The sequence below is a fragment of the Schistocerca serialis genome, chromosome 11 (assembly GCF_023864345.2).
Source record: "Schistocerca serialis cubense isolate TAMUIC-IGC-003099 chromosome 11, iqSchSeri2.2, whole genome shotgun sequence".
NCBI lineage: Eukaryota > Metazoa > Arthropoda > Insecta > Orthoptera > Acrididae > Schistocerca > Schistocerca serialis.
In genome coordinates, this window is record NC_064648.1 from 97808692 (window position 1) to 97880780 (window position 72089).

A 72089-nucleotide genomic window follows, 5' to 3' on the forward strand; every position below is an offset into this window, starting at 1 on the left:
ATTCAGACTGGTAAATTATCGTACAGAAACGTATGTGATTTGTATGGTATGTCTAAATCAACCGTACAAAATAAAGTGCAGGAAGCACAAAAGAAAAAAAAAAAAAAAACGGGAGGACAGCCAGTGCTAAATAAAGAAGAAGAAGAAATGTTGAAATGTTGAAGCAATACATCTTGAGGGGTACACATTGGTGATTTCCCTTCACTAAATGGGATATTAGATATTTAGTTAAAGGCTACCGTGATAAGTCTGGCTGAAAAGAGAAGAAATTTCGTAATAATTTGCCAGGAGAAGAATGGATCCATTTATTGCTCAAATGACAGTCAGAAGATCTTTCTGTTCGCTTAAGCGAAAATTTTAAACGAGCTCGTGCAGAAGTGAACAAAGAGACTGTTAAGATGTTTTTCTCCAATATCAAGGCAAAGCTGGAAAATCAACTATGATGAAACCATCATTCCGTATCACTTATTCCTAACAAAGGGCTACCTTAAAATGTGTAAAATGTCACCAAAATCAAATAAAAAGCATGTAGAATTTTAAAAAAATGTAGTAACTGTCTGAACTCACCCTCTATATACTATAACTTTGGTCAGAGATTTAAAAAACACATTTCTGAAATCACCCCAATCCGTGGGGTGACTTCGGACACTTTATTTAATTGCCTCAGATAAATATACCTACACATACATTTTCTTGTTCTGGAATATTTTATTCATTACACATATGCCCTACCACTTCCATAACAATCAATTTAATGTAACAGTATATACGAAAGTTACGATCAAAATAACGACAAAACCGTCCGAAATCACCCCGTTTGACGGTACGACTAAAGGGTGTTATGCAACTTATACAAGGAAGAGCATCACTTTTAGTGACAGGTTTGAGTGATCCTCAGATCTGAAGACAGATGACAAACATTCTGTGAAAGGCCACTTAAAAAGTTTCTAGAATGAATATTAAGTGAGGAATCTAGGAATTTGCTACAACTCTTCACATTTCATCTCTGTAGAGACCACAAGTATGTGATCAGAATAGTTACAGTGCTCCCGGAGATGCACAAGCAGCCGTTGTTCCAATTCTCCATATATAAATGGACTGAAAGAAATCCTGATACATGGTATCACAGGAAGTACCTTCTGCAATGCTCTGTGGATGTAGATGTAGTCACCGTTTATTTGGTGCTCTCATCTCGAGCCATATCTTTTGCACTAATATTCGACGGTTCCTTCTGTTTCAGGGAGTGGCTCGAGAGGACAGTACCGGGCTTGGCTCTGTATTCTGGACCTCGGGCGGAGCTGGGAGACCCGAAGTTAGAAGTGAGTTCAGTCGATGTCGCTCCGGAGCAGAAACACCAGAAGACGAATCGTGCCGAAGAAGAGGGCGAGAAGTGCCCAGTGCTCGCACATCCACCACCTGTACACGTACACGGCCATTTACCGATCGAAGAGGCTGACTTCGGTCGAGCGGTACCTGCGACTAGCGACCGTACCTCTCAGAGCTCTACCACACTGAACGCTCTTCACTCCGGTGACGGAGATGCACGAGAAATACAGAATTCTAGCCGAGCAGTCGGACAGCCTATTTCCTCTGCTGACGTGCCACCGACCGATCGACAGGATTACCCCGGAAATGCACAGTCTGCTTCTGTCAGTGGGGCGGTTCGTGAGCCCGACCTCCTAGAAGTACCTGCGGGAGATGGCGGGTCCCACTCGAATGCGACATTTTCGGCTGCAGCCAGTGTAACTCCTACCGGAGTACCACTTCCCATTCCGTCCGTGTCACCTGGGGTGGGCAGTCGCGACACGGCCGACGACACCTCACGAGAACAGAGCCTGCCGAATTTTGTGAAAGAATCGCATTCTGATAACCGTGACACACCTAAAGCTGACAACCGAGTTTCTCTCGCCGTCAATCCCACACAGCTTTCCACCGAAGACCCGGCCTCAGTAATTCCCCAGGAGCCTGTCGATAGTGTATCGAATATCACAGTTTTGCTGACATCGTTAGCTGACGGTTGGTACCTCACAAATGCCACAAATTCTGTGCCACACCTGTCGGGCAACAACGAGACGGTAGATCTCGATCGACTGGAAAAGGTCATCTCTGAAAATGGGGCCCTCTTAAATTTTTCTTATGTGGTGGACAGCTCAAATTTACCTCTCCCAGGCTACAGAAACAAATCAATTGAAACAGTAGCAAAACTGCATTCGTCAGCAGGTAACGAGTTAGCAAAGTCTAGTGTCGACTCGCCAAACAGTATACTGTCCAATCAGATGAAATTGACCGGTACGAAATCACTGGACAGTATCGAGAAGTCCGGCCAGATCACAGCTGACAGCTTTAAACCTCAAAATGTACTTACGTCAGATGGTGAGACTCCTGTTCAGGAGACGGACAATGAAATTTTGGGGAATCCGCCACACACTGACGGCCCGCACGACAGTGCGAGTAGCTCGGTCGCAGCACTGCAGCATCTTTCCACTGAGCCACCCCGGACATCCGCAAACAGTCGGCCGGCAGCCCCTAGCACTCTACCACTGACTCCTTCACAGTGGGACTGGCTGAAGCAGAACGCTATGCGTATTCCAAAAAATCCGATGAAAAATCCGAAAATACTAGGCAAAACACTGTTCAAACAACCACACCGTAAATATGACACTTTGACTAGAGAACGTTTTGCCGAAGAATACGGGCACCGTGGAACGAAACAGGCGACGCCCGATTCCGAAAGCTCGGGTTTCCCTGACGCTTACAGACAAAAATGGTCGGCTCAGGTAATGTCTTATTCTCATTTACATCCGTCCTCCTACAGTGCGGAAGAGCACGGGAAAAGTGTGAAGCTCGATCCGTCACACACTCCCACAAATGGTGTACTGAAAAGTGGCATTTCCAGAAGATCAGTGCACGACAAGAGCTTACGGCCAAAGAGCGACGTCCCACACGTCACTCCGTCCGGATTCCGTGACGGACCGGACGGCAGCCGGCCACGGAGGACTCTGACGGACAGAGAAACTCGCTCTGGTGAAGCCGACACTCAAATTAGGGGAAACGTATTTGCGAGGGAGGGTCTTCCCAGGGATGTCCGACACGCTTACCCTACATTCAGTTCTCCCTCGCAGACAGGTGGAATGAAAGAGAGGGGACACTCGTCTCCGTCTGAAAACCGGAGGCAACCGGAGGGTACCTTCTTCGGAGTGGCGTCATCTTCGGCCAAAAATCGACTGAAACGCTCCGGCGAGTACGACGGCGAGCACGACGAGAGTGCAGTCTGGAACACACTGCTCGCAGACCTCGCAAACTGGCCGGCCAGTGTCGGGATCGCGCCGTCCGAGTTGACCCCGCCCGTGTCATTCCTGACGTCGGTAAATGAATCTTACCCTCACACAGTGAGTGGCCCCCCACGCAGGTCGTTCTACTGGTACTTTAAGTTACTGAGGGCTTTTATGCCAGGTGGGAATGTCGCTCGGCGGATAGACTTGTACAAGAAGAAGCTGATTTGGGGACCTCCGATCACTTACGACGAATTCGCACCGCTCAAACCGCTGAATAGGGTATGTATGACTACTGACATCAGTAGAAAAAGAGAGTGGTATTACAATTAAAAATTAGTTGTTATTGTATTGTTGTAATCATCATTCTGAAGACTGGGAGATTGAATTTAAACATCTCTCAATGCTATTCCCCATGTGCAGTTCTCTCTCTCTCTCTCTCTCTCTCTCTCTCTCTCTCTCTCTCTCTCTCCCTCCCTCCCTTCCTCCCCCACCCTTTCCCCCTCCCTGGAGTTACCTACAGGGTGAGAATTATTGAACTATTTGAAATAAAATCACCATAACTTCTGAACACTTTACGTCTGGATGTTCAGACTGTACGGTTGGCTGCGGGGCATCATGGGAATTAGTATGTCCGTATGCAGGGGCTTGTTGTTGTCGGCCATTGTCATTTGGATGGGTTTGTCAGTAAGCAAAATTGTCGCATTTGAGGGAATGAGAAACCACGTTTCACATTCAAGAAGTCTCAACGCGTGACTGTGTGGTGTGCAATGTCCAGTCGCAGAATAATCGGTGCAATATTCCTTAATGGCATGGAGACTACCACACTATATGTGAAGGTTTTGGAAGGTGATTTTGCTGTGGCGCACACAGCCACACAAAAGCAACCGTCGGCTACCGCAGCAGAGTTAAGCAGCGCCTGCAACTCAGTGCCGGCATCTTCCACCAGTCGGCACTAGAGGTGTTCCCGCCAAACATTCAATGCGAACTATGCAAGTGCACGAGCCTTTTTCCGGCGCGGATGGTCACACTGTGATATCACCACCACCAGTCAGGGATTGCCAACGGCCGCCAATTGTCACTCCTGGATCAGCGGAGGAAGACTGGAGCCGCCGTGTTAAATAGCCAGCGGAAAGGGAAACGGGCGTCTTTCGACCCAATGCGAACTGCTGCCCGGAAGATACTTCGACGCAGCCAGAACGTCCAGGCTGGGCGTCTTTGCTACACCGGCCAACGACGCCGGACTCTGCGCCCGTCTACTTCCTCGTCATCCACCGGAAAGCGTCGAGAGAAAACCCGACTGAGGAACGTAAATTTAATTCAGTTGCTAATATTTCAGTTCGATAAGGTGGCATATTCTTTGGCTCGTTATAAAATTTTAGTAGGAGAAGAAGCCTTTTGTTATCAAAGAAAGTTTATCTTTTTGTAAAATTAAGCGGTGGCCTTGCTCCACCTAATAAAAATTTTTGTTTGCACATGGGTGTTAATCTGTGGATATAACAGATTTCATTCCCATTATCCAAAGCGAGCCTTTTTGGACAAGATGCAGTTCGCGCAAGATGGAACTCAACCCCATTGAAGCAGGAGAGTGTTTGATGTCCTGGAGGAACACTCTCGGGGACCGCATTCTGGCTCTGGATTACCCAGAGGTCAGTGGCGTGGGCCTCAGTTGGGCATCATATTCTCCGTATCTGAAAATATTTGGCTTCTTTCTGTGGAGCTATATTAAAGGCAAGAGATACGGTAATAACCCCCAAAACACTGCTGAAATGAAAACAGCCGTCCAGGATGTCCAGACAGCACTGATGTTGCGACACTTCAGTGGGTCGTGCAGAATTTCACTACTCATCTGCGCCGCATCGTCGCCAACGGAGGCAGGCATATCGAACGTGTCATAACTAAATCTGAATATCTGTAGTGGCATTTATATGTTGAATAAAGTGTGGCACGGTGTATACGATGTGGGAGATCCGGGAAAAACCTGGGAATTTTTTCATCTGGGAGAAAACCGAGAAAAACCTGGGAATTTTTTAAGAATTCGGGAATTTTTCATTGTCTTAGTTTACAGTCAATTTTTTTAACTTTGACTAGTAAGAACCAATTCTCCAACAAAGGATATTACTGTATCTTGCTACTACAGATTAATAATGCAGCAATAAAATATGAACAAGACAAAAAAAAGAAAATAAACGTTAAGTTGCAAAGGAAATGCACCATATACAACAGCAAAACGCAGTGCTCGTACAAGCGTCTGCCAAAGCAAAATCTGTCAAAGGCTTTTGAAAGACTATGCAATGCTTTCTAACAACAAATTGCCACCGATGAGCAGGACGTTACAACTGTTTATATTAGATTCGTTTGAGCGATTGCGAGCGAGCTCATGAGTACGCGCAGTTGAGTCAAGTATGAGTAGCACGTTCTCCCGCTTCTGGCTACAGAAGCGTGGCAGTATAAGCAACAGCAACAAGCAGCCAGATGCTATCCGCAAAAATTTTACTGGTGCGCCTAAGCTTCCAGATTCACATACGCGCAACAGGCCCGGAACTAGGGGGCGGCAATTTCAGGGAGGAAGAAGACCTTGTTCCATAAAGCGCCTAGTATCCAGCGCACGTTGGTCTATCGATTATTCATATAATTTTGAAACGCTTCCCTGTTGGTTTTTGAACATTTTTGCACAAATTCTAAGTTGATTTCTGAAGGAATCACATGTTGATTTTTTAATACATGCATAGTGTACGTGATGTCTATGCCAGGGGAAGCCCCATCGCATCTAGAAATAAACTTTTCTGCAGACAAAAGGGGACGGGGCTATACGAGCTGAGCAGAATAAAGCCGAACGGGTGAATGCCAGTCACTGTTTATGTGATTCACTGGGTTTGCAAATGATCAGCGTTGTTATAATTACTAGCGAAATCTGTAGATTCAGACTACCAGAGTGGAAATAGACGACTAACAGGAATAACAGGTAACAAAGATTACGTATTATCTTCTCCGTTTATCCAAAAAGATGAAATTTTGACAGAAAATTTTTGACCAGACCACTACACTAGTAAGGGCCAGTTATACAGAAGCAGCTGCTAAAGTTCTGTTCTGGGAGTAGTGCGGAAAACGCGTTGTACGAACACATAATAAATCCTAACACGAGAATAAATGCGGAATAACTAAACCAATGATTGTGGCAGAGTTGGTGAAGTTAACCAAGAAAATAGGTTTTGACACTGGCAGGAATAGTTACAGAATTAGTGATGACAAGATTGTTTGTTAGAATGAGGAAGGTGAAGAAACGGGTACTCACACAAACTATGGAAGAATGTGACGATTCCAAATTTATATACAAATTTCATACTACCACTTCGATCTCATGCTTCAGGAGCTAGAGAGTATGAATAAAATGTGAAACTGTTTCTTCCTAACATAAAACGTTTGGCTTGTAGTAGATCCAATAGGCACTTGATAATGGTATTTCGTGAATTATATTCTGTCGTGTTATAAAAATGGCCATTTGTGCCAAAACAGTCTCGTTTATTTGGTGTGTGTAACAATTGCAGCAATATTAAGCAGGCCTATTTCGTTTTATCTAGTGGCCAATGACAAAATATAGGTAATCAGATCGAGAAATCACACCAGTCTTGGGTACTATTTGTATTAACAGCTTTTCTAGTATTAGCCAATGATATTTTTGTTTTTTCATGTAGCAAAACATTGACAAACTTTGATAAGGTAATAGATTCTTTCCCAGAAAGGAAAATATGTTATATAAAGCAGTGGCAAGATAAAAGAGAAAAAAATTCTAGGACTTAAGGATTGCAGAAATGTGTACTGTCTTACTTGTCCTTACTGGTTTTATGTATCCTATATTTAATTTTATGTCACACAAAACAGCTAGTTATTAGCTAATAGGCTAAAAAAAGGGGGGGGGGGGGGGGGAGGCAGGATGTCAAACCGGCCGACTGGTAGCAGGAGAGGCACCACAGGACATTTTATTTTCCTCTGGCCTGAATATTGTTTGATGGCACCAATTACAAAATATTACACATTTGAATTCCACAGACCGAAATACAAGAGATGTGCGATGGAAGAATGCTGTGTGAAGAGCAAATAAACAATTTTTTCAGCCTTCAGTTGCAAGGTAATTTTACTCGTTTACCTAGGTTTCGATTCCAGTAATGGAATCTTCTTCAGAACCTATAAATTAAACCACATACGGACATATATTACTCACTATAGTGAGTAATATATGTCCGTATGTGGTTTAATTTATAGGTTCTGAAGAAGATTCACTATAGTGAGTAATATATGTCCGTATGTGGTTTAATTTATAGGTTCTGAAGAAGATTCCATTACTGGAATCGAAACCTAGGTAAACGAGTAAAATTACCTTGCAACTGAAGGCTGAAAAAATTGTTTATTTGCTGTACATTTCACAGTTGCTGACACGCTGCAGTATGTTAAAGATTTGTAAAGCTGTGTGAAGAGGCGTGACACTGCACTTTAGCACACTTACGATCAAATGACATGTCTTATGTTCCTTCGAACATATATGTTTTATGTATCAAACTCTTCAGAAAGATGTGCGCTACAAAACAAAGACATTTTTGAAAAGTCGATTTTTTACATTTTTGGCATCCTACCTCAAACGCCCCCCCATGAACCATGGACCTTGCCGTTGGTGGGGAGGCTTGCGTGCCTCAGTGATACAGATAGCCGCACCGTAGGTGCAACCACAACGGAGGGGTATCTGTTGAGAGGCCAGACAAACGTGTGGTTCCTGAAGAGGGGCAGCAGCCTTTTCAGTAGTTGCAGCGGCAACAGTCTGGATGATTGACTGACCTGGCCTTGCAACATTAACCAAAATGGCCTTGCTGTTGTGGTACTGCGAACAGCTGAAAGCAAGGGGAAACTACAGCCATAATTTTTCCCGAGGGCATCCAGCTTTACTGTATGGTTAAATGATGATGGCGTCCTCTTGGGTAAAATATTCCGGAGGTAAAATAGTCCCCCGTTCGGATCTCCGGGCGGGGACTACTCAAGAGGACGTCATTATCAGGAGAAAGAAAACTAACGTTCTATGGATCGGAGCGTGGAATGTCAGATCCCTTAATCGGGTAGGTAGGTTAGAAAATTTAAAAAGGGAAATGGATAGGTTAAGGTTAGATATAGTGGGAATTAGTGAAGTTCGGTGTCAGGAGGAACAAGACTTCTGGTCAGGTGAATACAGGGTTATAAATACAAAATCAAAGAGGGGTAAAACAGGAGTAGGTTTAATAATGAATAAAAAAAATAGGAGTGTGGGTAAGCTACTACAAACAGCATAGTGAACGTATTATTGTGGCCAAGATAGACACGAAGCCCACCCCTACTGCAGTAGTACAACTTTATATGCCAACTAGCTCTGCAGATGACGAAGAAATTGAAGAAATGTACGATGAGATAAAAGAAATTATTCAAGTAGTGAAGGGAGACGAAAATTTAATAGTCATGGGTGACTGGAATTCGACAGTAGGAAAAGGGAGAGAAGGAAACATAGTAGGTGAATATGAATTGGGGTTAAGAAATGAAAGAGGAAGCCGTCTGGTAGAATTTTGCACAGAGCATAACTTAATCATAGCTAACACTTGGTTCAAGAATCATAAAAGAAGGTTGTATACATGGAAGAATCCTGGAGATACTAAAAGTTATCAGATAGATTATATAATGGTAAGACACAGATTTAGGAACCAGGTTTTAAATTGTAAGACATTTCCAGGGGCAGATGTGGACTCTGACCACAATCTATTGGTTATGAACTGTAGGTTAAAGCTGAAGAAATTGCAAAAAGATGGGAATTTAAGGAGATGGGACCTGGATAAACTGACTAAACCAGAGGTTGTACAGAGTTTCAGGGACAGCATAAGGGAACAATTGACAGGAATCAGGGAAAGAAATACAGTAGAAGACGAATGGGTAGCTCTGAGGGATGAAGTAGTGAAGGCAGCAGAGGATCAAGTAGGTAAAAAGACGAGGGCTAGTAGAAATCCTTGGGTAACAGATGATGAAAATTAATTGATGAAAAGAGAAAATATAAAAATGCAGTAAATGAAGCAGGCAAAAAGGAATACAAACGTGTCAAAAATGAGATCGACAGGAAGTGCAAAATGGCTAAGCAGGCATGGCTAGAGGAAAAATGTAAGGATGTAGAGGCTTATCTCACTAGGGATAAGATAGATACTGCCTACAGGAAAATTAAAGAGACCTTTGGAGAAAAGAGAGCCACTAGTATGAATATTAAGAGCTCAGATGGAAACCCAGTTCTAAGAAAAGAGGGGAAAGCAGAAAGGTGGAAGGAGTATATAGAGGGTCTATACAAGGGCGATGTACTTGAGGACATTATGGAAATGGAAGAGGATGTAGATGAAGATGAAATGGGAGATACTATACTGCGTGATGAGTTTGACAGAGCACTGAAAGACCTGAGTCGAAACAAGGCCCCGGGAGTAGACAACATTCCATTAGAACTACTGGCGGCCTTGGGAGAGCCAGTCCTGACAAAACTCTACCATCTGGTGAGCAAGATGTACGAGACAGGTGAAATACCCTCAGACTTCAAGAAGAATATAATAATTCCAATCCCAAAGAAAGCAGGTGTTGACAGATGTGAAAATTACCGAACTATCAGTTTAATAAATCACAGCTGCCAAATACTGTCGCGAATTATTTACAGACAAATGGAAAAACTGGTAGAAACCGACCTCGGGGAAGATCAGTTTGGATTCTGTAGAAATGTTGGAACACGTGAGGCAATACTGACCTTATGACTTATCCTAGAAGAAAGATTAAGGAAAGGCAAACCTACATTTCTAGCATTTGTAGACTTCGAGAAAGCTTTTGACAATGTTGACTGGAATACTCTCTTTCAAATTCTAAAGGTGGCAGGGGTAAAATATAGGGAGTGAAGGGCTATTTACAATTTGTACAGAAACTAGATGGCAGTTATAAGAGTCGAGGGACATGAAAGGGAAGCAGTGGTTGGGAAGGGAGTGAGACAGGGTTGTAGCCTCTCCCCGATGTTATTCAATCTGTATATTGAGCAAGCAGTAAAGGAAACAAAAGAAAAATTCGGAGTAGGTATTAAAATCCATGGAGAAGAAATAAAAACTTGGAGGTTTGTCAATGACATTGTAATTCTGTCAGAGACAGCAAAGGACTTGGAAGAGCAGTTGAACGGAATGGACAGAGTCTTGAAAGGAGGATATAAGATGAACATCAACAAAAGCAAAACGAGGATAATGGAATGTAGTCTAATTAAGTCTAGGAGTTTTGCTATTTGGGGAGCAAAATAACTGATGATGGTCGAAGTAGAGAGGATATAAAATGTAGACTGGCAATGGCGAGGAAAGCGTTTCTGAAGAAGAGAAATTTGTTAACATCGAGTATAGATTTAAGTGTGAAGAAGCCGTTTCTGAAAGTATTTGTATGGAGTGTAGCCATGTATGGAAGTGAATCATGGACAATATATTGTTCGGACAAGAAGAGAATAGAAGCTTTCGAAATTTGGTGTTACAGAAGAATGTTGAAGATTAGGTGGGTAGATCACATAACTAATGAGGAGGTATTGAATAGGACTGGGGAGAAGAGAAGTTTGTGGCACAACTTGACTAGAAGTAGGGATCGATTGGTAGGACATGTCCTGAAGCATCAAGGGATCACAAATTTAGCATTGGAGGTCAGCGTGGAGGGTAAAAATCATAGAGGGAGACCAAGGGATGAATACAGTAAGCAGATTCAGAAGGATGTAGGTTGTAGTAGGTACTGGGAGATGAAGGAGCTTGCACAGGATAGATTACCATGGAGAGCTGCATCAGACCAGTCTCAGGACTGAAGACCACAACAACAACAACCTCAAAAGCTCGAGTGAGGGGAAGCGTCACTATGTAATATTGCCCCGGTTCGGGAATATCGTAGATCCGGACCTGGTGCACAGGGCAGTCTGAGCTGTAGTGGGGAGGTGATAGTCTCCACGTGACCCTTGTTTACGTTTAGTGATTTTGCTTCATCTTTGTTTATTGCCCTCACGTCAAATGAAAACAAAATGGATTTCTGTGGCAAGGAGCTATCAAGTGAATTAAAATACATTCACATAATTACAGAAGGCTAAAAGATGTTATTAGTTTCAGATTTTATTTTATTTCTACCTTTCTGACAGTCAAGCATTAATCGCCTTGCAGAACAAAGAAGTTATTTTTGTCACTTTGTTGAAGAAATTTGACTTTCATTAATCTTTTCTGCTGAGGCAGTGCGTTTAATTCCACACTATTCGCTAGTTTCAACTGTTCGCCGCATTTGAAGTGCATGTTTTCATCTTCTAGCATGTATGGCATTATGCCGTAATAAAGAACCAAACATGAGGTATTGCATTTTAGTATGTTTCACAAAACTCCCCTGCTCTTGGAGTATCCTCTAATGTCTTGTTTCTTTTGTGAAATAACGTAAGATCTTTTAATGTTTTACACGTACAAACATACAGGCTTCGTGTGTCATTGTAGCTGTGCAAGCGCGGTCACGCATTTTACCTGGCACTCTCTGGCAACTACTAAAGTGAACCTATTTCTAACAGGTCACAGAAAAACGTTCTGAATGGTTGTTTGTAAACCATTACTTTCAAAGTAAACTTCCTTTTACGCAAGTTGAACTCGGTGCTCAAATTTACGATGGCTTTCTTAAATCACAGAGTGTTTGACTCTCATTCAAAAATCAACTCTCTGAGAATGACCATTTAGAATAATTTTGAGTCCAGAAGACCAGACATTTATATCATTGTTTAAAATTTTACTGGCACATTTGTGTGATGTATCTTAAAGTGTAACACGAGCAAATAATATCAACATTGTGTATCAAAGCTTAGGTTCTCTTGCAGCTTATTAATCTTAGAGACCAATATTATACGTGAAAGCTTTTCTTCTCTTGTAGCAACACTATGTATATTAAATTAAACCATTACCTTTTCTATTTGTGTGTTCACGCTACTTAACAGTTATGTTGTTATTGGCTGACTACATCACGTGTCCTATGCTCTGAATATCCACTGTCATCGGGTTGCAAGATCACTTGACATGAGCTACGACTGGCTTACACCCCTGTTCATGTTGCTGCACATCAGACATCTTTCTAATACGCGTTTTTTTTCCCCGAGTTTCGTTTTCTAAAGTGCCGGGAAATTCTACGCCGGTGTACAAAGACCGCAACCCTTGAAAGGATTGATAAGTTTTACAGTTCCGAGGAAATGTATACTGTTACTTTACACAGAAAAAGTGTATTTTCATCCGGGAGAAAGTGTATTTTAACTGGGAAATCGGGGAAAAATCCGGGAATTTTTTTTCCTCGTCCACATATACACCCTGTTTGGGCATGCCACAGTTTGTAACTAATTTATGTTTTTTTTTCCATATAGTTCAATAATTGTCACCCTGTATCTACTCTATTGTGTGTCCTTTGGAGCCTACTTGCTGGGCCCAAGCAATCATTTTTACCCCATACACTTTTTCATTTATCCAGTTAACTGTTCCTTGACCTGTCCTATCAACCTGTTTCTTCATGAAGTGAAGCTGCACTGTAAAGCTCTTTACTTCACAATTAATTTTGGTGTCTCTTCTCTTCATTAGTTACCTATTCTTCCAATTTATCTAATGAAGCGGTGCATCTATATCTATATACATGTGCTTTAGCCACTTACAGTGCATGGTGGAGGGTCTAATAGCACTACTAGTCATTTCCTTTGCCAGCCGCTGTGGCCGAGCAGTTCTAGGCACTTTAGTCTGGAACTGCGCGACCGCTACGGTCACAGGTTCGAATCCTGCCTCTGGCATGGATGTGTATGATGCCCTTAAGTTAGTTAAGTTTAAGTAGTTCTAAGTTCTAGGGGACTGATGACCTCAGATGTTGAGTCCCATAGTGCTCAGAGCCATTTGAACCATATTTTTCATTTCCTTTCCTGTTCCATTCACAAAATGACTGTCTATATGCCTCCGTACAAGCCCGAAGTTCTCTCGTCTTTGTGGTCCTTATGCGAAATGTACCGAGACGACAGTAGAATCATTTTGCAGTTGTCTTCAGACGTTGGTTCTCTAAATTTTCTCAATAGTGTTTCGCCGAAAGAATGTCCTCTTTCCGCCAGAGATTCCCATTTGAGTTCACAGAGCATCTCTGCAACACTTGCACGGCGATTGAACCTACGCATAACAGATGTAGCAGAGCACCTCCGAATTGTTTCGATATCTTCCTTTAATCCGACCTAGTGGAGATCCCAAACACCTGAGGGGTACTCGAGATTGGGTCACACTAACGTTCTGTATACGCAGTCTCCCTTATGTCGACCTCACGAACCCAAAATTCTCCTGACAAACCTGAGTCGAAGGTACCGAATGGAACTGAGGCGAGCAGAGCTATACAATACATCTTGACTATATGATCAAATAGGTTGCCTCTAGAGGTCAGTTTACTACAGTCTGATCAAAACTACTTTTAGTTGATACTTAACATGTCAGAGGTGTCTTCCTCCAATCAGAGTCCTCGACATCACGTCCGAACTGTTTGCCATTGGCAAACTGCCGCAAAAAATGGTCAGTTTACTTCTAAATTCTTGCCTGGCATTTTTTCTTGCTGTGTTTTGATCCTGAATCCTAGGGTCTGACCATTTTATTTCGCATTTACCATAGAAATTCTTCCAATCCATATGTGGCATACAGCAAACCAGTGCTTAACAGTATTGGTTAAAAACAGTCTTGGTTGCCATTTTAGTCTTTTTAATTTTCAGTGACGCGTTTCGCCTTATTTAGGCATCTTCAGGTTATCTACATGGAAAACTGAGAACAAATACATCTATTTAAGAATCTCAATCACATTGTGCATACTTGGATAACCTATAAGCATGTATAAACAGATCAGCTATTGAAAGAGCAAATACCTCAGTTTGGTATTTCTTAGAAGAATCCTTTAGTCAGTGTAGCCAAAGGGCATCATCAAATATATTAGGCCAACATCGCCTTCGTTACGAATTGTTTATCGTACATTATAAACGAACCCAAAGCAGCACACACAAAACAATGGCAATGCAATAATGTACATTTTGGCCACACCACTAGCCAAAGACTGAAGGATTATTTTGCACGAGATGCAATTCAGCTTCACATGTTCCATTATTATCATCACAGAGATAGGCTTGCAGTAGGTTTACTTCATGCAACATGGCGTGAAACTGAGCTTTTTGAAGACGGCAAATGGTTGTATAGGCAAATGAATACAACAATACAGTTTGGAGGTCTTCTGTAGTGCAGTGGTTAAGTCACTGTTTAAGATGCAGAAGGTTGTAGATTAGAATTCTGCCAGGTGATAATTTTTTTTCTTATTTTTAAATCTTTATGAAAATGACTCTGATTATTACGAGGGTAATCCCAAAAGTAAGGTCTCCTATTTTTTATAAGTACCTAGACCTGTTTATTTCTACAATGGTTTACATCAGTTTACAGCTTGAACATTTAGCTATTTTCTGACATAATCACCATTTCTGTCGATGCATTTTTGTAGACGCCCATGTCATACCAGCTCGCCACCGTGCTGTTCAGAAAGTTAAGAACCTCTCCTTTCACCTCGTTGTCGGAGCTGAATCGCTTTCTGGCCAAATGTTCTTTTAACCTAGGGAACAGGTGATAGTCACTGGGTACCAAGTCAGGACTATGGGGTTGGTGGGTGATCATCTTCCACTGAAATTGTTGTAGGAGAGCAACGGTTTGCCGAGCAATGTGTGGGCGAGCATTGTCGTGGAGAATGTGCATGCCCTTGCTCAACATTCCTCTTCTCCGGTTCTGAATTGCCCGTTTGAGTGTTTTCAGAGTCTCACAGGATCTGTCAGCGTTAACTGTGGTCCCAGCGATACAGCTCCGCATTACACGAACAGCATTTGAGCACTTGTGACGTGAACTGCCTTGTTTGCGTATCACCTTTAACTGAACAGTAGCTGGTGTGGCAACATTGCAGTGCCAAGTGATAAATGTCAACTATAAAGTAATTTTAAATGGATTATAATAAGGAGCTATTCAACTGAATTGGGAGGAAGAGAGATTTATGGTAGAATTTGACTAAAACCAGAGCTCACTTGGTAGAACACATCCTGTCCTCAAGGAATTGCTAGTTTGTTAAAGAAGGATTTTTTTGGGAAAGGGGGGGGAGGGAGTGGAACAGGGAATTGTATCTATGCTTTATAGATCTAGAAAAGGCATATGACTGGGTTCCTAGGAGAAAGTTATTGTTTGTTCTACGAGATTATGGAATAGGAGGAAAACTTTTGCAAGCAATTAAAGGTCTTTACATAGATAGTCAGGCAGCAGTTAGAGTTGACGGTTAATTGAGTTCATGGTTCAGAGTAGTTTCAGGTGTAAGACAAGGCTGCAACCTGCCTCCACTGTTGTTCATATTATTTATGGATCATATGTTGAAAACAATATACTGGCTGCGTGAGATTAAGATACGTGAACACACAATAAGCAGTCTCGCATATGCGGATGACTTAGTTGTGATGGCAGATTTTATTGAAAGTTTTTCAAAGTAATATTTCAGAGCTAGATGAGAAATGTAAGGACTATGGTATGAAGATTAGCATCTCCAAAACGAAAGTAATGTCAGTGGGAAAGAGATATAAACGGATTGAGTGCCAAATAGGAGGAACAAAGTTAGAACAGGTGGACAGTTTCAAGTACTTAGGATGCATATTCTCACAGGATGGCAACATAGTGAAAGAACTGGAAGCGAGGTGTAGCAAAGCTAATGCAGTGAGCGCTCAGCTACGATCTACTCTCTTCTGCAAGAAGGAAGTCAGTTCCAAGACTGAGTTATCTGTGCACCGTTCAATCTTTCGACCAACTTTGTTGTATGGGAGCAAAAGCTGGGTGGATTCAGGTTGCCTTATCAATAAGGTTGAGGTTACGGATATGAAAGTAGCTAGGATGATTGCAGGACTAGTAGATGGGAACAATGGCAGGAGGCTGTCCACAATGAGGAAATCAAAGAAAAACTGGGAATGAACTCTCTACATGTAGCAGTCAGGGCGAACAGGCTTAGATGGTGGGGTCATGTTACACGCACGGGAGAAACAAGGTTACCCAAGAGACTCATGGGTTCAGCAGTAGAGGGTAGGAGGAGCCGGGGTAGACCAAGGAGAAGGTACCTGGATTCGGTTAAGAATCATTTTGAAGTAATAGGCTTAACATTAGAAGAGGCATCAATGTTAGCACTGAATAGGGGATCATGGAGGAATTTTGTAAGCTATGCTCCAGACTGAATGCTGAAAGGCATAATCAGTCTTAAATGATGATGATGATGATGATGATGGGAGGGGGGGGGGGGGAGGTAGGGATGAGACCTAGGCTTCGATAAGTAAGCAGGTTGCAGTAGTTATGGAAAGATGAAGAGGCTGGCTCAGAGCAGAGTTCTGCATCAGACAAGTTTTCTTACTGAAGACAACAACAACAACACTACCACCCCTACTATAACTACTACCACCCCTCAAATCTTCAGCATACTTCTGTATTGCCACATTTCGAAAGCCACTATTTTGTTCTCCTACGTAGTGATAATCATTTGCATATCACTCCAGACAAGTACTCTCAGGAAAGTCTTATTAACACGCATTTTTTTTATTTGACGTTATATTTCTCTTTTTCAGGACATGTGTTCCTACTATTGCCAGACTGCATTTAATGTCCTATCAACTTTAGACACTCTCAGCTGTTATTCTGCCCACGTAGCAAAACTTGTCTACTACTTTTTGCATCGAATTCCATAATCTAATTCCCTCAGAATTGCCTAATTTAATTCAATATCTTCTATTACACTTGATTTACTTTTATTGAAGTTCTTATAGCCTGCTTAGAGGATATAAAATGTAGACTGGCAATGACAAGGAAAGCGTTTCTGTAGAAGAGAAATTTGCTAACATCGAGTATAGATTTAAGTGTCAGGAAGTCGTTTCTGAAAGTATTTATATGGAGTGTAGCCATGTATGGAAGTGAAACGTGGACAATAAATACTTTAGACAAGAAGAGAATAGAAGCTTTCGAAATGTGGTGCTACAGAAGAATGCTGAAGATTAGATGGGTAGATCACATAACTAATGAGGAGGTATTGAATAGGATTGGGGAGAAGAGGAGCTTGTGGCACAACTTGACTAGAAGAAGGGATCGGTTGGTAGGACCTGTTCTGAGGCATCAAGGGATCACCAATTTAGCATTGGAGGGCAGCGTGGAGGGTAAAAATCGTTGAGGGAGACCAAGAGATGAATACACTAAGCAGATTCAGAAGGATGTAGGTTGCAGTAGGTACTGGGAGGGGCTTCATGTGCCTACCTCACGTGCCAATTTTGTAAACATTTCTGTAGTGAGACATCTCTGTACCATTATACGCTGCTGGCTCTTGGTGATCGTCTCAGACCAATACCACTTTACAGGTGATCTGCACATTCCCGGAATCCTACACACAAGTCCTTCATTTGCATTGCCTACTGCTGTTTTGGATTTCAGTGTATTCATTTCACATCACATCACTTTGTATCACTGTCGGTTATGGTGGTAATTTTGTGTGTGTGTGCGTGTACATTTAATACCAAATTGTAATACAGTAGCATTATTAGTGCCGATTTAATGCAAATAGTGATTAAAAATTGAGATTTTATTTTTATTGAGAAATTATGATTCAGTATTTTTTAAGTGAAATTTCTATTTCTTAACAAATGCGGAATTTTAAAGAAAAAAAAAATAATGTAGGCTGCTCGCAACATTTGAAAAACTAATTTTACAACTGCAATCCTATTATATTACACTTTTACTTATTGGTGAACATGTTAATAAGCTAATGTTTTGTACTCGAGAGTGCTCGGAAATTGTGTAATCTACAAAGGCAATCTTTTTTAGTTTTTTTGGAAATTGTGCCATACTCTGCCAGAATACTTATATCCAGGCACTGAAATTCAAATCCTGTGTCGTCCGAAAGACTTGATGGAAAGACAGAAATTTAAATAAAATTTTATGCATGCCCTCGTTATTAGTCTTCAGTCTGCTAACTGGTTTGATGCAGCTCTACACACTACTCTATCCTGTGCAAGCCCCTTTACCTCTGAGTAACTACTGCAACCTACATCCTTCTGAATCTACTTACTGTTTTCATCTCTTGGTCTCCTCCTACAATTTTCCCCCCTGCTCATCAGTACTAAATTTGTGAGCCCTTGATGCCTTAGAATGTGTCTTATCAACCAGTCCCTTCTTTTAGTCAAATTGTGGCACAAATTTCTTGTCTCCCAAATTTTATTCAGTACCTCCTCAGTATTTAATTGATCTACCCATCTGATCTTCAGCATTCTTCTGTAGCATCACTTTTCAAAAGATTCTATTCTCTTCCTGTCGCAGTTGCTTATCATCAACATTTCACTTCATATAAGGCTACACTTCCTAACACTTAAATTTGTATTGGATGTTAACAAATTCCTCTTTTACAGAAATGATTTTCTTGGTATAGCCTGCCTATATTTTACAGGGTGGAATCCAAAATTTTCAGGACTGGTGCTGCCATCTGGAAAGTAGGAGTAGTAGATCTTTGCACCGGCAGATGGTGAGAGCTGCATGTCTGATGAGTCAGTGTGCGAATTGGCATTCAGCTGGGAGGACGTGTCGCGTGTCCACAGTGATTTCCGTAATACTTTGTGTTTGGCGTGTGGCGATTTTACGATGGATCCGCGAACAGAACAGCGTATGTGTGTCAAATTCTGTGTGAATCTCAGGAAAATGATTCAACAAGTGTTTGGGGCAGAGCATGAGCGGTACACGTGTGTTTGAATGGCAAGCTCGGTTCAGGGCCGGCCGTACAGATGTTGAAAATGATGCTCACGCTGGAAGGCCCGTTAGCCGCACAACGCCAGACCTCGTTGCCAAACTTCAACAATCGGTTCGTGTGGAATGACGTTGAACCGTTCGAGACCTTGCGGATGAAGTGGGTATTGGTTATGGGACTTTTTAATGGATGTTGACTGATGAATTGGGCACGCATTGTGTCGCCGCAAAATTTGTGCTGAGTGTCTCAACTGCCGATCAGAAGGCACGGTGGAAGTGTGCACGGACCTTCGGCAGACTGCATCTGATGATCCAACCTTCTTGTCACGGGTTGTCACCAGCGATGAGAGCTGGATTTACGGTTATGACCCAGAGACAAAGTAACAATCGACCCAGTGGAAAGCCCGGGCTCTCCAAGACCCAAAAAAGCGAGACAGGTGAAGAGCATGATCATCGTTTTCTTTGATACTGAGGGATTGTGCACAAAAAATTTGTCCCACCCAACCAGACAGTGAATTCCGTGTACTACTGTGACGTTTTGCGATGGCTCCGTGAAAACGTGTGGCGGTGACGGCCCGAACTTTGACATCGAGGGAACTGGCTGCTGCATCACGACAACGCGCCATGTCACACGTCCTTGCTCACCGGGATCTTTTTGGTAAAATGTGACAAGGCAGTTGTACCCCACCCACCGTACTCACCAGATTTGACACCTTGCAACTTCGCACTACTCCCAAAACTGAAACTCGAGTTGAAAGGCTGTCGGTTCGACACTCCAGGGAGGATTAGAGAAGCATCGCTGGCGGTGATAAACACCCTCAAAGAACAGGACTTCCAGAAAACGTGTGACCAGTGGCAGAAGTGCTGGGACCGGCGTGTATGTGTGGATGGGAACTACTTCGAGGATGGTGGTGGCCATTAGTCCAAAGGTAAGGTTTTCAACAGATGGCAGCACCAGTCCTGAAAATTTTGGATAGCATCTTGTATATCCACTCTAATTTGACCATTATTGTTTATTCTGCTGCTCACATACCAAAACTCATTTATTGCTTTGTGTCTCATTTCCTAATCTCATTCCTCGAAGTTACACGATTTAATTCAACTAAATTTTACTACTATTGTTTTTCAGACACTGTCTACTCCATTCAGTTGCTTGTCAGAGTCCGTAGACGTCTGTGACAGAATTATAATGACATCGACAAACTTAGAAATTTTTATTTCCCTCGAAATTGTCCTCGGTTTCCTTTACTGTTTGCACAGAATGCAGATCAAACTACATTGAGAATATACTACAAAGACCATAAGTATGTAGTAAATAGAAAAGAATTAATCTGTAATGTCCCGTTGTTATATTTGAAATGCACCATTGTTCTACCACACATACGTAGCTTGGTTGGCTCATACAGTCTGCCGTTAGTGCTGGTTCAAAAAGTAAGAGTAGAATTCTGCTATGAAAAAGGGTTTATTCAGAAAAGTGAAGAGAGAAATAAAGTTACTAAGGCACTGACACACATTGGTGCAGAATTCTTGACTGTTCTCTAAGTTTGAATATAGTAAATTTCCTTTAAGGTGACACACCCACAAATCAACACAGATTTAGAAAGCATCACTCACCATCTGCAGCATTGTTGACATAACCGACTGCGGACTTTTGGTGCAGAGCCGGGTAGAGGGTCTGAATCAGAGGCTCAGACGGTTTTGCGACCGTGTTGGCTGCAGGTAGGTTAGAAGGCCTCGAGAAAGTACGGGGTGGGCTGCAATCTCAAAGGGTGCATGGCAAATACAGGACGTGCTTGGATCAAGGAACAGCTGGAATTGTAGTTGTAAATTGTTGTAGTTGTGCTGGGAAAGTCCATGAGCTTCAAGCACTAATAGAAAGCACAGAAGCTGAAATCGTTATAGGTACAGAAAGCTGGCTAAAGCCTGAAATAAGTTCTGCAGAAATTTTTACGAAGTCTCAGACGGTGTTCAGGAAACATAGATCAGGCAGAATTGGTGGTGGAGTGTTTGTGTCTGTCAGTAGTGGTTTATCTTGTAGTGAAGTCGAAGTAGATACTCCGTGCGAATTGGTATGGGTGGAGGTTATACTTAACAGCCGAACTGAGTTAATAATTGGCTCCTTCTACTGACCCCCAGACTCCGATGATATAGTTGCTGAACAGTTCAGAGAAAATTTGAGTCTCGTAACAAATAAATACCCCACTCATACGGTTATAGTTGGTGGGGACTTCAACCTTCCCTCGATTTGTTGGCAAAAATACTTGTTCAGAACTGGTGGTAGGCAAAAAACATCTTCCGAGATTGTCCTAAATGCTTTCTCCGAAAATTATTTCGAGCAATTAGTCCACAAACCCACGCGAATTTTAAATGGTTGCGAAAACACACTTGACCTCTTAGCCACAAACAATCCTGAGCTGATAGAGAGCATCATGACTGATACAGGGATTAGTGATCACAAGGTCGTTGTAGCTAGGCTCAATACAGTTTCTTCCAAATCCACCAGAAACAAACGCAAAATAATTTTATTTAAAAAAGTGGATAAAGTGTCACTAGAAGCCTTCCTAAGAGACAATCTCCATTCCTTCCGAACTGACTATGCAAATGTAGACGAGATGTGGCTCAAATTCAAAGATATAGTAGCAACAGCAATTGAGAGATTCATACCTCATAAATTGGTAAGAGATGGAACTGATCCCCCGTGGTACACAAAACAGGTCTGAACTCTGTTGCAGAGGCAACGGAAAAAGCATGCAAAGTTCAGAAGAACGCAAAATCCCGAAGATTGGCTAAAATTTACAGATGCGCGAAATTTGGCACGGACTTCAATGCGAGATACCTTTAATAGGTTCCACAACAAAACATTGTCTCGAAATTTGGTAGAAAATCCGAAGAAATTCTGGTTGTATGTAAAGTACACAAGCAGCAAGACGCAGTCAATACCTTCGCTGCGCAGTGCCGATGGTACTGTTACCGACGACTGTGCCGCTAAAGCGGAGTTATTGAACGCAGTTTTCCGAAATTCCTTCACCAGGGAAGATGAATGGAATATTCCAGAATTTGAAACACGAACAGCTGCTAGCATGAGTTTCTTAGAAGTAGATACCCTAGGGATTGCGAAGCAACTCAAATCGCTTGATACGGGCAAGTCTTCAGGTCCAGATTGTATACCGATTAGGTTCGTTTCAGATTACGCTGATACAATAGCTCCCTACTTAGCACTCATATACAACCGCTCGCTCACCGATAGATCTGTATCTACAGGCTGGAAAATTGCGCAGGTTGCACCAGTGTTTCAGAAGGGTAGTAGGAGTAATCCATCTAACTACAGACCTATATCATTGACGTCGGTTTGCAGTAGGGTTTTGGAGCATATACTGTATTCAAACATTATGAATCACTTCGAAGGGAACGATCTATTGATACGTAATCAGCACGGTTTCAGAAAACATCGTTCTTGTGCAACGCAGCTAGCTCTTTTTTCGCACGAAGTAATGGCCGCTATCGACAGGGGATCTCAAGTTGATTCCATATTTCTAGATTTCCGGAAAGCTTTTGACACCGTTTCTCACAAGCGACTTCTAATCAAGCTGCGGGCCTATGGGGTATCGTCTCAGTTGTGTGACTGGACTAGTGATTTCCTGTCAGGAAGGTCGCAGTTCGTAGTAATAGATGGCAAATCATCGAGTAAAACTGAAGTGATATCAGGTGTTCCCCAGGGAAGCGTCCTGGGACCTCTGCTGTTCCTGATCTACATAAATGACCTGGGTGACAATCTGAGCAGTTCTTTTAGGTTGTTTGCAGATGATGCTATAATTTACCGTCTAGTAAGGTCATCCGAAGACCAGTATCAGTTGCAAAGCGATTTAGAAAAGATTGCTGTATGGTGTGGCTGGTGGCAGTTGACGCTAAATAACAAAAAGTGTGAGGTGATCCACACGAGTTCCAAAAGAAATCCGTCGGAATTCAATTACTCGATAAATAGTACAACTCTCAAGGCTGTCAATTCAACTAAGTACCTGGGTGTTAAAATTACGAACAACTTCAGTTGGAAAGACCACATAGATAATATTGTGGGGAAGGCGAGCCAAAGGTTGCGTTTCTAAATGTCATTGGCAGGACACTTAGAAGATGCAACAAGTCCACTAAAGAGACAGCTTACACTACACTCGTTCGTCCTGTGTTAGAATATTGCTGCGTGGTGTGGAATCCTTACCAGGTGGGATTGACGGAGGACATCGAAAGGGTGCAAAAAATGGCAGCTCGTTTTGTATTATCACGTAGTAGGGGAGAGAGTGTGGCAGATATGATACGCGAATTGGGATGGAAGTCATTACAGCAAAGACGTTTTTCGTCGCGGCGAGATCTATTTACGAAATTTCAGTCACCAACTTTCTCTTCTGAATGCGAAAATATTTTGTTGAGCCCAACCTACGTACGTAGGAATGATCATCAAAATAAAATAAGAGAAATCAGAGCTCAAACAGAAAGGTTTAGGTGTTCATTTTTCCCGCGCGCTGTTCGGGAGTGGAATAGTAGAGAGATAGTATGATTGTGGTTCGACGAACCCTCTGCCAAGCACTTAAATGTGAATTGCAGAGTAGTCATGTAGATGTAGATGTAGATGTGAAACTCAACTTGCCCTTTCCTCACACCACACCCTGTGAACAGTGGTATACCGTATTAACTCGAATCTAAGCCGCACTTTTTTTCCGGCTTTTGTAATCCAAAAAACCGCCTGCAGCTTAGAATCGAGTGCAAAGCAAGCGGAAGTTCTGAAAAATGTTGGTAGGTGCCGCCACAACTAACTTCTGCCGCTGAATATATGTAGCGCTACACGGGCATGCTTTGCAGGCACAAAGATAAATACTGGCGCCAAAACCTCTGCGCCAGTAAACAAATTTAAAAAAAAAAAAAAAGGTGATAGACGAGCTTTTTTTCTCTGCCCCGAGTTTCGACCACTGCATTTTCATACATTATCCAATGAAGTAAATACAAATTCCGTATGGTTCATCTTCGAATGTAGCAGAATTTCAATGTACTACGAAAATCCAACTGGCATGACTGTTTGGGATGTTTGTCAATATGGCCAACTCTAATTTCTGAATTTTTTCCTGCCTGTGAAAAGAGATGGTTGCTAATAGGAACCTGATGAAATGTGAATCACATGCAGTATTCTCTTCACCATAGGAAGAATATGAATATAAACATTTTGCCATGTATTCTTTCGTGTTTGCTGCTATATCATTTAAATCCTGTCTGCCTTATGAACTACGAAACTAGAGTGAGACAACAGCAAACGCGGAAGAATATACATATCGTGTCATGTTTATATTCGTATTACACTTATGCCTAATAGTGATACAGTCAGAAATGAAGCACGGCAACTGACTAGATTTTTAAATCTAAGATTACTCTAATTTGATGTACTAAAGAAGCGGCCACAAAGATTTTCAAACAGAGAAAAATTTTCGCCTAACTCTCATTCAGAACATGTTCTATCATACGCAGTCTATTATTTGGTTCTTGTTGATCATTGTCAAAGAAAGCAGCAGTGTAAGTAACAACAAATAGCAGTCTCTTGCCATTGTTTTGCCAATGAGATGATTCCTCTCTTTTTTTTTTTTTTTTTTAAATTGTAAGCGGCGGTAGCGCGCACAAAAGCAAGCCATGCCGCGAGCGGCGACAGGCCGTAAACACACACTATCAGAATGCGACAAACAATGCATGACACAGTATAGTAACGCATTTTCAGCTGAGAGTGACGTAAACACCTATAACAAAGAAAACGGCACTTATCAGATCAAAGCAAAATAAGCAATCGATTCAAACCAGACGAAGCACGTGAAAAAGGAAGGGTACCCGTATAAATACGGACAGAACACCTGGCGCGTAGTGATGGCTACCTGGTAAAGCTTAACTGCTAACCTTACGACTCGAACCAAACTACTGTAGCTGTATCGTCATTCATTCGACCTAAATTGTGTCTCGTATTACAATGGACCAACTTTGTTTTGATTTGGAGGTGCGGCCTAAAACTTTTCTCTCCCCTTGAATTTCGAGTCTCAGATTTCACGTGCGGCTTAGATTCGGGAAATTTTTTTTTCCATTATTTCGAGTCTCATTTTTCAGGTGCGGCTTAGATTCGAGTGCGGATTAGATTCGAGTAAATACAGTAACCATGATAGGTGGATTCTGTAGTCCTCGGAAAGCTCATAATACGATGCCACACTGCAGCTGTTAACGGAGGCCTGAGCGTGCAGAATAGGTTCTCAGATGCGTGAGTGGTTTGACGACTTTCAAAGTAATAGAAACCGGTACGTTGTCCTCGACAGGGAACGTTCATCAGAAGTAGAGGGTTCATCGTGGGTATCCCAGGAAGTGTGACAGGACCGTTCTTCTTCTCTTTATCTGTGAATGATCTGTCAGACAGGGTGAACAGCTATTTGCTGCCGTTTGCTGATGGTGCTGTAGTGTGCAGATATGTGTCACCTCTGAGTGACTAGTAGCATAGAGGAAAATTTAAGACAGAATTTCTATTTCATGTGATAAATGGCAGCTTGTTTTAAATGTGGGGAAAAAATGATGTTAATGAAGAGGAATTAAAAAAACTTTACGGCGGTGTGCAGCTGTATTATTAATGGGTTGCTGCTTGACACAGCCATGTCTGTTAAATATCTAGGCATAATGCTGCGAAGCAATACAAAATGGAATGAGAGTAATTTTGGTTATAAGGAAGGCGAATGGATGACTTTGGTCTATTGGAAGAAGTCGTCTCCTACCTTCCAAACTTTACAGAAGCTCTCCTGCGAACCTTGCAGAACTAGCACTCCCGAAAGAAAGGATTTAGCGGAGACATGGCTTAGCCACAGCCTGAGGGATGTTTCCAGAATGAGATTTTCACTCTGCAGCGGAGTGTGCGCTGATATGAAACTTCCTGGCAGATTATAACTGTGTGCCGGACCGAGACTCGAACTCGGGACCTTTGCCTTTCATGGGCAAGTGCTCTACCACTGAGCTACCCAAGCACGACTCATGCCCCATCCTCACAAGGTAGGAGACAAGGTACTGGCAGAAATAAAGCTGTGAGGACGGGGGGTGAGTCGTGCTTGGGTAGCTCAGTGGTAGAGCACTTGCCCGCAAAAGGCAAAGGTCCCTAGTTCGAGTCTCGGCCCGCCACACAGTTTTAATCTGCCAGGAAGTTTCATATAAGCATACATTCCGCTGCAGAGTGAAAATCTCATTCTGGAAATGTCCCCCAGGCTGTTGCTAAGACATGTCTACGCAATATGTTTTCTTTCAAGAGTGCTAGTTCTGCAAGGTTCGCAGGAGAGCTTCTGTAAAGTTTGGGAGGTAGGAGACGAGGTACTGGTAGAAGTAAAGCTGTGAGGACAGGGCGTGAGTCGTGCTCGGGTAGTTCAGTCGGTAGAGCACTTGCCCGTGAGAGGCAAAGGTCCCGAGTTCGAGTCTCGGCCCGCCACACAGTTTTAATCTGCCAGGAAGTTTCATATCAGCACACACGCTGCTGCGTAGTGAAAATCTCATTCTACTTACCTGTAGGTTCGCTCAGTACGCAAGTTTTAACGGAAATGTTCCGTGAACTAGAGTGCACATTCCTGGAGGGAAGAATACATTCTTGTTACAAGATACTGTTGAGAAAGTTTAGAGAATGGGCATTTGTGACAGACTGCAGAAAAATCATACAGCCACCAAAATCCCTCTCTCTTAATGACAACAGAGACAGAATAAAGGATGTCGGGGCTCATACAGAAGTTTATAGAGTATCGTTTTTCTCTTGCCTCATTTGCAGGTGAACAGGAAAGGGAGAATCTTCTTCTTTTACACAGCTATCTTTCTAACTACTGCCATTTCACTTCCTACACTAACTCAGTTTACGTCGTCATCATCATAACAATGATGACATTTGGTTTGTGGGGCGCTCAACTGCACGGTCATCGGCAGCCGTACAAAGACCCAGTTTTTTCGCAGTCCAATTTTTTTCACAGTTCAACCTAGCCACTGTCACGAATGATGAGGACCGTGATGAAACAACGAGGACAACACACACACACTCAGGAACAGGAAAGGGAGCAACTGGCAATGATACAGAGGACTCTCCACCGTGCACCGTGCACTATGCTGGCTTGCAGAGTATGTATGCAGGTGCAGTTACATTTCCAGGTAGTCAGAATAAGTTTGTAAGAATTTGTTCCCTGGTAAGTCAGTCTGTCAAACTGGCATTAATGAAATCAGCTTATGTGTCTAGGAGTATCTTAACAACAGCCTCCCAGATGTCACAGTCAGTTCTAAAACAACTGGCCAGGTGCTTCTTTAACAATCTGAAGAGGATTAAGTATTAGAGTCAGTGGTGTTGAGAAACAGCTGAACTCGTCAAAATTGAACAAAGCTCCAGGCCCAGATAGAATCGCTGTAAGATTCTATACTGAATTAGTGACTGAGTTAGCCCCTCTTCTTGCTATAAGTGTAGACCCATCGAACAAAAAACGGTACCCAGTTCTTGGGAAAAGGCACAGACCACAGCTGTCTACAAGAGGGGTAGTAGACGTGATCTACAAAAATACTGTCTCATATCCTTGACATGTCGAAACAAGGCCCCCGGTGTACACAACATTCCATTAGAACTACTGACAGCCTTGGGAGAGCCAGTCCTGACAAAACTCTACCATCTGGTGAGCAAGATGTATGAGACAGGTGAAATACCCTCAGACTTCAAGAAGAATATAATAATTCCAATCCCAAAGAAAGCAGGTGTTGACAGATGTGAAAATTACTGAACTATCAGTTTAATAAGTCACAGCTGCAAAGTACTAACGCAAATTCTTTACAGACGAATAACTGGTAGAAGCTGACCTCGGGGAAGATCAGTTTGGATTCCGTAGAAATATTGGAACACGTGAGGCAATACTGACCCTACGAATTATCTTAGAAGGTGGATTAAGGAAACCTAAACCTACGTTTCTAGTGTTTGTGGACTTGAGAGAGAACTTTTGACAATGTTGTTCAGAAGGTGGCAGGAGGAAAATACAGGGAGTGGAAGGCTATTTACAGTTTGTACATAAATCAGATGGCAGTTATAAGAGTGGAGGAGCAGGAAAGTGAAGCAGTGGTTGGGAAGGGAGTGAGACAGGGTTGTAGCCTCTCCCCGATGTTATTCAATCCGTATATTGAGCAAGCAATAAAGGAAACTAAAGAAAATTTTGGAGTAGGAATTAAAATCGATGGAGAAGAAATAAAAACTTTGAGGTTCGCCGATGACATTGTAATTCTGTCAGGAACAGCAAAGGACTTGGAAGAGCAGTTGAACGGAATGGACAGTGTCTTGAAAGGAGGATATAAGATGAACATCAACAAAAGCAAAACGAAGATAATGGAATGTAGTCGAATTAAGTCGGGTGATGCTGAGGGAATTAGATTAGGAAATGAGACACTTAAAGTAGTAAAGGAGTTTTGCTATTTGTGGAGCAAAATAACTGATGATGGTCGAAGTAGAGAGGATATAAAATGTAGACTGGCAATGGCAAGGAAAGTGTTTCTGAAGAAAAGAAATTTGTTAACATCGAGTATAGATTTAAATGTCAGGAAGTCGTTTCTGAAAGTATTTGTATGGAGTGTAGCCATATATGGAAATAGTTTAGACAAGAAGAGAATAGAAGCTTTCGAAATGTGGTGCTACAGAAGAATGCTGAAGATTAGATGGGTGCACCACATAACTAATGAGGAGGTATTGAATAGAATTGGGAAGAAGAGAAGTTTGTGGCACAACTTGACAAGAAGAAGGGATCAGTTGGTAGGACATGTTCTGAGGCATCAAGGGATCACCAATTTAGTACTGGAGGGCAGCGTGGAGGGTAAAAATCGTAGAGGGAGACCAAGAGATGAATACACTAAGAAGATTCAGAAGGGTGCAGTAAGTATGGGGAGATGAAGAAGCTTGCACAGGATAGAGTAGCATGGAGAGCTGCATCAAACCAGTCTGTGGACTGAAGACCACAACAACAACAACATCCTTGTTATCGATTTGTTGTAGAACTGTAGAACATATACTGAGCTCAGACATAATGGGGTATCTTGAACAGTCCTTATTGCCAACCAGCCTGGATTTTGGAAACATTGTTCGAGTGAAACCCAACTCGCACTTTTCTCACGTGATATACTGAAAGATGTGGATCGAGGCAACCAGGTAGATGCAGTATTTTCTGATTTCCAAAAAGCTTTTGACTCACTATCTCATCTACACTTATTGTCAAAAGTTTGGCCATATGGGGTATGGAGTGAAATTTGTGACTGCATGGAGGACTTTGTGGTAGGGAGGACACATGTTATTTTGGATGGAGAAGCATTGTCAGATGTAGAAGTAACTTCAGGTGTGCCCCAGGGAATGCAGTCAATATTAAGAGTAAATTCAGGCTTTTTGCAGATGATGCAGCTATCTATAATGAACTACTGGCTGAAAGAAGTTGCATAAATATTCAGTCAGATCTCGATGAGATTTCAGTATGGTGCAGAGATTGGCAACTCGCTTTAAGTGTTCATAAATAGTGCACTTCACAAAATGAAAAAAATGGAGTATCCTATGACTATAATATCAATGAGTAACTGTTGGAATCGGCCAACTCACACAAATACCTAGATGTAACACTTTGTATGGTGGAGTACTGGGGAAGTGCAATCAGTCTACAAAGGAGATTGCTTACAAATCACTCATGTGGCTGGTGCTAGAATGCTGAAGTGTCTGGGACCCTTACTAGATATGACTAATAGGGGATATTGATTTATACATAGAAGGGCAGCACGATCAGTCAGCAGGTTTTATTGACCCACCAGAGAGTATCGCAGAGCTGCTGAAGGAACTGAACTGGGAGGGTCTTGGAGATAGACATAAACTATCCCGAGAAAGTCCGTTAACAAAGTTTCGAGAACCGGCTTTAAATGATGAGTACAGCAATATACGACAACCCCCTAGGTATCTCTCACATAGGGATCGCGAGGATAAGATTGGAATAATTGCTGCATGCACAGGGGCATTCAAACAATCACTCTTCATGCACTCCATACATGAATGGAACAGGAAGAAACCCAAATAACTGGTGCAATGGTACATACCCTCTGCCACCCACCTCATAGTGGGTTGCAGAGTATAGATGTAGAGGTGGTCATCTGAAACCGAGAGAACACATCTGGGATGCTGTCAGTCTCCAGCTCTGCTCTGTAATTTACAGGAGTGTGCGCATTAATTTGGGGCCACATTTTTTGAGTCTGTGTTGTGCAGAATGGCAGCTGTACATGCATTCCAGAGGTGGACGGACAATTTTTAATGGAGGTGGTCATAATGTCTTACCTCATCAGTGTATATTATATATTTTATTAAATTCATTTCCATCTATTTCTCAGTGACTAATTTCAACATTAATACCTCTGCTCTGTGATCTGTTTCCCACAAATAGCACGAGAATGGTGAGTGCAGTAGCAAAGCATTTTATTTGTTACCCAGGATGTCGAAGATGACGAGCAAAATCGGGCAGATGAACGTGGCGACGGAATACATCGAGCTGCAAATGGAAATACCACGACTACAGAGGTGCCTGAAAATAGGCAGTTCGGTGGCCCTGATGGACTTGCTCCGGGAACAGTTGCATACGTACATATTCCCAGACAGGTAACACATAACCGACAGTTGTAAATTTCTGCATTATGTAAATAATCTAGACTTTGGTAACTTTATAGAAATGATAATTAGGCTCTAGACAGATGTAGTAGTAATTTCAGGCAAGCCCAATAGAACTATGTTAGGACCCTCGCTGCTTGTCTTGTATACGGGTATTAACCCTTTCCATTCCAATGTCGAGTGCCACTCGACATCGCGAAATTTGTTTTCCGCTCCGAAGTCGAGCCTCATTCGACACGACTTTTCGAAGCTCTCAGACGTATTTTGAGTCTACTAGGCATTATTGCTGCAGTGTGCTGCCATCTAGGAGAACTAGTGTTAACTCGGTGTCGAACAGTAGCAGCTGTGTTAAGTCAAAGATTGTAATTGTTACGCTCAAGTCCACGCACTTGAAATGGCGATTTCTTCACGTACAGTCCTTTCTGAGGAAGAGATTTTTAGATCTTTTAGAGCAATCTCTAAGTGAAAACGAGAGTGAAAATGATTTTGATTATGATAGTGATTCATTTCAAAACAATTCGAGTGACAATGACGAAGAAAACAGTGACAATGTGCACGTTTCTAGTGATTCAGCAGAGGATTCGTGGCGAATGTGGAGCGACACTGACACCGACTTCACAGATTTTCCTTTTGACGAATCAAAGCGTGGTTTTATAACAGAAAGTAGTTCTGTTCCATCATCGCCTGTCGGATTCTTTCAATTAATTTTTACACATAACCTGTTTCAACAAATAGCAGATGAAACGAATAGGTATGCTACATCAAAAATACGTAAAGTGACACCACTTCCACAACATTCCGCATGGTGGTACTGGAGAAATGTTACCACGGAAGAAATGAAACGCTTCTATGGTGTGCTATTGAAAATGGCATTACAAAAGTGTAAGAACTTGCAGGACTTTTTTTCAAGAGAATGGTTACAATCATCCAACTTCTTTCCAGACTGTTTTGCTCACCGACAATTTATGCAAATTTTCTGGGCACTTCACGTTTCTAATCTGACGAGTGCTACGCATGTCAACAGTCAGGTTCAGTCACATCTGAGTAAAGTGACAAATGTACTGAATTACTTGTCTGGCACGTTTCTCGAAATTTATCGACCGTATGACTATTTAGCTGCTGACGAATCTATGGTATCGTTCGAGGGTCGTGTATTATTGAAAATGAACAATCATCAAAAACCAAAAAAATGGGGACTCAGAGTTTATGGAATTTCGGATTCATCAAATGGTTATATCTGCAGCTTGATACCCTATTTTGGCGCTGTAACAACTGAGTCATTGATTTGTCCACACTTGAATTTTTCTGTGAGAATAGTTCTTCAGCTGCTAGCTAATGTCAGAAAAGTTACAGGACAATCAGGGTATCATTTGTACACTAACCGTTTTTATACAAGTGTTGCATTAGCTGATGAGCTGTTGAAACAGAACACGCATCTCACAGGAATGATTCAGGCCAATCGCAAAAATCTTCCAACTGCAATCGAGAAAGGAGCTCTGCGTCTAAGGAAGCACGAAATAAAATGCCTCCGCAACAACAAAATGATGGTTCTGGCACGGCAAGATAAACGAACAGTTCTCGTGCTTTCACCAAAGCCAATAACTCAGTGTCACTTATAGAAAGGAGAAACAGAAAAGAAAGGGAAGAAATAAAGAGACCAAATGTGATTATTGATTATACTTCAAAGATGGCTGGAGTTGATCGATCTGACCATTTTATTTCCGGTTACGCTTTTCTAATCAAAAATCTCAAGTGGTGGCGAAAACTATACTTCTGTCTGTTGGAGGTAGGACTTGTTAACAGCTATTTACTATACAAGAACCACTGTGAGAAAAACAGCTTGACAATAACGTCTCACAAAGCATTCCGTAAAAGTGTTATAAGAGGATTAGTTGCCGAAGGAAGGAGGAGGAGGACGTCATTCAACTTCTTATGACGAGGAACGCTTGAATGGAAAGCTGCACATAATCAACAAGCTTCTTGAACAAGCATAAGGATTGTGCAGTGTGCTCAGACAGAAAAAAGAAAGGGGCAGGCGTGAAACTGTGTATTACTGCGAAACATGCTCACGAAACCCAGCCCTCCAGCCTGAAGAGTGTTTAAAAAAATACCACACAATGGAAAGTTTTGTACTGTAAAAGCTTACGTAAATATATAAATGAAAGCACACATTTTGCTTTAATGTATACACCAATTGTTGGCCAGCGGCCACATTGTTTCCACAAAGAGATCCGCGCAAATCTCTGCGGTGCACAGCCGCCAGCGATTTAAATAAGAGCGCGCAGAGCCGCCCTGTGTCTGCCTTACGGAGTGCAAAGCGTTAATAATCTGACAGACAAATGACACATTTATGTACAGTGAATTACTGAAAAAATCTGCACAGGTCTCGATAAGATTTCAAATGGGCACAAAGATTGGCAGCTTGCTTTCAGTATTCACAATTTTAACTTGCGCACTTCACTTAATACAAAATCATACTATTCTATGACTCCAATCTCAGTGAATGGAACAATTGCATTCAGTCAGTTCGTACAAACCTACAGTGACTTACTTACTGAAAAAATCTGCACAGGTCTCGATAAGATTTCAAATGGGCGCAAAGATTGGCAGCTTGCTTTCAGTATTCACAATTTTAACTTATGCGCCTTCACTTAATGCAAAATCATACTACAGGTTGTTTATAAATGAATATTGAGGTTTTAACGCTTTATAATATTTATTATATTAAACTTACAGTTATAATTATATGTCAAATGAAAGGGCAACTCAAACAGTTTTACCAAGAACCTTATAAATGTTCAATGTGAGCACCATTTGTCACACAGCACACATCAAGTCTATAGCCGAGTTCTTCCCAAACGTTGACAAGTAGCAACAACTGCTTCAATGTGGTTTCTTAATTCAGGGAGGTCTGCTGGTAGCGGAGGCATGTACACACGATCCTCGATGAAACCCCAGAGTAAAAAAACGCATGGCGCTAGGTCGGGTGAACGTGGAGGCCGTGTAAAGCAAGCACTGTGATTGGGCCCCTTGCGGCCTATCTCGAGGACAGTGAAGTTTGACCAATCGCGTACTTCGCTATGCCAGTGAGGTGGTGCACCATCTTGCTGGAAAATGAAGTTCTCTGGCTCATCTTCTTCCAACTGAGGGAAGAGCCATAGCTCTAGTGTATCAAGGTAAGAAGTGCCAGTTACAGTAGGTTCACCCAAAAAGAAAGACCCATAAACTTTCCGCCGGGATACGGCACAAAAAACAGTCACCTTAGGGGAATCTCGTTGCATTTGTACCACCTCGTGAGGATTTTCTGAGCCCCAGATGCGCACATTGTGAGTGTTAACATGTCCAGTAAGGTGAAAGGTCAATTCATCACTGAAGACATGATCCAGAAAATCTTCATCGTCACGAAACAACATTCCGTTTGCGAAGTTGGCACATAATCCATGATCTTCCGGCTTTAGAGCCTGTAATAACTGTAAACGGTAAGGACGTAGTTGTACGCCAGTGAGTGAATGACTCTCTCACTTGCTCAACAGTCTCTTTACTAACTCTTGGTCGTCCTGTGTTCTTCCCTTTACAAAGGCAACCGGTATTTTCAAATTGATGGTGCCATCTACGAATGTTGTTATCATTTGGAGGATCACAACCGAACTTCAACTGGAACGCACGTTGCACAGTAACTACAGATTCGGTCTTTGCAAACTGTAAAACACAAAATGCTTTCTGTTCACTAGTCGCCATCTTTGCTACTACCGCTGTCTAGTGGATTGCAGCAGAAACACTGCGTGCTGTGCATGTGCACTGGTGCAAAACACCACTGTTTGAGATGCTATTTCATTTTGTAACGAAGCAAGGTTGCCCACTGCTATCCTGTTTTGGTTTTACACTCCTTCAGTAACTTAGTTAAGCAATGAACTTTTATTTTTTTTCATTTTCACTACTCAGATTCCAACTACAGATTCTGTGGCCTTCAGCGTCATAGTACAGAATTCAGAAATAGTTTAAATAAAATTCCATTAGTAAAATCTATTATTTCACTACATTCTAATGTCTATTCTGAAAGTAATGAGCTAATCAGTTTTATTGGAAATACATACTATTAACAGTTACGGACAATGACGTATATTGTGCAATACATATTAAGTAAAATTCAAGGGAGCTAATAGATCAAATTCAGATATAAGACTGCATCCAAAAGGAAGCCTAAATTTTACTAATTCCAACAAAGGGTTTAAAATAACATAAAGTCTATTAGTTAAATAGATATTAAGACTTAAAATCTGTAGCCTGAATGACTTTCAGTGCCAATTGTGACCAAACTACCAAATACTTCCGAGATCTGTTTCGATACTTTTGCTACCTTTATTTTCCTACGTAAAATAACTCCAGTCTCAACTTTGTAAGTGCATTAATTAAGAATTAAGTAAATTTGAATATGCAAAAATTTTTGTTCAAAAGGGCTGCCGTGGTTATAAGTCGGGAATTCCCACTGCGGATGCATAAGTTAGTTCCGCGTATTTAAATTGATACAGCTCACTCATGTTATTAAAATAATAAAACCCAATAGTTAACTTCAAAACCAGTTAGAAAGGATCATTTTAACCCTGGGAAATTATAAACTATAATATATTAACAGAAATAGTCAAATATTCAAGCGCTCGTATATATAAGGTCCGAGTTTGTGCAGTTCTAAGTTGGTAATTGTAATTGTGAACTTTATTAAAGATTGGAAGTTTTTGACCTACCTAATGTGACAATTAAGTGTAAGAGGCCTGGTCACATGAATATTGTGTGTGCGAGTGATAACAAATAAATCGCACTATGGTTGGCAAATGTTCAACAGTGCATACGGCCTTGACTTTTTATTTTGGAAAACGTAATCTAGAATCCTGGCTTCTTAATTTCAGTGTGATTTAGGTGATACGGACGCAGCTACCTTGCAGACAATGTTGAATAAGCAAAGCAAGGTAGGTCGAGAACACTGCGCACTATCTGCTTGGTGAGGAAATGTTTCAATACCGGTACATCCGGTTGTGACGTGAACTAGTAAGAGGCACTAATACGAGGACATGTCCCGGCACATTACAATTTGACATATCATTTATATTCAAGAATATATTGACTCATGAAAGAACAAAATAATGGAAAAATATTAGGGCCTAAGTTTATGATGTAGGGATCAACCCACGAATCCAAACCACACCGGGTACAAACCAGCAAAAAATGTTTTGACACAACAAAATGAATAAAGCTCATAATCATCTCAATAAGTTCAATTATAACCAAATAGTAAATGTAAGAAGCGTCTAGCCTCAATCAATGGTTGTATCTTCTCCTTCAGTACACATACACATAGTCATGATGACTAGGGGTACCCAAAACAGAGTTAAGCATGAATCTGTCTACAACTCAAGTTCCAATCAGATACAATATTGCAATATCCAGGATAAATACAGGTAAACAGAGACATAATTAGCTTTGAATGATAACAAAGTCCAGTAGCTAGAGGACCAAAATCAGTGTATGAAAGCAGACATGTATACATCTTATTATGTTGTCTACACTAGTAAATGTCTTCCACACTATTTGCTAATTGTCCATACAAACTATCCTATGTACATAAAAGCCTAGAAGATTCATTTACAAATGACAAAAAAAATGCGCACTGATTTAGAGTTACATAATGTATTGGAAAGTCAGTTCCCCTACATGCATTTATGCTGAATAACTCTTGTCTTCAGCAATCTTGTCTAACAATTCACAAATATCAGTCAGAGACAGATCCAGTCAACAGATGCTCTATTAAGTTACCCAGCACCCACAATCTCTTGCAAGTTGACTGGTCCATCAGGTTACAGTCATACAGCAATATGTGGAGTGGACCCACCGACATCGGCTTCCTCCCTAGAGTTCTCGCCAGAAGATCCTACGGATACGTAACTTCCTGTCTATCATTCACATCAGATTTTGAGACATTGTTTTGTGTACTAAATATGCTGTTCAATACCTCCTTCAAATCACATGAGATATGTTCTCCTTAGTCATTTTACAGCCAATTATATGAGATTTATGTCAGGTGAAATTAAAAAGTGTTCACATATGAAACATTAATAAACAGAGTTAAAAGCAATGAAAAGAATGGACTAATAAGGTGTTACACACAGATAAACAAATATACTTTTCCTAATTTTTACAGCACAAAAAAGATCTGTGCATTTCGTCTCATGGCATATATGTATCAATTTCTACAGAAAATATCTATTACAGTACTCATCTGTGTAATATATCATAGATTTTGAACTCAGTCAATATTTTATTGTTTTTGTTGTTGTGGTCTTCAGTCCTGAGACTGGTTTGATGCAGCTCTCCATGCTACTCTATCCTGTGCAAACTTCTTCATCTCCAAGTAACTACTGCAACCTACATCCTTCTTAATCTGTTTAGTGTATTCATCTCTTGGTCTCCCTCTACGATTCTTACCCTCCACGCTGCCCTCCAATACTAAATTGGTGATCCCTTGATGCCTCAGAATGTGTCCTACTAACCGATCCCTTCTTCTAGTCAAGTTGTGACACAAACCTCTCTTCTCCCCAATTCTATTCAATACCCCCTCATTAGTTATGTGATCTACCCATTTAATCTTCAGCATTCTTCTGTACCACCACATTTCGAAAGATTCTTGTCCAAATTATATATTGTCCACCTTTCACTTCCATACATGGCTACACTCCATACAAATACTTTCAGAAACGACTTCCTGACACTTAAATCTATACTCGATGTTAACAAATTTCTCTTCTTCAGAAACGCTTTCCTTGCCATTGCCAGTCTACATTTTATATCCTCTCTACTTCGACCATCATCAGTTAATTTGCTCCCCAAATAGCAAAACTCCTTTACTACTTTAAGCATCTCATTTCCTAATATAATTCCCTCAGCATCACCCGACTTAATTCGACTACATTCCATTATCCTCGTTTTGCTTTTGTTGATGTTCATCTTATATCCTCCTTTCAAGACACTGCCCATTCTGTTCAGCTCCTCTTCCAAATCCTTTGCTGCCTCTGACAGAATTACAGTGTCATTGGCGAACCTCAAATTTTAATTTCTTCTCCATGGATTTTAATACCTATTCCAAGTTTTCTTTTGTTTCCTTTACTGCTTGCTCAATATACAGATTGAATAACATCTGGGAAAGGCTACAACCCTGTCTCACTCCCTTCCCAACCACTGCTTCCCTTTCATGTCCCTCGACTCCATCTGGTTTCTGTACAAATTGAAAATAGCCTTTCGCTCTCTGTTTTTTAAGCTTGCCACCTTCAGAACTTGAAAGAGAGTATTCCAGTCAACATTGTCAAAAGTTTCCTCTAAGTCTACAAATGCTAGAAAAATAGATTTGCCTTTCCTTGATCTATCTTCTAACATAATACGTAGGGGCAGTATTGCCTCATGTGTTCCAACGTTTCTACACAGTCCAAATTGATCTCCTCCAAGGTCAGCTTCCGCCATCGCCTGTAAAGAATTCGTGTTAGTATTTTGCAGCCATCACTTATTAAACTGATAGTTCAGTAATTTTCACATCTGTCAACACCTGCTTTCTTTGGAATTTGAATTATTATATTCTTCTTGAAGTCTGAGGGTATTTCGCCTGTCTCATACATCTTGCTCACCAGATGGTAAAGTTTTGTCAGTGCTGGCTCTCCAAGGCTATCAGTAGTACTAATGGAACATTGTCTACTCCCAAGGCCTTGTTTCGACTTAGGTCTTTCAGTGCATGATAGATAATTGAAACCCCTCAGCTGCCAACAGGTGTTGTTGATATACCTCGATGGGGACAGCCCCGACCAGGACTCGAACCTGGAATCTCCTGCTTACATGGCAGATGCTCTATCCATCTGAATTACCGAGGACACAGATGAATAGCACAACTGCAGGGACTTATCCCTTGCACATTTTCCTTGAGACCCACATTCTCAACTGTCCACAATCTACATACATAATGTACCTAATAGGTATTTGCCCATCCATACATTACTTCTGCACACTGAGGTGATGATTTCCATAAGAGTTTGGGCAACATCTGTGCATTTGCACAGACAAATTCCTCTCATGTAAGCAGGGGATCCCGGGTTCAAGTCCCGGTCGGGGCAAACGTTTTCAGCTGTCCCCAGTTATTTATCATTTATTCCAAAGAAGCTGCTCAGTCATCAATGATATCTGTTCTTTCGAGAACAGTTACTATCTTCATATCTTTCTACGCACTTTCAAACTCTTCTGCAATATCATATTTTCAGTGCTGTGTCAGACTCTTCACACAATATCGTATCTCCCATTTCATCTTCATCTACATCCTCTTCCATTTATATAATATTGTCCTCAAGTACATCGCCCATTTATAGACCCCTATGTACTCCTTCCACCTTCTTGCTTTCCCTTCTTTGCTTAGAACTGGGTTTCTTTCTGAGCTCTTGATATTCATACAAGTGATTCTCTTTTCTCCAAAGGTCTCTTTAATTTTCCTGTAGGCAGTATCTATCTTACCCCTAGTGAGATAAGCCTCTACATCCTTACATTTGTCCTCTAGCCATCCCTGCTTAGCCATTTTGCACTCCCTGTCGATTTCATTTTTGAGACGATTGTATTCCTTTTCGCTGCTTCATTTACTGCATTTTTATATTTTCTCTTTTCATCAATTAAATTCAATATTTCTTCTGTTACCCAAGGATTTCTACTAGCCCTCGTCTTTTTACCTACTTGATCCTCTGCTGCCTTCACTACTTCATCCCTCAGAGCTACCCATTCGTCTTCTACTGTATTTGTTTTCCCCCATTCCTGTCAATTGTTCCCTTATGCTCTCCCTGAAACTCTGTACAACCTCTGGTTTAGTCAGTTTATCCAGGTCCCATCTCCTTAAATTCCCACCTTTTTGCAATTTCTTTAGCTTTAACCTACAGTTCATAACCAATAGATTGTGGTCAGAGTCCACATCTGCCCCTGGAAATGTCTTACAATTTAAAACCTGGTTCCTAAATCTCTGTCTTACCATTATATAATCTATCTGATAACTTTTAGTATCTCCAGGATTCTTCCATGAATACAACCTTCTTTTATGATTCTTGAACCAAGTGTTAGCTATGATTAAGTTTGCTCTGTGCAAAATTCTACCAGACGGCTTCCTCTTTCATTTCTTAACCCCAATCCATATTCACCTACTATGTTTCCTCCTCTCCCTTTTCCTACTGTCGAATTCCAGTCACCCATGACTATTAAATTTTCATCTCCCTTCACTACTTGAATAATTTCTTTTATCTCATCATACATTTCTTCAATTTCTTCGTCATCTGCAGAGCTAGTTGGCATATAAAGTTGTACTACTGTAGTAGGGGTGGGCTTCGTGTCTATCTTGGCCACAATAATGTGTTCACTATGCTGTTTGTAGTAGCTTACCTGCAGTCCTATTTTTTTATTCATTATTAAACCTACTCCTGCATTACCCCTATTTGATTTGGTATTTATAACCCTGTATTCACCTGACCAGAAGTCTTGTTCCTCCTGCCACCGTGATTTCCCTAAATCACTCCAGGCAAATGCCGGGATGGTTCCTCTGAAAGGGCACGGCCGACTTCCTTCCCCATCCTTCCCTAATCCGATGAGACCGATGACTACGCTGTCTGGTCTCCTTCCCCAAACCAACCAACCTCCTGCCACCGAACTTCACTAATTCCCACTATATCTAACTTTAACCTATCCATTTCCCTTTTTAAATTTTCTAACCTACCTGCCCGATTAAGGGATCTGACATTCCACGCTCCGATCCATAGAACGCTAGTTTTCTTTCTCCTGATAACGACGTCCTTTTGAGTAGTCCCCGCCCGGAGATCCGAACGGGGGACTATTTTACCTCCGGAATATTTTACCCAAGAGGACGCCATCATCATTTAACCATACAGTAAAGCTGGATGCCCTCGGGAAAAATTACGGCTGTAGTTTCCCCTTGCTTTCAGGCGTTCGCAGTACCAACACAGCAAGGCCGTTTTGGTTAGTTTGGTTGTTACAGAAGGAACACAAAATATATTACTGTCAAAATTACTTTTTGTACTTAGTTCTTCTTTCAGTTCAATCCAGCAATTTGGATGCAAATTGTGACTAACCACAGCTAACCTATTCCAGAATGCACATTTTTCTATCAATCTGTTTCCAAACAAAATTTCAAAAAAATTTCAACTTTATTCTCTAGGCTTACAGGTAACTTACCTCTACTGTTTGAATCATTACTCTGCATGACATTAATGAAAAACTGCTTTGACTGGACTGGTTATCCATGACTCTCACTAATATCTTCACATATGTCACTTACCTTACCTGTATTGACAAATAACTCTGAAACTTCATTATTCTTAACTCCACAAAAACTGATACTCATTGTCATTATTATCATCATATTCTTCCAAAATCACCTCATCAATAACATCATTAACAACACAAGTCTCATCTCCATCAAAGTCACACACCTCACCTACATTCATTTGCAATAAGCTACCTGTCTCAGACTTACCAACCTCAGTCATTTCACAGCTCTCATCCACATCTTCATCAAAAACACCACCAAATTCAGATTCAATACTGCCATCACCTGTTTTACATAGATCAATAACACTGTTTCCTGACCAAGAGAAGAAATAATTAATACACACTACATCAAAATTCTCATTACTCTCACATTCAGGTTTGTGATTAGTGCCTACATCAATATAAGTAAACATAGGGTCATTCCATGTCAGTTCAACCAGGGGCTCCAGCTCATAGTCTCAGATTTGACTGAAATTCAGTACACTAATTCTACCATGTGTGGAACACTCGTGTACAAAGTATTAGTTTCCCCTGTCAATTAGTTCCAGAATTATGACTTGTTAAAGAAGGTGGAGTGACCCGGAAATTGCAACCCGCATCTGGCAATCTATCTTCAGACCCAAATTCAGGTCTTAATAACTTTGGAATTATGCCACACAGTCCAATGAAATTTTTACAACCCAGTAACATCCATTTAAAGAAAACACTCCATGAATCAAAACACCAACAACATATTTCTGAGGGAAAATAAAAACTTCCAAAATGTGATTAAAAAACTGTAATACGTTAAAAGGTACACATTGTAGGTGCCCTCTATGCCAAATATAATTCACTCAAAAAGCGTATAAATTTTTTTGAGGTAAGATTAATGTGGCCTAAACACACACAGAATGCATCATGCCCATATCAGTCACAAAAACTGAGTTACATGCACACAAAAATACAAAAATTTGAAACATTACCTGAAAAAGATGGATTTTCGAAGTGTGGTAGCACAAAAGAGACAAGTGGTTGTTGTTGTTGTGGTCTTCAGTCCTGAGACTGGTTTGATGCAGCTCTCCATGCTACCCTATCCTGTGCAAGCTTCTTCATCTCCCAGTACCCACTGCAACCCACATCCTTCTGAATCTGCTTAGTGTATTGATCTCTTGGTCTCCCTCTACGATTTTTACCCTCCACGCTGCCCTCCAATGCTAAATTTGTGATCCCTTGATGCCTCAAAACATGTCCTACCAACCGATCCCTTCTTCTAGTCAAGTTGTGCCACAAACTTCTCTTCTCCCCAATCCTATTCAATACCTCCTCATTAGTTACGTGATCTACCCACCTTATCTTCAGCATTCTTCTGTAGCACCACATTTCGAAAGCTTCTATTATCTTCTTGTCCAAACTGGTTATCGTCCATGTTTCACTTCCATACATGGCCACACTCCATACAAATACTTTCAGAAACGACTTCCTGACACTTAAATCTATACTCGATGTTAACAAATTTCTCTTCTTCAGAAACGATTTCCTTGCCATTGCCAGTCTACATTTTATATCCTCTCTACTTCGACCATCATCAAGTGGTATCCAAACCAAATTTCACACACTGCACAAGTAGACCATAATGATATATATCTCAAAATTTCATAATGTTATTGCAAGACATTTGTGTACAATGGAAGTTGACAGATGTATTTGGTGATGTGGCCATTGTTCCACAACACAATTTTGTAAAAACATATCCTAAACTGTTCTGCCTCTTCTTATCCTCTCCCACAACTGTTTAATCACTAAGCAACAACATATATACAGATTAACATAACCTATCATTAATGTTTACTGCAGCTTAACTGCTAAAAACCAGTCGATTGTGCTTCGAACAGAAGTTCTCCCACACTTTAGCTACTGTATTCCGTACATTGAGTGGCTAATTGTACTGTCTTCCTGACACTGGTAGGAACTGGAACTGTCATAAGAATACGTTCAAAAGGAATCCAACACCTGTCTGCCAAACGTGGCCAATGAAATGATCTTGCTGGTCCTGCTGGTGCCAAGAAGTTCACAAATACATCACGTTCTGCTTCACAGCACTCTGCAACACATCCTAAGTACCATTTGTCATCATAAACAGCAATAACATAGCAACCTGGTTGTATGTTGCTGCTTTTGCTTCTGAATCCTGAGTCAGACACACTGTGAAGACACATGTTGTGCATGAACCTATAGTTATAACCGGACAGTCTGCTCATCTGCACATTGTCAGAGTCCACTGGAGAAAAGTGATGATGGCTCCTTGTGCCCGTAACAGTTTTAACATGTTCTAGTCTGCTTTTTAGCAACTCTTCGACTGATTTCACCTCATCTTTCAAAACATAGAATGGTTGTATGCCAGAGAAATTTTTCTGTACCCAGGTAAATAATTGAAGAGATGTTAGAATGTGACCTTCTGTAGGGTGCTGCAGACTAGCTCGTGATGCCATGCACTTTATGGTAGCACCAATACCATCACATACATTTTTACCATGACTTGTGAAAAAATTCCATTCTGCGTGAATCTGAAAATCGTGGTAAGGCATGCATAAATTTTTGAGATTTTTACAGTTTTTGTACTGACTAGCTGCCCATCACTGAAGTATTTCGCAAAATGTATGTGAGGTGGCTTGTTTTTCACATATGCCGTGACAGTGCGAATGTGGGCATGAACTGCAATGGCATCATGAATTAAACAGTCACTAAAACGCACAGGTTCATGACAGACACATCACCTGATTCACCTCTATAGTAAATCGCAAATGGCTGGAGAGTTGCTTGACTGTTGTCCCAATGATATTCTTGGATGGCATCTTGAACTATAAATGCATAATTTTCTGAAAAAGTCTAGTATTACTATAATTTCATCTTGTTTCAAATTATCCTTACAAAACTGGAGATAAGCTGATTGTGCTGTTACTGTGAAGCTGTGTGTGGTCAGTTTGTCCGTTTCTTTGACAACACATTTCAACAAAATCTTCCTCTGTACTTTGCTTTGTTTCAAGACTTGTGCGATCCACGTGTGTCGATTGTTTATAAGAAACAAGTTCATCGTCATCCATAAGGAGTTCACCATACAGTTTGTTATTCACGTGTTCTGCAAGATTTGCCTTACCAGGACACTTTTCACACCTGTGTATCATGCACTGGTAGGAACTGATGTCACACACTAGCAGCTTCATTGCACCTTTGTAATCCAGACCAGAATCCTTTATAGCAGCAAACATCAGCATAGCATTTTTATGGGTCTCACATACACAAACATTGCGTGTGCCCCTTGCACTTACAGGCACAACCCATATTGGCCGAAGATTGAAAAAAAAAAAAAAAGATAAACCTACTTTGTTATTGGGATACTTTTCCTTGAATTCTACATATAGTTCTGATATTTTGCATAGCAACAATCTTGTTTGCATCTGTACATGTACATTTCCCATTTTCACCGTTACATAGGCTTTTTTTTCCAGGCATTATTCGGATGTAGTCATTATTTTCATAAAACTCCGACACTAGCACCTTTATTTCTGAACTCAATTGCTTACCCTGAGCCTGCTAAAGTTGTGGAAGCACTCCCTGGGTTGCCTTTAATTTCCTAGCATGCTTTACCATATATGTAGAAACACTGAATTCCTTTGCATTGTAGTCAATAGACCATCTGGAAGGTCCAAGGGTAAGAATAGCTACTTTCTTCTGGCGTGTGGATATGGCACATTTTTCTTTCAAATCATGCACAATTTTGTCCAAATCACAGCATTTCTGGCATGATTTGTGTTCCTTTGGAGCAGATAGTTCTTCCTCTTCCACCAGTAGTGTGTCAGCTATTTTGTGTTTTAATTCCATTTGAGCTTCTTGTAGTCTTCTTCTACTATAGCTGGACCTGTCTCTTTTCCCGACTTTGTGTATCTTCATGGGAGATAAACCAAGAGCAGTCTCTGAAGTATTTAACTGCTCATCCGCTCTGGTTGTAGGTGGCTGATACTCTTCGTCACTGTCATGTAAATTATCAGGATATTCTTCATTTTTTAGCAGTGTAACACACCTGGAACATAACATTTGTCCTGGTTTCGTGTTAAGTACCATGCACTGATTCACTTTCAATACTGATTTTATATCAATTTCTCTGAGGCTACGCTTCACTGTCTTTTTATGAATCCGAAATGGATCAAAACAACTTCTTTGTAAGAAAGAATACTTATCCAGAAACACTTTCATATGATGATAACAAACACTACAGTTTCCTGGAACTGTACATCTTGCGCCCACAGGGTGTATCCCGGATCTCCATAGCAACAAATCTAGGTCCGATTCATCCAGATCATACAGTACAAAGCGAATGCCACATTTTGTCCCATATGTTGTTTTATGACATTCAGATGCTTGTGCTCTACCAATACTGCAACTTGTTTGAACAAAAGCACCACTAGTACACTCTTCTGCCTCCATACTGACTTTCCACAACAGTACTGACTAGTCTGAACTAGAATCTTAAAAACATGAGTAACCTGTAATTGTTGCTTGTTTCCTTTGTTGTTCCTGCCTAACAATGACGCATTCTGTCCCTGAAAACTACCATTGTCTAACTTTCTGTTGCCTAATGGTTCCCGATAATTACTGAAGCTTTATCCGAAACAAGCTGTCTGCATCATCACTATTACTTACTAAATCATGTTAAAAGAAACGTAACCAAATACATCTCTGCCAACTTTTATTGTACACAAATGCGTTGCAATAACAAGTTGAAATTTTGCCACATATTATATTATGGTCTACTTATGCAGTGTTCGAAATTTGGCTTGGATATCACTTGCCCCTTTTGTGCTAGCTCACTTAGAAAATCCATGTTTTTCAGGTAATTTTTCAAATTTTTGTATTTCTGTGTGCATGTAACTCTGTTTGTGTGACTGATATGGGCAAGATGAGCTCTGTGTGTGTTTAGGCCACATTAAGCTTACCACAAAAAAATTGTACCCTTTTTGAGTGAATTACATTTGGCATAGAGGGCACCCACAATATGTACCTTTTAACGTATTACATTTTTTTAATCACATTTTGGAATTTTTTATTTTCCCTCAGAAATATTTTGTTGGTGTTTTGATTCATGGAGTGTGTTCTCTACGTGGATGTTACTGGATTGTAAAAATCTCACTGGACTGTGCGAAATAGTTCCAAAAGTTATTAAGACCTGAAGTTGGGTCTGAAGATAGATTTCCAGATGCGGGTTGCAATTTCCGAGTCACGCCACCTTCTTGCACAAGCCACAATTCTGGAACTAATTGGCAAGGGAACTTAAAATTTTGTACATGAGTGTTCCACACTTGGTAGCATTGGTGTGCTAAATTTCAGCCAAATCTGAGACTATCAGCTGGAACATTTTCTCAAATGGGTTGAATTGACATGGAATGACCCCATAGTATTCCAGAACTTTTGATCAAAACATAAATGAGAAATCTGATGTTCCTTGTGTTCAACTTCAGATACCTGTGCCACATAATTAATATTGTTATTATTGTCTAAATGTAAGTGTAACTTGGGGGTCGTGTACTTGTTGTGTTTCCTCGTCCCAAAACTGTGTACCTTCAATGAGGTGGACTGTTGTTTCCCGAATAGTTGCTTCTATGATTGTTTCTCCTGTTAAATTGCTCATAGTTATCCCCATTGTTTCTATTCTGGTGATGCTCAAAATTTCTGTCTTGATTACCATTTTGGCCCTGATAGAAATTACCATTATCTCTATTTCTGTAGTTATTACCATTTTGATCTCTGTCATTTCAGTTGTTATGGCACATGCTTCTTTCTACTGCCCTATCCAGCCTGTCAACATATTGTAAAAATTGCTCAAGGCAATCATCAGGTTGTTGTTGTTGTTGTTGTGGTCTTCAGTCCTGAGACTGGTTTGATGCAGCTCTCCATGCTACTCTATCCTGTGCTAGCTTTTTCATCTCCCAGTACCTACTGCAACCTACATCCTTCTGAATCTGCTTAGTGTATTCATCTCTTGGTCTCCCTCTACAATTTTTACCCTCCACGCTGCCCTCCAATACTAAATTGGTGATCTCTTGATGCCTCAGAACATGTCCTACCAACCGATCCCTTCTTCTGGTCAAGTTGTGCCACAAACTTCTCTTCTCCCCAATCCTATTCAATACTTCCTCATTAGTTATGTGATCTACCCATCTAATCTTCAGCATTCTTCTGTAGCACCACATTTCGAAAGCTTCTATTCTCTTCTTGTCCAAACTATTTATCGTCCATGTTTCACTTCCATACATGGCTACACTCCATACGAATACTTTCAGAAATGACTTCCTGACACTTAAATCAATACTGGATGCTAACAAATTTCTCTTCTTCAGAAACGCTTTCCTTGCCATTGCCAGCCTACATTTTATATCCTCTCTACTTCGACCATCATCAGTTATTTTGCTCCCCAAATAGCAAAACTCCTTTACTACTTTAAGTGCCTCATTTCCTAATCTAATTCCCTCAGCATCACCCGACTTAATTAGACTACATTCCATTATCCTTGTTTTGCTTTTGTTGATGTTCATCTTATATCCTCCTTTCAAGACACTGTCCATTCCATTCAACTGCTCTTCCAAGTCCTTTGCTGTCTCTGACAGAATTACAATGTCATCGGCGAACCTCAAAGTTTTTATTTCTTCTCCATGAATTTTAATACCTACTCCGAATTTTTCTTTTGTTTCCTTTACTGCTTGCTCAATATACAGATTGAATAACATCGGGGAGAGGCTACAACCCTGTCTTACTCCCTTCCCAACCACTGCTTCCCTTTCATGTCCCTCGACTCTTATAACTGCCATCTGGTTTCTGTACAAATTGTAAATAGCCTTTCGCTCCCTGTATTTTACCCCTGCCACCTTTAGAATTTGAAAGAGAGTATTCAAGTCAACATTGTCAAAAGCTTTCTCTAAGTCTACAAATGCTAGAAATGTAGGTTTGCCTTTCCTTAATCTTTCTTCTAAGATAAGTCGTAAGGTCAGTATTGCCTCACGTGTTCCAGTGTTTCTACGGAATCCAAACTGATCTTCCCCGAGGTTGGCTTCTACTAGTTTTTCCATTCGTCTGTAAAGAATTCGTGTTAGTATTTTCAGCTGTGACTTATTAAGCTGATAGTTCGGTAATTTTCACATCTGTCAACACCTGCTTTCTTTGGGATTGGAATTATTATATTCTTCTTGAAGTCTGAGGGTATTTCGCCTGTTTCATACATCTTGCTCACCAGATGGTAGAGTTTTGTCAGGACTGGCTCTCCCACGGCCGTCAGTAGTTCCAATGGAATATTGTCTACTCCGGGGGCCTTGTTTCGACTCAGGTCTTTCAGTGCTCTGTCAAACTCTTCACGCAGTATCATATCTCCCATTTCATCTTCATCTACATCCTCTTCCATTTCCATAATATTGTCCTCAAGTACATCGCCCTTGTATAGACCCTCTATATACTCCTTCCACCTTTCTGCTTTCCCTTCTTTGCTTAGAACTGGGTTTCCATCTGAGCTCTTGATATTCATACAAGTCGTTCTCTTATCTCCAAAGGTCTCTTTAATTTTCCTGTAGGCGGTATCTATCTTACCCCTAGTGAGATAGGCCTCTACATCCTTACATTTTTCCTCTAGCCATCCCTGCTTAGGCATTTTGCACTTCCTGTCAATCTCATTTTTGAGACGTTTGTATTCCTTTTTGCCTGTTTCACTTACTGCATTTTTATATTTTCTCCTTTCATCAATTAAATTCAATATTTCTTCTGTTACCCAAGGATTTCTACTAGCCCTCGTCTTTTTACCTACTTGATCCTCTGCTGCCTTCACTACTTCATCCCTCAAAGCTACCCATTCTTCTTCTACTGTATTTATTTCCCCCATTCCTGTTAATTGCTCCCTTATGCTCTCCCTGAATCTCTGTACAACCTCTGGTTCTTTTAGTTTATCCAGGTCCCATCTCCTTAAATTCGCACCTTTTTGCTGTTTCTTCAGTTTTAATCTACAGGTCATAACCAATAGATTGTGGTCAGAGTCCACATCTGCCCCTGGAAATGTCTTACAATTTAAAACCTGGTTCCTAAATCTCTGTCTTACCATTATATAATCTATCTGATACCTTTTAGTATCTCCAGGGTTCTTCCATGTATACAACCTTCTTTCATGATTCTTAAACCAAGTGTTAGTTATGATTATGTTGTGCTCTGTGCAAAATTCGACCAGGCGGCTTCCTCTTTCATTTCTGTCCCCCAATCCATATTCACCTACTATGTTTCCTTCTCTCCCTTTTCCTACACTCGAATTCCAGTCACCCATGACTATTAAATTTTCATCTCCCTTCACAATCTGAATAATTTCTTTTATTTCATCATACATTTCTTCAATTTCTTTGTCATCTGCAGAGCTAGTTGGCATATAAACTTGTACTACTGTAGTAGGTGTGGGCTTCGTATCTATCTTGGCCACAATAATGCGTTCACTATGCTGTTTGTAGTAGCTTACCCGCATTCCTATTTTCCTATTCATTATTAAACCTACTCCTGCATTACCCTTATTTGATTTTGTGTTTATAACCCTGTAGTCACCTGTATCAGGTATGTGTACTAAATTCCACTGCAACCTCTCTGGTAATCTCCTTTTTAGTGTACCAATCAATGTCATTTCATCCAATGGCCTGTCAGGGTGCGCTAATTTCTTAAGCTGATTCTTACAAAACTCTTTCAGTATACCGGTCCTATTGCTATAATTTGGACCATTCAGAAATTCACTTTTAATTCTGCCTTATCTGCTTCCGATCAAAATTTATTTAAAAACTTTTTTGAAACTTTGATATGTTTTCCACTGACTTCAATTTAGATTTACCCACAACAGAGCTTCACATCCAGGAGATCTTTTAACGAATTTAATTTTTTTTTTATTGTCACTCATGCCTGACACAAAACTATCTCTCATTGGTGCTAAAAATCCACTGGATGTAAATTGTCTGATGGAAAACTTTTGATTGGAATGTTGGACCACGCAATATCATTGTTTGAATAAAGATTCTTATGAACACAGTTTTCCTGAACTACTGAAGTTTTCTGATTTAAAACATTTACTTGAGTTAGCCTACTGCAGTATCTAAATTTTTTTGATCCAAATGACTAAAGTTCTAGCATAAAAAAATTCTCGGTTTACTTGCCGCGTCAAATTTGGATAAAATCCCAAGCTTTTGATGATTGCCTCTGTCATCTTTGTCAGGGGTAAAACTGACGCATAGTCATCGAAAGCTCGGGATTTTATCCAAATTTGACGCGGCAAGTAAAGCGAGAACTTTTTATGCAAGGACTCCGTCGTGAAAGACTTCGTAGTCATACTAAAGTTCTATTCCATTTTTTATTCTACAAACTTCTGTTGAACTCTGACATCATTAACATTCTTCTCCTGTTGTGAAGGTTGTGCAACTAACTCATTTCCCAAAACAATAAATTTACTTCCCAAGACATTGACTTTTTCATTCACCCTTTTTAATCCATCTGACAGCCCATTTTTTACCTCTGAAACTTGATTACTAAGTGAGTGTATTTGGTGTTGTACCCTGTCCATTTTACTATTGTTTTCAGACTGTTCTGTTTTCATTTCCTCTTCATTTTGCTAAAATCAACTGCAAAATATCAGTTTTAACTGTTTCTTTGCTGACTATACTTTCACTTGGTTTAAACATGTCTTGGCTGTGTTATACAGCTTTCACATCTACATCACTACTACCCTCATCTCTATTCATTTTCCTAGTAATCACACAAGCCCACCAAAAAATAATAATAATAATAATAATAATAATAATTTCACAAATGATTTTTACTTATCTTTTCTGATATCCTTCGTCGTAGTTGTCAAGTCCTCTTTCAATTCATCCAGTCCATCATTGTTGATATCATATGAAATTCTTGTCACTGCTGATCCGACTTTCGTGAGCATATCTCGGATCTTCTTTTGTTGCACGATTGAAGTTCATTTACATTTTTATGTAAAAATACGCAAATAATTGTCCTCTCTTCTTCTGCAACAGACAAAACTTTATCAGTCAATAGATCACGTCTGATGCCCACACTTGTAATGCTACCCTCCTACACATCATTATTAAAATTCTCTTAGTCTCCCCATTCTTTTCGAAAGCTTCAAGTGATGTAAGATATACAAAAAAAAATTTTTACTTAGCTTCATTATCTCGTTGTTGGCCCCAAGTCTAGTGTCTAGGGTTACATTCTTGCGGCTGAACTTTTGCCTTAGTGGGTTACTGATAGCTGAATAACTGATGAAGATTTGCCTGTTGCTACGAATATATTTTTATTTTATCCCATTCTTCTAAATCACACCAACTTTACAATTTTCACTTCTATCACACCACAAACTACATTATTAGCGGCGAAATCAAAAACACATCTGATTCCATCAGAGGCATGCCCACTACTCCTTACATTCTGTGGTACCCACAGTATTCCAAAGTGTCTACAAAGCAAAAGAGTGTACAAACTTTCTTGACCAAAGAAGAATCTTCTCTAAAATATATCATTATTTTGTAAATGAATACACTCTCCGGCTGCTATATCTGTGATGATAGTATATTTCATGCAGTATTTGCTCAAAACACATTTTTTTCAAGCAATGTAGCTTGAAGGCTGATTGCACACTGGACAACACATAACATGTGGTGAAGTCACACAAAAAAATTACACATCATGTTTCAAGTGTCTGAACACAGGGATCTCATGCTTTGCTGAAACGACTTTACAAGTGTCAGGTTCTTGAGCACTTTGTTTGAACCAACTCTCCTGATGTGAAAATGTTCATGTAAAATCTGATATACTGCTTTTTTGACAAATCTTACTACATCAGCAACCACACAAATACTCAGGTGACAGTCTTTTGGATTATATTTACAATTTTTTTCAATGTTTTCAACCATTGTCGGTGTTGGAAGGTCACCATAAACGTGACTCATCTTCAATCTTTTCTCACCCCTCTTTGAACCACTTAGACCATTCAAAAACTGGAGTGTGAAAGGGATATCATTTACTCCTATTTTATGCAAGAATAAGGCTCGGTGGCAATCCCTCCAAGTTCACTCAGAATTTTACATTAATCTGTAGCTCTTCCCAAATTTTTTTCGACAGGCAGCAGATACACAGTCTGACATACAGATGCCACAGCTCGAATGAGGGGTTGGCAGGTGAATGGCTAATTGGAATGGAGATTGGAGATGTCACACAATTTGGAAGTGTAGTGTCTGACATTCGGGCCTGCGCTGTTTGTCTGTTAAACAACCAGCCCAGTAGCTTTTTCAGTGAGACCTGTGAAGAGGCAGCAGATCTTTTTAGTAGCAGATTTCTCCCTAATTTACTCGAACTTGACTGCCATAAGCACAAATAGCTTTAAACAGTAAAGTGACTGTCTGCTGTTAATGCAATATACAGATGCTTTCTAAGATTTGCTCGTATTTAGATACTGTACGCCGTGACGCATTCCACGTCTCTGAAGGAACTCCTTCTTGACAGGATCTGTGGAACATGATAAATGAACTAATATTAATTTTGTGTTGTTACTCCCATTTCAGGTGCGTGAAGTTAAAAATGACTTTCTGATGACCCCTGGTGCTGGAATACAGCACGGAACAGATGTTGACTTTGTCAGTACTGAACTGAGGGTGAAGGATGAAAGCCGTACTGCAGGAAACCGTACCGAAAGCTACAGTGGATCGGCAAACGGTGCAGATGTTTCAGATCGTACAGACAGTGGAATTTCCATGGGGACAGTTGAAGTGGGAAAAGAAACCACACTTTCCACAGTTGATACACAAAAAGAGACCACACTTCCCACAGTCGACACAAAAAAAAAGACTGCACTTCCCACAGTCGACACACAAAAAGAGACTGCACTTCCCACAGTCGACACACAAAAAGAGACTGCACTTCCCACAGTCGACACACGAAGAGCGACTGCACTTCCCACAGTCGACACACGAAGAGAGACTCCACTTCCCACAGTCGACACACGAAGAGAGACTGCACTTCCCACAGTCGACACACGAAGAGAGACCGCACTTCCCACAGTCCATATACGAAAAGAGACCGCACTTCCCACAGTTGATACACCTAGAGAGACCACGCTTTTCACAGTCGATACACGAAAAAGTAGTTCAGTTTCCACAATTGATGCACAAAAAGAGATCACAATGTCTTCAGTTGATACACAAAGAGACACCTCAGTGCCTAGAGCTGCAGGACAACCGAGCTCACAGCCCACGGTCAGTACCAGTAAACTGATCCTGTGGCCTACCGTTAAGAGGAGGATAGAGGCTGTAGAACGCAGTGAAGAGAAATATTCTGCTTCATTTACTGGCGATGACGAAGAGGGAGACAGTGAGAATCAAAACCAGGAGCAGGCAGAGTTTTATGATAAAATAAAGCAATTTGGAGCAGACGATGGCACGAATGCTGCACAGAAAGTGGCTTCCATTTTTGGTGTAGCACTCACCTTGGTGCTCACGTGGATTTCCGTGCCACAAATTTAAGAATGCGTACCCAAATAAGCGTTAAAATAAATAGTTCAATTTCCTAATATACATTTTCTTGATGTCTGTATTGTGGGGCGTTCTGTGCCTGTAATGTGCTGAAAGTTTGTTTATATAATTAATTTTTATATGAAATTTTTGGGTTTGGTTCACTGTTTTAATAAAAACTGAATATCTCAATAAAGTTATTTGTCATGTCATACGTGCTGTGATAATTTCTGGTAACTTTCATTCTAGTTCTAACATTCCCGCCTCAACACTTACGTAATGAAAAATGTAAGTATTTTTAAAAAGTTAGTAGCAAGTAACCTGTATTAAAAACAACACCATGTGCAAGGGATGGAGTCGAGACATCGTAAAAAAATATAATTATTATTCTTCCACTGTATGTAAATTCTCAAATTGGTGCAAGATAATCAGGTCCAGGGAGACTGCTGCTCACAACTTGACTCCATACGGTTGAAATTTTTCACTCGATTCTCTTCAGGTACAAGTCATACAGACCATGATGAAAACAACAGGACCCAGTGGCCACTACAATGTTTGTATAATTAATTAATCAAAAGAATTATATCGTAATTTTATATTTTGCTAACTTCAGTACTTGTGGTGCCTTCCATTGGTAATGCGGGGAGTCAATATGGTGTCGGCACACCCATAGCCTTGATTATAGCTTCTACTCCCACAGGCATACATTCACTCAGGTGCTGGAAGGTTTCTTGGGGAGTGGCAGCCCAGTCTTCACAGAGTGCTGCAATGAGGAGAGGTGTCGATGTTGGTCGGTGAGGCCTGGCACGAAGTCAGCGTTAACATCCCAAATGTGTTCTGTAGGATTCGGGTCAGTACTCTGTGTAGGCCAGTCTATTACAGGGATGTTATTGTCGTGCAACCACTACGGCATAGGACGTGCATTATGAACAGGGGCTCGATCGTGTTGAAAGGTGCAGTCGTCATCCCCGAACTACTCGTCTACAGCGGGAAGCAAGAAGGGGCTTAAAAACATCGATGTAGGCCTGTGCTGTCATAGTGCCTTTTAAAACAACACGACCACAGCATAACACCACCCCCTCCGAATTTTACTGTTTGTATTACACACGCTGGCAGATGACGTTTACCGGGAATTCGCCATACCCACACGTACCATCGGATCATCACATTATATACTGTGATTCCACACAACGTTTTTCCAATGTTTACGCTCCTTACATCAAGCAAGCCATTGTTTGGCATTTACTGGCATGATGTGTGGCTTATGAGCAGCTGCTCGACCGTGAAATCCAAGCTTTCTCGCCTCCCACCTAACTGGCGTAGTACTTGCAGTGAATTCTGATACAGTTTGGAATTCCTGTGTGATGGTCTGGGTAGATGTCTGCCAATTACGCATTACGACCCTCTTCAACTGTCGACAGTCTCTGTCAGTCAACAGACGAGTTCGACCTGTACGCTTTTGTGCTGTATGTGTCCCTTCATGTTTCCACTTGACTATTAGATCAGAGACAGTGGCCCTAGGGATGTTTAGGAGTGTGGAAATCTCGCCTACAGACATATGACAGAAGTGACACCCAATCACCTGACTACATTCGAAGTCTAATGACGACTGAGGTCGCTGATATGGAGTACCTGGCAACAGGTGGCAGCACAATGCACCTAATATTAAAAACATATGTTTTTGGGTGTGTCCGGATACTTTTGATCAGATAGTGTACAGGATGTATATTGCCCCATTTTTCATAAAGTGTTTAGTATATTTTGAAATATTTGGTCTACAACTTTGCTTCTGCCCTTGTGCAGTAGACGCCATTAGTGGAAAGTAGAGGTGCAAGTCGTAGGTCGTAAGTGTCACACAGTAATCTTAGGCATTTGAGAAAATATTCGTCGATTTTTTTATTGTATCTAGATGACTGTAATGTGTAATATGTCAACTTGTGAGCCCAATTCTCGTCATCTGCGGCTGAGACTCATAAAAAGCTGGGTAAGACCTACGGTGAGACTCCTGTTAGTGACAGAACTTTGCAGAAAATGGTTTCCATGCTTCAACAACGGTGATTTTGACGTTGAAGACCGGCACGGTTGTGAAAGAGAGAAAGCTTTCGATCTACTGCAACCGACGGGAACAATCACAGGAGATCATTATCGAAAGCAATTGATGTGTTTGAAAAAAAATGGTTCAAATGGCTCTGAGCACTATGGGACTCAACATCTTAGGTCATAAGTCCCCTAGAACTTAGAACTACTTAAACCTAACTAACCGAAGGACATCACACACACCCATGCCCGAGGCAGGATTCGAACCTGCGACCGTAGCAGTCCCGCGGTTTCGGACTGCAGCGCCAGAACCGCTAGACCACCGTGGCCGGCTGATGTGTTTGAGCCGATCACTGAACGGCGACAATACAGCGATAGACATGAAAAGATGATTTTGCAGAAAGACTGCATAACCCCAAGTCGAAAATCCTGTCAAAACATACTTGGAAACGTTGAAATGGGAAAGTGTGCCCCACCTGCTGTATTCTCAGGATATTTCTCCCCCTAACTGCCACCTTTCTCGATCGATGACACACGACCTAGCTGATTAGCACGTACGGTCATCTGAACAAGTGCAAAATTGGATCGATTCACGGCTCCTCTCAAAACTTACTTTCCATATCCGGAACTAGACTTCAGTCTTCCAAAAATCAGCAGCCAATATGGCCTTGTCATTTGCCTCCCATAAGTCATTGATTGTGCAGGGCTGGTCTAAATATGGACAGATAAGCAGGTGTCGAGGATCCTGGATGGAACCACACAGACAGAAAGTATTCTCATTCTCTTTTAGGAAACCCCAATGCTGCAGGTTTGTCTTGCACTTTGGCACTTCTACCCTCATACGGTTTAGGGTTCTCCAGACTGTGTATGGTAGGTCTCCGCCAGGCGCCAGTTCTTCTTTTACATCTTTATGGGGGTTTCTCAGGTCGATTTCCCACCTTTTCAAACGATTCTCTGCAGCCGACGCTTCCAGGGCTCGGGTACGTGACAGGAAACTCTTCCTCGAACAAAGCCGTCGGTCAGCAGGCTGGTGTCCATATAAAGGGTGACGCATGTCCTTTTCTTGCTTGGATTTTTCGGCTTCGGCAGTGATGTCACGTCGTATGTTGGGCGGTGCGATCCCCATGATACTTACTTTACTTTTCCGTGTCCAGATCAAATTTTATTTTTCCAATAGTTAGCCACCGCTACGGCTTTGTCGTTGGCTTGTAGCAAGTCACTAAAACTGCAGGGCTCCGGCAGTAGTCGGCACATGAGCAGATGTGCCTCATCTTGTACCTCTCCACATCCGCAACGAATGTTGTCATTATAGTCAGCAGTCCCCACTTGCACAGATTAGTTTTGCATCTGGGTACACCAGACCTCAGCCTATTTAGTGTTCTCCACACTGTATAAGGAAGTTCGTTTCCAGGTGCCATTTGCTCTTTTGGTATTATCTGCAGTGCGGTTTGTTCATTCTCCCATTTACGAACTCTATTATCTTCCTGTGAACCGTCAAGGATCTTGGTTCTTGCAGTAAAGCTATTTCTAGACTTAAGCCTCCGAGCCTGAGTGACGTGCTCATTCAGTGGGTGTCGAGAATCTGTTTCTTTCTTTGTTCTCTCAGCGTCTGCTGCCACCTGCCTTCTGAACTTGGATGGGGCAATTCCAGCAAGTAGGTACAAATCACCCGTTGGTGTGGGTCTGAGACAGCCTGTAACAATTCGCATCGTCTCATTTACACTTACATCAACCTGTTTAGCATGTGCAGATGCTTCCCATACTGGCGCTGCATAGTCTGCTGCAGAAACACACAGAGCAAGTGCTGATGTTCTCAGTACTGATGGTTGAGCTCCCCATTCATAGTTTGTCAGCCTGCGGATGATGTTATTCCTGGAGCAGACTTTAGCCTTGGTGTTTTGGCAATGCTGCTTGAAGGAAAGCGTTCTGTCAAGTACGACCCCAAGGTATTTAGGTGTTGGACAGTGCTTTATCTTCTTACCTTGCCATGTAACGTCGAGCTCCACTCCAGCATCTCTATTGCGCAGATGGAAAGCTCATACTTGGGTTTTGTCAGGGTTTGGCTTGAGGTGATTGGCGTCGTAGTATTGAGCCAGTTCTTCAAGCGCTCTAGAGAGATTTCCAGATGTTGCATCCAAATTGGGCCCCTGGACCACCACAACTGTGTCATCAGCATATACGAACAGTCTTGCATCTTGAGGTATAGGTTGGTCATTAGTGTACACATTACAAAGGACGGGAGAAAGTACACTTCCTTGTGGTAAGCCATTCTTCCGCAGTCGCCATCTACTGTTCTTACCATTTAGGGAGACGTAAAATCTTCAATTCTGCAGAAGACTATCAATAACCATCGTCAACCTACAGTCCCCTGTGAGGTGATATAATTTGCACAATAGCTTTCTGTGGTTTACCGTGTCGATATAATTTGCGCAATAGCTTTCTGTGGTTTACCGTGTCGTATGCAGCAGTAAGATCTATGAAAGCTGCTCCAGTTATTAATTTTTTTTTCAAACCCGTCTTCTGTATTTTCGTCAGATTAAGTATTTTCCCACAACAAGATCTTCCTGGCCTGAAACCGGCTTGTTCCTTTATGAGCTTTCCATCTATAGTTTCTGCCACCCGGTTGAGAATCATCCACTCCAGTATCTTATAGAGATCGCATTGAAGTGACACTGGTCTGTAACTTTTGGGGTCCTTTATCTCCTTGCCAGGTTTTAGTAAAGCCACCACTCTCGCCAGCCGCCATAGTTTTGGAATATTCAGCTCTTTAATACAAGTGTTCATCATTTGTAGTAACCAGTTTCGAGCTTTGGGCCCAAACTGTTTTATCTGTTCCATTCTAAGGTCATCAGTTCCAGCGGCCTTATTCAGCTTCATGAATGGCGTCTTCCAGTTCGGTTGCTGTGAATTAAGCATTGAGGAGTCCGTAATCTTTTTGTTCTTGGGGTGTCACTCTTTCCCCATGGTTAAGTACATCTTGTGCACTGGGGTTGCCCTCAAGCATCCGGTAACAATCCATGCCATTTCATTCACCGCGACATCAACTTTTCTCGCGTGTGTTGATGCAGACCGTACTAGAGCGGCGTATTCCGCGGCTGACACACTGAGTGCAAGGGTTGAAGTTCTCAGGACTTTTGGGTTTGCACCCCAGGATGCGGCGGTTAGTTTCCTGATGATGTTGTTTCTAGTTGAGACTTTTTCCCTTGTGGCATTACAATGATGTTCATAGGTCAGTGTGCGATCCAATGTGACACCAAGATATTTGGGTGTTTTACAATGCTCGAGACGTTCACCTCTCCATATTACATTTAATTCACGATTTGCCTCGCTGTTCTTTAAATGGAATGCACAGACGTGCATCTTGGAAGGGTTCGGCCTTAGGTGGTTTGCCTCATAATACTGGGAGAGAGCTTCCAAGGTTCTGCTCAATTTCTCCTCTACATCCATAAAATTGTTACCTTGGGCTGCAACTGCAGTGTCATCGGCATACATAAATTGGCGCGTGATGTTTGGCACTGGTTGGTCATTTGTATATATATTATACAGAGCTGGTGCGAGGATGCTTCCCTGAGGTAGGCCATTCCTCTGGTTTCTCTACCTGCTCTTCTCGCCCTGGAGACAGACGAAAAATCTCCTATTATGCAGGAAAGTAGCTGTCAGTGATGTTAAATGATAATCTCTTGTCACATTATATACTTTCCTAAGGAGCCTCCGACAGTATCATATGCAGCTGAAAGGTTTATGAATGCCACTCCCGTGATCTCTTTCCTCTCAAACCCATCCTCGATATGTTGGGTCAGGTTCAGGACTTCACCTCTCAAAAGATGCCCAGTTTATACACTGCGGGATTTTATGCTGCCGTAAAGCTAGGAGCAAGAGTGGCCAGCGACGGCCAATACTATTAATCGTAAATTTTTTGTAAGGTTTTCACAATGAAGTCTCGAACTTCGAGAAAAAATGGCAGAAGCAATGTGTAGCATAATGAAATGGAGAATAAATTTACTCATACCTAAAGAATAAAGAAAGTACTCTGATTAAACCAAACTAAGGAGGATGCTATTTTTGAAGTTCTTTCGTTGGTCCTATATAAAATGCTTTCACATAGCGAGCAGTTCGTTACTTCCGCTTTTTAGATGAGATTATTAGATTACATTAGTTTTTCGTTACATAGATCTGTGCTGAGGAGATCCTCGTGGATGTGGAACATGGTTTTTTTTTTTAATCTGAAATAACAATATTAATAGTATGAGTATATACAACACATCATTTGTTTCTATTAAAAAATTCGTCAATGGAGTAGAAGGAGTTGGCCACTAGTAAGTCTTTCAGGCTCCTTTTAAACTGATCTTTATTTGTAACTAAATTTTTTATGTTTACTGGCAAATTATTGAAGATGAGTGTTCCTGAGTAGTGGACCCCTTTTTGAACTAAAGTAAGTGCTTTTAAGTCCTTGTGCAGATCATTTTTGTTCCTGGTATTGTGTGTATGAACTGAGTTGTTTGTTGGAAAAAGAGATACGAGGGCAGTTCAATAAGTAATGCAACACATTTTTTTTTCTGAAACAGGGGTTGTTTTATTCAGCATTGAAATATACCAGGTTATTCCCCAATCTTTTAGCTACACAACACTATTTTTCAACGTAATCTCCATTCAATGCTATGGCCTTACGCCACCTTGAACGCATACGCCTGTATGCCTGCACGGTACCATTCCACTGGTCAACGTCGGAGCCAACGTCGTACTGCATCAATAACTTCATCATCCGCGTAGTGCCTCCCATGGATTGCGTCCTTCATTGGGCCAAACATATGGAAATCCGACGGTGCGAGATCGGGGCTGTAGGGTGCTTGAGGAAGAACAGTCCACTGAAGTTTTGTGAGCTCCTCTCGGGTGCAAAGACTTCTGTGAGGTCTTGCGTTGTCATGAAGAAGGAGAAGTTCGTTCAGATTTTTGTGCCTACGAACACGCTGAAGTCGTTTCTTCAATTTCTGAACAGTAGCACAATATACTTCAGAGTTGATCGTTTGACCATGGGGAAGGACATCGAACAGAATAACCCCTTCAGCGTTCCAGAAGACTGTAACCATGACTTTACCGGCTGAGGGTATGGCTTTAAACTTTTTCTTGGTAGGGGAGTGGGTGTGGCGCCACTCCATTGATTGCCGTTTTGTTTCAGGTTCGAAGTGATGAACCCATGTTTCATCGGCTGTAACAATCTTTGACAAGAAATTGTCACCCTCAGCCACATGACGAGCAAGCAATTCCGCACAGATGGTTCTCCTTTGCTCTTTATGGTGTTTGGTTAGACAACGAGGGACCCAGCGGGAACAAACCTTTGAATATCCCAACTGGTGAACAGTTGTGACAGCACTACCAACAGAGATGTCAAGTTGAGCACTGAGTTGTTTGATGGTGATCCGTCAATCATCTCGAACGAGTGTGTTCGCACGCTCCGCCATTGCAGGAGTCACAGCTGTGCACGGCCGGCCCGCACGCGGGAGATCAGACAGTCTTGCTTGACCTTGCGGCGATGATGACACACGCTTTGCCCAACGACTCACTGTGCTTTTGTCCACTGCCAGATCACCGTAGACATTCTGCAAGCGCCTATGAATATCTGAGATGCCCTGGTTTTCCGCCAAAAGAAACTCGATCACTGCCCGTTGTTTGCAACGCACATCCGTTACAGACGCCATTTTAACAGCTCCGTAGAGCGCTGCCACCTGTCGGAAGTCAATGAAACTATACGAGACGAAGCGGGAATGTTTGAAAATATTCCACAAGAATTTTCCGGTTTTTTCAACCAAAATTGGCCGAGAAAAAAAATGTGTTGCATTACTTATTGAACTGCCCTCGTATATTATTTAGGACGAATTTCATTAAGGAGTAAATATACTGAGAGGCAGTAGTTAGTATACCCAGTTCTTTGAAGAGGTTTCTACAGGACGCCCATAAATTTACTCCACAAATAAAACCTATTACACGCTTTTGGACTCTGAAAACTTATGTTTGACTTGAAGAGTTACCCCAATATACTACACCATATGACATTATGGAATGAAAGTAGGCAAAGTATGCAAGCTTTTTCATTTTTATGTCGCCTGTGTCTCCTAACACTCGAATTGCAAATAAAGATTTGTTAAGGCGTTTCTGCAGTTCTGTGGTGTGCTCCTCCCAACTGAATTTATTATCAAATTGTAATCTCAGGAATTTAAGGCTGTCAACTTCTTCTATCTGCTCTTCTTCGTACTTTATGCATATGCTGGGTGGAAACCTCTTACAGGTTCTAAATTGCATATAGTGAGTCTTTTCGAAGTTTAATGTCAGTGAGTTTTTTTCTTTGTACTTTGCGTATTCCTTCAAGTTGACGCATTTAAAAGCATGGTTTTAGACTTTTAGAGCCACAGATTACCTTACTTGTTGTCATTTATTCGAAAGTTCTCATAGAAATGCAAAAAAATGTGAATTTACTAAAGAAAGTAAAACTGAGTTTCCGTTTCTGAAATTAGAACAGCAAAGCGGGAAATCTTGCACATTGTGTTCTACAATCGACTGTGGAGCGGATCTGATGTTTGGCGTCACATTAATATGAAGAAACACAAGGTATCTGTTCCAAATTATGCTTTGTGGTAATGTATTGTGTGTTTCGTTACAAATTGGTGAGAACAGCGCCCTTACAAATCACGAATAAAAGCGTCTTGCTGCTGAGGAAAGTTTGCTAGCTTTCCATGAAATCAACATAATAATTCCTTCAGCTGATGGGCTGCACTGCTGCATCATCAGGAGACTGTTCGGTCCGAAATTTACCTGTTCCAGAACAAAGTGTGAATGTATAATAGTAAATGCATCGGCCCCGTACAAACTGCATCGAATCTGCGAAGTACATTTCAGTTATGATGCTGCAGAAAGAGTGTTTTCTATCACAAATGCTATATGGAATGATGAAAAGAATAGGTCTAGCGTGAAAACTGTTAACGAAACAATTACAACTAAGACTCATTTTCATGATATTTCAAGTATTGATTCTTAAAAAATTCTGTTGGATAATATCAAACTCCTGAATGATATACATTCATCTGAAAAACATAGCAAAAAAAGTTTTTTTCAGAAATTACCCACAGCGAAACTTCTAGGCCAACGGAGAGTTCGAAGTAAGTAGCCTAGGTAAGTGATAGTCATTGTCTACCCTAGTTAAAGATGATGTTATATTAAAGTGATATACTGTGTTCACATATGACAACAATAAAATATTAATAATGCAAGATATTTTGATTTTTTTGTGGAAATTTTAATAATGATGTATGTATTTGTAGTACAAACCAAGTGTTTTAGTGCAAATCTACTATATATAATCCATTTCAGCTTCTAATTTTAGTCCCCTATTTTTATATTAGAAATCTTTTGAGCCTATTGTAGCTATAGACCTGACCTTATAAACAGTGACAGTGTAGAGACAGGGATTAGTAGTTATGATGTCATAGTGACAATGGTTACTTACATTAATTAATCCATCAAGAAGAGTTGTAGAGTTTTTATACTGAAAAGAGCAAGTAAGCAGTTGTTCACTTCTTGCTTAGAAAATTAAAGGACATTATTTGGTTCCAGGAGGAATGAAAAATTTGACGTTTGCCGATGATGAAGAAAATTAAAGGACATTATTTGGTTCCAGGAGGAATAAAAACTTTGACGTTTGCCGGTGATGATGTAATTCTGTCAGAGACAGCAAAAGACTTGGAAGAGCAGTTGAACGGAATGGGCAGCGTCTTGAAAGGAGGATATAAGATGAACATCAACAAAAGCAAAATGAGGATAATGGAATGTAGTCGTCGAGTGATGCTGAGGGAATTAGATTAGGAAATGAGACGCTTAAAGTAGTAAAGGAGTTTTGCTATTTGGGGAGCAAAATAACATGATGGTCGAAGTAGAGAGGATATAAAATGTAGACTGGCAATGGTAAGGAAAGCGTTTCTGTTAATATCGAGTATAGATTTAAGTGTCAGGAAGACTTTTCTGAAAGTATTTGTAGCCATGTATGGAAGTGAAACATGGACGATAAATAATTTAGACAAGAAGAGAATAGAAGCATTCGAAATGTGGTGCTACAGAAGAATGCTGAAGATTAGATGGGTAGATCACATAACTAATGAGGAGTTACTGAATAGATTGGGGAGAAGAGAAATTTGTGGCACAACTTGACCGGAAGAAGGGATCAGTTGGTAGGAAATGTTCTGAGGCATCGAGGGACCACCAATTTAGTAATGGAGGGTGGTGTGGAGAGTAAAAACCGTAGAGAGAGACGAATACACTAAGCAGATTCAGAAGGCTGTAGGTTGCAGTAGGTACTGGGCGATGATGAATCTTGCACAGGATAGAGTAGCATGGAGAGCTGCATCAAACCAATCTCTGGACTGAAGACCACTACAACATTTAGTTCCAGTATGTGGACATAATGGAATTATGCGCAAAGTTTAAACTGATTGCAAATCACTCACTGGACAAATAAATGATGATGAAGTGGATGAAGGACAGAAAAGGAGTCACAACTACAAAATTCAAAAAATCGTGAGAAATACTAGACTGTTACTCCCTCAGTTCAAAGGAAAGCTAGGAATATTGCCTATTTTTATCCTCATATCACTAAAAAGATAAGTGAAATAGATATTAAACAATGGAAAATCTAGGATGGAATAACGACAATATTATAAAATTGATAGTTGCTACTCACCATGTAGAGACGCAGAGTTACACACAGGCACAACAAAAAAAAAAGTCAAACATAGCTTTCAACCAAACAGGCTTTTATCAGATTAGACAACTTACACTCACACAACGCAATTTGCACACACATCACCACAGTCTCTGGCTGGCAAATTCTGATTGTGAGCAGGAGCACATGATGGGAGAAGCTGTGTGGGTGGTGGGGATAAGGAGGATGCTGGGGTATGGAAGGCGAGGGATAACACAGTAGGGGTGGGCGATAGTAAAGTGCTGCTTGTGGGAGCATAAAGAGACGAGAAAGGCAGAGGGAAGGACAGCTAGGTGCGGTCGGGAGGTTAGACAAAGGGGATGAAAGAAGTAAAAAGACTGTGGGTGCTTTGGTGGAATAGAGGGTTGTGCAGCGCTGCAATGGGAACAGGGAAAGGGATAGGTGGGTAAAGGACCATGATTAATGAGGTTGAGGCCAGGAGGCTTACATGAATGTAGGATATATTGTAGGGAGGGTTCCCATCTGCGCAATTCAGATAAGCTGGCGTTGGTGGGAAGGATCCAGATGGCACAGGCTTTGAAGCAGTCATTGAATCTCCTCACAGTAATTCCTTTGTGGTCAAGAAATGATTTCACAACTACACGAATGTCTAATGGTATCGTATGGAAGGCCCAGTCTCCTGCAGAAATGATACAAGAATCGAAGACACACTAATCCCATTTTTCCAGTCCTTACAGCGTGTGTATGGCGGTCTAAAGTGAATCTGGTGACCCGGTATAATTCAACAGCTCTCCTTGGAGATACACTTTCATTTTTCACTTCATCAATCGCTTTCTGTAGTTGCTTATAAGTAAAATCACGATATTTACGGGACCCAGGCCTCCTTTTTGGATCTCTAGGTATATCTGATTCTCCTAAAATAGAAAAGAATGCTATCAATATGCTGAAATTACAAATAACAAGTGAGGTGATATAGGATACTGAAATAACAAGGGGAGTATCACAGGACACTGCCCCATGTTACCCCGTCATTGCTTCTGCAAAGAATTTCCTTAAGCAGTGTTACTTGTGTTGTCAGCACTGAACTTTCAAGTGTGACATCAATATTTGAGGTGATGTCAGAAAAGCATTGATACTGACCAGTCCCAGAGCTACTATACATATTTGCGAACTGGGGCAAACACGATTTTCCAAAAATATGTTCATTTTGTAGTGTATATATTTCTGACAAGTTTGGTATGTAAAACATATATAGTCAAGGAAACATAAGACATGTTATTCGGTCTTAAGTGTGTCAAAGTGCAATCCTATGCCTCTTCAGAAAACATTCTTGTGTCGCAAATCACTGTATTTCGCTCTGTGAAATAAAAACGTGTATATTTTGTAATGGAAGCCATCAAATCTATATTCAAGACAGTGGAAATTGAAATGTTTTGTTGTGCCTCTCCTGGTCCCAGTCAGACAGTCTGACATCGTACCCCCCTTAAAATAGATTCACAATTTTTACTTGGTGGCATTATTTATGACCTGGAGAACAAGAGCTCCAGAAAATTTGCACTCTTTATTGTCTGTTCGCTAATAACTTTCGCTTTTGTGTGACAAAAATTAAATCAGGAATCACAAAACCAGTAAAGATAAGAGACAAGCAAGACAGTACACATTTCTCTAATCCTTAGGCCTCAGCATTTTCTTCTCTCTAATCTTGCTACAGCTTTACATGGCATGCTTCCTTTCTGGGAAACGATCTATCACTTCAAAGTTGGCCAAACATTTTGCTACACGAAAAATCAAAATGTCGTTGCGTAATACTGAAAAAGCTGTTAAAATGAATAATACCTAAGAGTAGTGTGGTGTCTCGATTTGATTACGTCTATTTTGATTACGTCTATAAAATGAAATAGTCCTTTCTAATATTGCAGCAATTGTAACACTCGCCAAAGAAGCGAGACTGTTTTGGCACAAATGGTCATTTTTATCTACCTCATTTACATAAATAACACAATAGAACATGATTCACACCTGTTAGGCCTACTACAAGCAAAAAGTTTTATGTTAGAAAATAGTTTCACATTTTACTCATATGCTCCAGTTTTTCAAGCATTAGATCGAAAAGTAGTAATATAAAATTTTTATATGAGTTTGGAATCATAACATTCATCCATTTAATCTGTGTGGTGACCCCGTTTCTTCTCCTTCCTCGTCCAAACTAACAATCTTGACATCGCCAATTCTGTAGTTATTCCAGCCATTGTCGAAACGTATTTTCCAGTTAACTGCACTAACCCTGCAAGAATCACAGGTTCAGTTATACCACGTTTATTCTCTGGCTAGACGTTATTACATGTTTGTACGATGCATTTTCTGCGCTGTTCCTAGAATAGAACTTAAAGCAGCTGCTGATCGGGGACTGTAGGACTGGTTGTTTCTTACATGTTATTCCTGTACGCCGTTTATTTCCACACTGGTAATCTGAATCTATGGATTCCACTTATAATTACAACAATGCTGATCATTCGCTCACCAAATCAACCACATAAACAAACAGCAATTGGCCTTCACCCATTCAGGTTTATTTGGCTCAGCTCGTATACCCCCGTCCCCTTTTGTCCGCGGGGAAATTTATTTCTAGATGTGACGGGGATTCCCTTGAAGAGACATCGCGTACACTATGCACACACTCAAAAATCAACTTACAATTCGTTCAGAAATCAACTTATAATGATGCAACTGAGATACATGTCAAAATCATAACCGATAGAGCAACGTGCACAGGAGATAGACGCTTTGTAAAACAAGATTATTTTCTTCAAAAATATGAATTTGGCGCCCCCTGAAATTGCCGCACGGATCTTATACCCCGGGTTATATCGTTGATGAGCTACTAAGTGACATTTAATAATAATGATAATGTGTGTGTGACAAATTGTCAATGCTTCGTTACGTTGAAACGGCACACTGCAAGTTCTAAAAGAAGTGTATTTCACGCTTAACCCTCCTACTACCAGATTTATTTTTTTTTTTTTTTTTTTTTTTTTTTTTTTTTTACACTGAGTACCGCTGGGATCAATATGACCCCCAGTAATTAACATCTGATATATTGGCAGTATTTTTATTTATTTTAATGAACTGATATAAAAGCATATATTACTGATTGAAACCGGGTAAACTAAGTACAGGGGGTACAATAAGTCTGGAACACTTTAATTATTTATTCCGCAGGAACTAAACATCGTACAAATGTCTTACATACTGCATTTTGAAGAGAAACTCTGAAAGTTTTTTTTACAAACATTCGATATGCGAACCACGAGCGACCCAGTATACATCAATATGGTAATCGAATTCTTGCCATACCCATCCAAGCATGGCATCATCAACTGTGGCAGTTGTTTCCTTTTAGATTAGATTAGATTAATACTAGTTCCATGGATCATGAATACGATATTTCGTAATGATGTGGAACGAGTCGAATTTTCCAATACATGACATAATTAGGTTAATTTAACAACATACTTAAGTTAATATAACTACTTTTTTTTGTTTTTTTTTTATTTTTATTTTTTTATTTTTTTTTATTTTTTTAATATTTTTTTTCTTAATTTATATCTAAAAATTCCTCTATGGAGTAGAAGGAGTTGTCATTCAGAAATTCTTTTAATTTCTTCTTAAATACTTGTTGGTTATCTGTCAGACTTTTGATACTATTTGGTAAGTGACCAAAGACTTTAGTGCCAGTATAATTCACCCCTTTCTGTGCCAAAGTTAGATTTAATCTTGAATAGTGAAGATCGTCCTTTCTCCTAGTATTGTAGTTATGCACACTGCTATTACTTTTGAATTGGGTTTGGTTGTTAATAACAAATTTCATAAGAGAGTATATATACTGAGAAGCTACTGTGAATATCCCTAGATCCTTAAATAAATGTCTGCAGGATGATCTTGGATGGACTCCAGCGATTATTCTGATTACACGCTTCTGTGCAATAAATACTTTATTCCTCAGTGATGAATTACCCCAAAATATGATGCCATATGAAAGCAATGAGTGAAAATATGCGTAGTAAGCTAATTTACTAAGATGTTTATCACCAAAATTTGCAATGACCCTTATTGCATAAGTAGCTGAACTCAAACGTTTCAGCAGATCATCAATGTGTTTCTTCCAATTTAATCTCTCATCAATGGACATACCTAAAAATTTGGAATATTCTACCTTAGCTATATGCTTCTGATTAAGGTCTATATTTATTAATGGCGTCATACCATTCACTGTACAGAACTGTATGTACTGTGTCTTATCAAAATTCAGTGAGAGTCTGTTTACAAGGAACCACTTAGTAATTTTCTGAAAGACAGTATTGACAATTTCATCAGTTAATTCTTGTTTCTCAGGTGTGATTACTATACTTGTATCATCAGCAAAGAGAACTAACTTTGCCTCTTCATGAATATAGAATGGCAAGTCATTAATATATAATAAGAACAACAAAGGACCCAAGACTGACCCTTGTGGAACCCCATTCTTGATAGTTCCCCAGTTTGAGGAATGTGCTGATCTTTGCATGTTACGAGAACTACTTATTTCAACTTTCTGCACTCTTCCAGTTAGGTACAAATTAAACCATTTGTGCACTGGCCCACTCATGCCACAATACTTGAGCTTGTCTAGCAGAATTTCATGATTTACACAATCAAAAGCCTTTGAGAGATCACAAAAAATCCCAATGGGAGGTGTTCGGTTATTCAGATCATTCAAAATTTGACTGGTGAAAGCATATATGGCATTTTCTGTTGAAAAACCTTTCTGGAAACCAAACTGACATTTTGTTAGTATTTCATTTTTACAGATATGTGAAGCTACTCTTGAATACATTACTTTCTCAAAAATTTTGGATAAAGCTGTTAGAAGGGAGATTGGACGGTAATTGTTGACATCAGATCTATCCCCCTTTTTATGCAAAGGTATAACAATAGCATATTTCAGTCTATCAGGGAAAATGCCCTGTTCCAGAGAGCTATTACACAGGTGGCTGAGAATCTTACTTATCTGTTGAGAACAAGCTTTTAGTATTTTGCTGGAAATGCCATCAATTCCATGTGAGTTTTTGCTTTTAAGAAGTTTATTATTTTCCTAATTTCAGAGGGAGAAGTGGGTGAGATTTCAATTGTATCAAATTGCATAGGTATGGCCTCTTCCATTAACAGCCTAGCATCTTCTAATGAACACCTGGATCCTACTATATCCACAAAATTTAGAAAATGATTATTAAAAATATTTTCAACTTCTGACTTTTTGTTCGTAAAGTTTTCATTCAATTTGATGGTAATACTGTCTTCCTCTGCTCTTGGTTGACCTGTTTCTCTTTTAATAATATTCCAAATTGTTTTAATTTTATTATCAGAGTTGCTGATTTCAGACATGATACACATACTCCTGGATTTTTTAATAACTTTTCTTAATATAACACAGTAGTTTTTATAATTTTTGATAGTTTCTGGGTCACTACTCTTTCTTGCTGTCAGATACATTTCCCTTTTCCGGTTACAAGATATTTTTATACCCTTAGTAAGCCATGGTTTGTTACAAGGTTTCTTACGAGTATATTTAACTATTTTCTTGGGGAAGCAGTTTTCAAATGCATTTACAAAAATGTCATGAAATAAATTATATTTTAAATTGGCATCAGGTTCACGGTACACCTCATCCCAGTCTAACTGCTGTAGGCTTTCCCTGAAATTTGCAATTGTTAAATCGTTGACTGAACGTACTACTTTGGAGGACTGTTTAGTATTGCTGAATGGAGCTATGTCATATATTGTAACCAGCTGTGCACCATGATCAGAAAGACCATTCTCAACAGGCTGAGCATTTATCTGGTTAAACTTATCTTGGTCTATAAAGAAGTTATCTATCAGTGAGCTGCTATCCTTTACCACCCGAGTAGGAAAATCAATAACGGGTGTCAAATTGAAAGAACCAAGTAATACTTCAAGGTCATTTTTCCTATTACCCTCTTTCAGAGAATCTACATTGAAGTCCCCACAAATAATAATTTGCTTCCCCCTGTCGGACAGATAGCACAACAAGGAGCCCAAATTTTTCAGAAATAGATGAAAATTTCCTGATGGGGACCTATATACAGTTACAATTCTAATGTGCCTTTATTTAATTTAAGCTCACAGGCACATGCTTCTATATGTTTCTCTTCACAAAACTTTTTTGTTTCTATACTTTTTGCACAATGATAACTTTTGACATATATGGCAACTCCTCCTTTCTCCATATTTTCTCTCATTACATGTGCAGAGAGCTTATAGCCACTTACATTTACCTTATCCATATCAGTAACAATGTGATGCTCAGACAGGCATAGTATATCTATTTCATTCTCAGCTTCTAAATCTTCTAAACAAACCAGAAGCTCATCTACTTTATTCTTTAAACTCCCAATATTTTGATGAAATATACTTACATTATTTTTAATTATACTTTTATGAGAACCTTTCCTTATTCTAACATTTGCAGTACTCTCCTGTCTGAGTTTCTCATTGTGCTTAGGCCTAGTTCCTATACCAGTGGTCACATGGTGTTCAGAGAGGCAGATTATGTCAACTGGGTTGGGTGACTTTAATTCATCAATGGAATTACCTAGGACTGAGATACAACTTGGTGGACCTCTGCTACATCACTTGGTAGAGGCGGTACATACACCAGATCTTTAATATGTTCCCACAGAAAGAGTCACACGGAGTGAGATCGGGGAGACCATTTCATGAAACAGCTGTCCCCTTCCGTAGCACGGCCGATCCATCGATGTGGCAGCTCCGTGTTCAGGTACCCACGAACTTTACTATGTAAATGGGGTGGAGCCCCATCCTACTGAAAGATAAACGCAGAGTCCAATTGCTGCAACATGTCCGAGTAGGAATATCCAGTGACAGTGCTCTCAGCGAAGAAGAATGGACTGTATAGTTTTGTATGTGACGAGGCACAAGAAACACTTACCTTAGGGGAATCAAGCTCAAATTTAATGCATTCGTGTGGATGCATTGTACCCCAGACTGGACAATCATGCTTGTGCACTTTCCCATTAATGTAAAACTGGCTTCGTCGCTACAAATTAAGCGATCGACAATGCCACCCCCATCCTCATTCAGTTGTTGCAATTGTGAACAAAACTCAAAACGCTTGTCTTTGTCATCGTCATTGAGCTTCTGCTCTAGCTCAAATTTGAATGGTTTCATAGACAGCTTCTGTCGAAGGACTTTCCACACTGTCATTGGAGCCATTTCGAGTTCACAGGATGCACGATGCACCGATTTCTTTGGACTCCTTAGGAATGTCTCTCGTATGCGCTCCATATTCACTTCACTCACAATGGGACGTTCACTTCTCTTTGCCGGGCACAAGCAACCTGTCGTAACGAATTTGTTGTGCCAGTGGTAAATGGCCTCCCTTGTTGGTGGCTGCTTACCGTACTTGGTTCTAAACATCCGTTGAACAGCTGTAGCACTCTTGTCGAACTCGCAACACACAGAAAGCTCGCTTTGCACCGGAACTCACCATGTTTGTGGCTTGCGCTGACTATCGGCGAATTACCAAACTACGATGCGGCGGTATACATGAAAAAAAAAAAAAAAAAA

At 40.7% G+C, this 72089-nt stretch overlaps 1 protein-coding gene across 1 annotated transcript; it reads left to right on the top strand.

The window, feature by feature from the left end:
* Positions 1–2408: 2408 nt before the first annotated feature.
* On the top strand, positions 2409–53781 carry LOC126427068 (uncharacterized). Its single transcript, XM_050089245.1, has 3 exons — positions 2409–3554; positions 30630–30794; positions 52757–53781. Exons 1-3 carry the CDS (start codon positions 2580–2582, stop codon positions 53711–53713), a joined length of 2097 nt encoding a protein of 698 aa, XP_049945202.1. The 5' UTR covers positions 2409–2579; the 3' UTR covers positions 53714–53781.
* The last annotated feature ends 18308 nt before the right edge of the window (positions 53782–72089 follow it).

What these genes read in the sequence shown, in the direction of transcription:
- LOC126427068 (XM_050089245.1), top strand. Translation starts at nt 2,580, where the DNA reads ATGCGTATTCCAAAAAATCCGATGAAAAATCCGAAAATACTAGGCAAA. An exon ending in CGCTCAAACCGCTGAATAGG is followed by an intron (nt 3,555 to 30,629) that starts GTATGTATGACT and finishes TTTGTTACCCAG; the next exon opens with GATGTCGAAGATGACGAGCA. An exon ending in ACGTACATATTCCCAGACAG is followed by an intron (nt 30,795 to 52,756) that starts GTAACACATAAC and finishes CTCCCATTTCAG; the next exon opens with GTGCGTGAAGTTAAAAATGA.